The sequence below is a fragment of the Danio rerio genome, chromosome 12, assembly GCF_052040795.2.
Source record: "Danio rerio strain M-AB ecotype USA chromosome 12, GRCz13ab, whole genome shotgun sequence".
Taxonomy (NCBI): Eukaryota; Metazoa; Chordata; class Actinopteri; order Cypriniformes; family Danionidae; genus Danio; species Danio rerio.
The window spans coordinates 39,481,812-39,553,900 of NC_141032.1; the positions used below are offsets into that span (position 1 = coordinate 39,481,812).

Genomic DNA, 72,089 nt, shown 5'->3' on the forward strand with positions numbered 1-72,089 from the left:
CAGTTGCGTAAAATTTGTAACACTTGGAAACTCCCAAAAAACGGGAATAAAGGGATTCGGCTCTAATGTTTCTCTATCCAATAAGAGCGTTTAATCGGCTCTGCGACCAAGTGTCTTGTCTAACGTCCCCGCCTATGTCGAGCTATGATTGGCAGGCTTCATTAGGCAGCCCCGCCTTTATTTAAACGAGCACACGGTGGTAGGCTGGCCCTGCTGTCAGTCAAAAACACCAGCGCTCTATAAGGTCTACTCTCCCGAAAGCGCTCAGACACACTCGAGGATGCGGCCGGGAGCAGCTCCTACGGCTGGGAATCAAGTGCACCGGTCGTTCTCCTCAGTTTTCTCGTTTTCCTTAGCAGATATGAGCGAGAACAGCTGACTAAAATCGCATTCCTTGATGCCCACGTCCACTTTGGGCCAGTTTGTTTCACCTCTGAGGATTTAATTGTGGACTTATGGCTTTCAAAAACTGCTGAGGGGAGGATTCTGGACTTGGACAGAACTGTACGTACCTGTCAATATGTCCAGTTGGAGTGTGATGGTCTGCATGCACAGGGCTTATGGAATATAGCCTGTTCTGTCACCACTTTTACGCACTCTCCGTCAGTCCCGTGAAGAAGAAACTCGGGCTCCTCTTCATCATGCTGCTCCTCTGGGTCTACATGCTGTACTCATGCGTGGGCTACTGTGCCACTATGCCACCGAGTTTAGTTGTGGACAATAGTAATCGAGCGAAGGAGACGGATTTCCTGGGGAAATACGCTGAGGCAGAAAGTGGCCGGTCGGACCTGATGATGTCCAAGCTCCTGTCCAGACCGCAGAGCTCGTGGACGGACGTAGAGTCAGATTACGACGAGCCTGCGGTCAGGCGAGCTCTCAGAGACTTCTCTAAAGATGAAGGGGACGCAGACCGAGCTGAGGAGTGGGACGACGGACGGAGGGTGTCCGCGCTGTCAACTTTCTCCAACGGCTCGGGCAGCAAGAAGCTTCCTCAGGCAATCATCATCGGCGTGAAGAAGGGCGGGACGCGCGCGCTGCTGGAGTTTCTGCGCGTGCATCCAGATATACGCGCGGTCGGAGCGGAGCCGCACTTCTTCGACCGGAATTATGAGAACGGACTGGACTGGTACAGGTACGAATGCTACTAATATGTGCACATCAGCTGACTTACAATTTCTTCAGAGTAGTAGCCAATATAACAAAAACATACATTGAGGATGCACCTTCCATTTCCACAATTAACGCTTTTATTCATTATTTAGGCCTGACAATTTTATCTTTTGCCATTGTTTTGTACTCTTTTTTTATCCCTGTGTGTGCCTGTTGGCATTTTCTCACGAGCCTGACGACGCAAAATTTCATCCGGAATAAAACTTATCTTGTTTGATTGCTGTAGTTAAGTCAAATTATCGACCAATAACTGCTTTTTGCCGTTCACTTTGAGTGTAATTAGTTATGACCTTTAAAAACGAATTAATGAAAAGTTTATATATATAAATATATATATATATATATATATATATATATATATATATATATATATATATATATATATATATAAATTTTATATATATATATATATATATATATATATATATATATATATATATATATAATTTTATATATATATACACCCTGCATACATTAAAATAATTTAATGCATATCCTATTCTAGATATTCAAATGAGAAATTCAGTACGCGGTTTTAGATAAGCCTATTATCGGTTCATGGTCTATCTTAACTTTATTATTTTGCGTGGCTGCTGTATGTCATATATAATAATTAAGCAACATCGGTCACTTAAAAAAACACCCAGTGTTCTCTTTATCTTTTTTCAAAGGCAGTTATGCATTTATTATTAGCATATTATTATCTTTCTTGGCCTGAACAAAATGATAAATTTTTTTATTATTAAAACGCTGTATATATTTTGAAGACCCCATTTATTTAAAGAAATCATTATTTTTGTCAATGGTTTGCATTTATCCATCTGTAAACGCAGAGTTGCAGTAGCCGTATAGTTTTCAGACACCAGTTTAAACATTTACTTTGGTTTCGCTGCTTCTGCTACTGTCGAGCTCTTTCACTTGGATTGCTGAAATTTAGACCACGATCCTTCACATACACATTCATTCATACTGATATTATTCAAATAAACAATATTTGTGCAATGATACTTTTTTTGTATTATGTTGAGAGATGGCTCGTGTCCGACCGCATATGACGCAGTGGTCTCTGTTGGACACACTGGATCATTGCAGGTTAACGGACCTTTGCTTTTCCCTTCACTTTTGTAACTTTTCACACATCAGTTCTCACGTTAGTTCTATTTTTTTTTTTTTTTTTGGCACAGTAGACTATATTTTTCTAATTTCCTCAATTAGTGATGTAATATAATTAGAGCTATAGGCTAGACCGTATACCTACCAGTACAATTGAATAGTGAAAAGTTTTGCAGAAGAGCTTTGCATTGCACTTTTGACCATTTTTTTTTGAAAACCCATAAAACTGAGAGATTTGACATTAATTATGAATTATAGATTTAAATGGTTGAATAACTTAATGATGGAAGCATTTGCAATAGTTTGAGTGACCGTTGTTTCCAGTGCGCAGTGTAATTAATTAAGTGGTAAAAAATAAATGAATCAAAATCAGGGTAATTTGACATAAAGAGATGGATAAAATTAATATCTTGTGAATTATAGACTTGTTTATAATGTTTTGAATGAACGTTTATCCAAGTGCAGCTGTGTTTTTCTTTCTTTTGTTTATTTTTTTGTTCCGTAAAATATTTCGGCTTGTTTAAGTAGCCTACAATATATATTTAAAGTAACTCATTACTGCTTGTTCTGGCCATTATTAATTGCCTTTTTCATTTTATTTACTAAAGTGCCAGAACACAGCATGATATCTCATAAATTCATTACAATCGCTATATTTCACCAAGCACTCAAGACGTTTGTTTTAAATCACTTTTAGGAGGAGCTTTAGGTTTTTTTAGTTGCGTATATATTATAGTTATTTCAGCGTGATGACATTTTTGTGAACTTTATTTAATGTTCTACTGTAAAATGTAATAAAAATGTATAGCTTGGATGAAATGAAACTGAAGAGAGAAGTGGGATTTATTGCCCCAAAGTCTGTCTCTGCTTACCCCAGACACAGAGCGGAAAGAAACACTCAATAAGTTGATAAAACAGTCCTGGACTGCACGCCTGTCTCTATAAACGGATTTGCAAAGGTTTGAGGGGGTGAAAGCCCAGTGCTTTTAAATATATGCAACATTTCAGGGCCCCTAACAAAAAACAGGACGGATGAAAGAATGGGCGTTGTAGTGAATGCTCGGTAGTCCAGCTTAAATGAAAAGGGAATTATATTCAAGCATGTTGAGAGAAAAAGATTTATTTGATTAATTATTTAAATGCGGGGCCTCACTTCAGTCTAATGCAAATTCAAGCTGCTCCAGCAAAATCAGCAAAGACTGCAAAAATATGCAGATTCTTTAAACACGTCTTCATTTTCTCTTACTGAATTAAATTAATTATGCTATTAACTTTTTAAGCTATCAAAAAAAAATTGTGTTAATTGCAATTAAGACTATTTCTAGTAAAACTGGCCTAAAAGTGATTAAAAATGAAGGATTTTCTTGGCCAAAAAGAGTGTTTTCCCCCTTTCGATTAACCTAAAAAATTCTGGAAAAAGTAAAGTTGGCTGGTCAGTTGATGTCAGTTTAATTTAAAGCTCAAGTTTAACTACATAGCCTTCATTGAGTTGCAGTTTAAAGTTATTTTCAGAAGTTTTTGCACACCTTACAATTACATTCAAAAATCTAGAAAATAAAAACATTGGGTATATGATTTGTTTTTCACCCATTCAAGAAAGTTTTCTGTCAAAACTTTTCAGAATTCGCATGCCATCGCAATTGATTTGAGTTGGATATGCGATGCCGCAGCAAAATTCTATATGTGGCCACTGCTATTTGAGCTGAAGATACAGAACACAAACAAATGCAGACTTTTTTATTACTTTAGTTTGTCACTTTTATGCTCTTTTTCTGTCTTCGATGTCTGATCTAAAATGGTGTTGGAGGCAGAGCGTTGGAAATAAACCCTCTGCACTCTGCACTGTCATGGCCATTCCCTGCTTGTCTTTTTAAATGGTCAAAGTGGTTTTTTTTTTCTCTCTCTTCAGAAATCTGAACTGAACTTTGATACTTAGTTTTAGAGTCCCATAACAAGCAAAGTAATTTGCTGTGCATTTGAAAAGTTCCTAATTCATTTTAAAGTAATCCCATGGAATGGAAACATTTTAATGAGGTGATTTTGCTGTGGTTGTAATCTGTGTACATCAGGACATTTTTATTCTTTCCTGTGCTTCAGAGAGCCAGAACAAGAGACATGGCAGATGAGCTTTTGTACTTCAATACTGGTTAGACCTGTTCAGGCAGATTCAGATACTGTAAATGTGGGGTATGATTCATAGACGTTCAAACATTATATGCAGGCAATTCATAATTTCTTCTGTATTTTTGTTATGAAGTTATCCCAGGATCGTCCGGTTAGTAGTTTTGCAACTGCCAGTTGATTTGTAAGAGGTTTTACAGTGCGAATAGCTAGAGTTGTAGTGGGTTGAGTTGAGTAATAACTTTGGCAGTCCTCCTTTCACAGTTTTCAGTTTCAACTACTTTTCTGATTTGTGAGACCTTGCAAAATCTCTGCTGGTTTTGCTGCTTTTACAGTATTTTTGCGGAGACTCTGATGATTTAATAAGCAGTCGAGTTGGCTTTTCAGAAAAATCCCACCCACTCAGACAGACACGATCCCAGCTGGAACAGTGAACATTTACTCTAGCTCTGTGTTTGACTTTGTTGCATAATTTTCAGATTTACTCAGGCAGTTATGGTACTCGACTCGTCCTTGCTTTTAGTTTTGCTCTGTTTCTTCATTGCATCTTTTGCAGTTTGTGTTTAAAGATCTTTCCATTGCTAAAAATGTACAGCAATCCCGTCTTGAGATTAAAATCCTTGTGAACTGGGGGTTGCTGAGTTGCTGAGACATCCATTTCAGTTTGTTGATGTATTTTTAGCTGAAACAGAATATTGAGTTGGAGGCGGGTCCTTTTTGTACATCATTCCCTCAAAGCAAACTAATGCTCAACTAATGTTGAGTATATTGAGGTTGAAACCATCAAACTGACAACAGCAAATGGTCAGATTTTGATTGAAGATTACCAAAACATTTTTTATCAGTGCATTAACTTGCCCGGATTCATTGTTCACCTAAATAATAACAAAGCAAAACAAACATTGTGAAGTTTTATTTCTTACACACTTTAAAGAGTGTGTTATAAATAGCACCCATTAAACTGCATAGTCTGTAAATGCTTATCAAACAAAGAGACAAGTGGAGCATTGTTCTGTAAGAGTCCCATTCCACTATCAAACCAGGGAACGCTCTCGGAAGCATGTCACTTGAAAAGTTCTCAAGTCCTTGGAGGGCTACGACCCCCTGCCACCTTGTCCAGATGAGCACTTCCATCCATGCAATGGTGATTTCTGGATGGATGCCTCTTCTTTTGTACCCCCACTCCATGGGGTGTTCACGCCACCATGTAGGTGACCCATACGAATGCTGTGGCCAGTGACCCCCTCCTTCCTGCTCGCACAAAGCAGGGGCTGCCGTGTCTAAGTTGTGCCAAATGAGATCAAACTAAAGTTTGGCTGTGTTGGTAAACAGTGAGCTCTTGATATAGGTATTGATACAGAGTTCAAGATTTGTTTAGGTTTTGATTCACATGCTCTTGGCATGATTAGGTTCTTAATCATTTGGGAATACTTCAGTTTTAAAATCCACCCACTCACTCACTTTCCTTTGGATTAATCCCTGATTTATCTGGGGTCGCCACAGCGGAATGAACCTCCAGCTTTAAAATCCATTAGATTTTTATGATTTAATGGAAGCACCTAAGTATTAAAGTAATGATTCATTAAAAGAACCTGCTCATAATAATCATTTATTGGTTTAATATGATAACCCTGCTTACATTGCATGTATTTGATTCTCTATGGGTAGCTTTAAGAAGACAGTCATATAGAACATTTTGAGGGATGTCAACAAAAAAAAAAAATTGTCCCAAAGTAATTTCCTGTTTAGCAATTTTAATCTCTATAGCTTCCGAGAATCCAAAAATGTCCACATATTGATGAATAATGTTATGATAGCTGTTTTAATGTTAAGTTATGATTGAATTGCTTCTTGTTACAGTTATGAAATAGTTTGATAAGAAGCTGAAAATGTTCTTGGGCCAATGGCATGACAACATTGAAATGGTCTATAGCAGGGGTGTCAAACTCAAATCCTGGAGGGCCGAAGCCCTGCACAGTTTAGTTCCAACCCTGCTCCAACACACTTACCTGTAGGTTTCAAACAAGCCTGAAGCACTCAATTAGTTTGATCAGGTGTGTTTAATTAGGGTTGGAGCTAAACTGTGCAGAGCTGCGACCCTTTTGGAACTGAGTTTGACACCTGTGGTCTATAGGAAATTGCCAGGCCCAGTTCTCCAAGATTCTAATTTCACACAGATTCAACTTTGTTTTGCTCTGTAAAATTCACAATGTTTGCATTGCAACACACCAAAAATGGTGTGCTTCTGCCAATAGTTTTAGGAACTGTGAGAAAGATTGTTCTAATAATACCAAAATCAATACAAACACACTACTGTTACATTAAACATCAAGATTAATTGATTGAAAATTAAATTTTTACCTCATTGTAATGGACTGTGATGTGAACTTTAGTGGCTTGTTGTAGTAAAAGTGTTCAGCTAATGGTTGGTGACTGCTATAGAGGAAACGTGAACCTTTATTCTTCAGATAAACACAAAATAATGACTCAAGCCAGCTTAGACCCTGTGGGACGACATGTATTGATTAGTTTACGCTGTGACGGGCACTGTGTGATGTAGGGTTAAAGGTCTGTATGGCTTGGGTTATCTGAGAATCAGTTGAGCAACATTGCCTCTGTAAGGACCATCTGCACTGCAGGTGAGACTTGATCCACCCCTCATCCTTCCTGAACACACACGCACACAGAGACACTTGGTTATCAGACCCCGAAGCTGATGCCAATCAAATGCACATATTTGTTCCTGCAAATTAAAACTAGGCCTGAATTAAGGAGCAGCATCCATGAAAGCTGTTCAGTCTCATGGTAGAATAGACTTCCTCCACTCAGCTGGATCTGAACCTTGACCGCTTGTCCATTCAGCAGTCAGCAGGTTGACATCCTCTATTGAAAGCCTGCGCAGAGCTGACTGAGAACATTCAAAGGACTGCCTCCAAATGATGCTTTAGTGTTGGCAAAACTGCTCAGCATCCTTTAGACCAAAGGATTACTCTGCTTTTGTGTTTGGCCTTAGCATTTCTTTTCTTGTGGAACTCATCTCCACCATGCAGATTGTCCATTACCTCCTTTGGACTTAAAATTAATAATATGTTCATATATTAAAAACAAATGGTGAAGAGAATTGGATGTGCATACAAGAATTTAACTTCATGAAATTAACCCAGATATTGGAAAAAGAAATCTCCGGTGAAAAGCAGAAAAAAACGGCGGAACCCTGTTTTTACTCATACAATCAGTCACTCTATAGCCCCTTTCACACATACAGACCTTTCCGGAAAATTACCGACAATTTTCCAGAAAGGGATCAGGTGTGAACAGGCTTTTTTTGAAAATACCGGTAAATTTGTTCAGGCAATTTTCCGGAAAGACAATTTGCAACATTACCGGTAATTTGACGGAATGCTGCGCTGTGTGAACGCAGAAGGAAAAAAGTGCTTGCGTTAGTCGTTTACTCCAACCAATTAAAACATTTACACACATTCAAATCAATGCTGACTATGAAAATATAAGCCTTTGAATGTTTTTCCAGACACATTTAGCTGCTAGTTGTTAGTCAAATAACGTTTCTATGTTCCTTTGAATGCCAACTGTGCAAAAAAATATCGATAAAATGCTTATGATAAACTGATGCTGGTTTAGCTGCAAGCTCTGCTTCAGTTGCTTGACGCTTGTGCACCTGAAGAAGTGCTTTGGTGAGCGCCAGCACGCACACATATATCATGTAAATCTCGAAATGTGAAAGTGTGCCTTCGTATGTTTTCATTGAAGTTGTTCACAATACTTATCCATCCACAGAAGTTGTAATGTAGTCAAATGTGTAAACATTAAGCCTCGGTTCACGCTTCTGCCTTTGAATGTCTCCAAGACAAAGAAGCTGCATGAATGCTAAAGCTTTAAATAAAAGTGAAGCCATCAAATAAAGCCCGACCTCTTCTATGTCTTCTGTGTTTACTACCGTTTACTTTACCAGTAAAGTCGTTTCAGAAATTTCCCGGATATTAATCTGTATCATTAGCACCTTTCACACATTGATACCGGTAAATACCCGGCAAATTACCGGAACGACTTTACCGGTAAATTTAAATATGTGCTGTTTACACAGGCAAGGATGTTCTGGAATTTTCCCGGAAAAGACCATGCACACACATCCATTAACCAGAAATGAGCTCTAAACCGATGCGCTTGTATTTGTACCGATTTGTACACATAGAAGAGGTCGGGCTTTTGTTGATGGTACATAATATGTGTGTGTGTGTGCTGGCGCTCAGGGGCTGCTTCAGGTGCAGATGGATCAAGCAACTGAAGCAGCTTGAAGGTAAACAAACAGTGGTTTATCATAAGCATTTTATCAATCATTTGTTACACAGTTGGCATTAAGAAGGAACATAGAAGCGTTTTCTGACTAACAACTAGCAGCTAAATGTGTCTGGAAAAATATTCAAAGACTTTTATTTTCATAAACAGAGCGGATGTGAATGCATCTGAATATTCCGATTGGCTGGAGTAGACATCTCAACGCGCTCTTTCCAGGAATTTTCCCTCTATGTTTACTCTGGAAAATTACCTGCAATGTTACAACTTCTCTTTCCAGAAAATTACCCGGTATTTTCAAAAAGGGCCTGTTTATACATACCTGTATGTGTTTATGTGTGAAAGGAGCTACTGTGTGAAACATGCAAGTTTTTAGTACTTGGAGAACTATAAAGCATGTCCTATTAGGTTGCTTTGGCTTCAATTCTGAGATGCATTTTATTCTGTTCATTCTTTTGAAGAGTTTTTTTTAGCAAACATAAATTATAAAAACTGTATATAATCTTATTGCAGTATAAATTTTCCTGCAATTAAAATAGCTATAGAAGCTGGCATGGCATTAAACACAAACAAACAAACAAACAACCTCATGCATCCCTTCTCTTGACCTTCTTGTCATTTTTGATTTTCAAAATCCTCATACGTGTCTTCTTTCCTTGTACCCATATTAAAGTTGGGCCCCTCATCAAGCTCTGGTTCTCTCATCAGAGGCGGGGCTGTTGTAGGCCTCAGTGCCCACATAAGGCCACCCCCAACCATGCACACTGGTCAGCAATGAGAGGGCCCCTATTTGAGCTGGCATGGCTTTACCAGTGGGGTACACCAAGCAGGGAGGGTCTAAGTTTGGAGAAAGGGGCTTTCATTCGCCAAATTACCACCGGCTAATTGTGAAAGGGATGGCCTGGGGAGAGGCGGACAGTAGAGGCCCACTGTGAAGGTCTGCCATTGAGAAAGCTCCATCTCCTCGTTAGAAAAGCAAAATAACAGGAGCCTCCCGCTTGGAGGATAAAATGAAGGCAGACGGGAACTCGATGTCAAACACTTGTGTTTCTAACCCTCCTACTGAAATATTCTCTCTCATAGATGTAAACAGTGTTGCAAATGAATAGTAGGGGATGATTAAAACAATTTCCTGGAATTGGAAAAAGAAATCTCTGTAAATTGTCTAACCGGTGATGCCTTGTTTTTACCCGAACTACAATCGGTCACTCCATGATAACATTCAAGTTTTTAATACATGGAGAAGATCCTTTTAATTCTTTTCTTTGAAAAAGCATTTTACTTATAAGGCACGTTCTATTAGATTGCTTTTATTCGCCAAATTACCACCGGCTAATTGTGAAATGGATGGCCTGGGGAGAGGCGGACAGTAGAGGCCCACTGTGGAGGTCTGCCACTGAGAAACCTGCATCTCACCAAAAAGCTAAATTACAGGAACGTCCCGCTTGGAGGATAAAATGAAGGCAGACGGGAACTCGATGTCAAACACTTGAGTTTCCAACCCTCTTACAGAAATATTCTCTCTCATAGATGTAAACATTGTTACAAATAAATAATAAGGGATGATTAAAACAATTTTCAAACTGGTGGGATCCTGTTTTTACCTGATTTACAATCAGTTACTCCATGATAAACATGCAAGTTTTTAATAATTGGAGAATATTGTCTTAATTCTTTTCTTTGAAAAAGCATTTTAACTATAAAGCATGTTCTATTAGATTGCTTTCATTCGCCAAATTACCACCGGTTAATTGTGAAAGGGATGGCCTGGGGAGAGGCGGACAGTAGAGGCCCAATGTGGAGGTCTGCCATTAAGAAACCTCCATCTCCTCATTAGAAACGCAAAATAACCGGAGCCTCCCGCTTGGAGGATAAAATGAAGGCAGACAGGAACTCGATGTCAAACACTTGTGTTTCTAACCCCCCTACTGAAATATTCTCTCTCGCGCATGTAAACAAACACTTAACGAATGAATAATAGGGCAAAATCAAAACAATTTCTTATGTAGTTCTAAAAGTGGAGAAATATTCGAGGTAAAAACCATTTCTCCTTTCACCTTTTTGATTTCAGTAGCCTATTATTTACAGACCCTCCCTCTGAGTTTGCCTTCAATTGGACCATTTTAAACGAGGTGATAATTTGGATGTCGGATGTCAGAATAATGCTAGCCCTCCTCCTCCAAGTAAATGCTCATTCATAGCTAAATAAACAGCATTTACAGGAGCCTGGGGGCTACAGCACACGTCTGCCAGCATGGTCCGGTAATTGTTAGCCCATGTTTTCTAGCAGGTCCATCTCCTCCCAAGTTTGTGATCATCGAAGCTCATTTTATGAAAGTTTGACACCCTGATAAGGATTTTTAGCTGAAGGAGGTGTTGAAAGGATCTCGACGTGATTTAATGCAAATGCTGACTGCAGAGGATTTTTCTTAGAGGCACTACAGTATGTTTGTTTGTGTGTGTCTGTCTCCAGAAAGTGAAAGGCAGAGGATCAGGCAGAAGTAGAGGCCCCCTGAGGTTTCCATTAACCTCAGCGAGAAAAGAAGCAGACAATTAAAGGAACACACACACACACACTCTCCGCTGATGTGCCCAGAGGAGCACAGCATGAGCTGAGCTCCAGGGCAACAAAGCCAGTTTCTCCCTGTAGCCCAAGAACTGTCACCACTTTTGTCCTCACACTTTCTCTTTTTAGCCTTTTCCATTGTTTTCTTTCCTCTCCTGCTCTTCTAGGAGAGGGATTAGCTAGAGAATTGTTGGAAACCTGTGACAAGCCCCTTTTATTATAGTGAAAATGTGACTTTTTGGCATTGTCAGTATTGAACACATTTATTCTTACTACTTTAATTTACTCTTACTAATTACTTTTATATTATTAACCTAGAAACTGTTTTAATGTATGAATTGAATGGTAACACCTCACAATATGGTTCCACTAGGGATCATTAACCATTGCTATTTCCTTTAAGTATGATAATTCATATTCAATATACATTATAATAATCAGGGCTTGACATTAGCACTCGCCAAATGCGGGTAGATTTCAGCTTTGGTGGGTTAGACAGACACCCCCACTAGCCTCTTTGGATGGTTGAAAATAGGTTTTGAGTTGCCAGAACTTCCTCGTCCTTAAAGATTAGTTTTTGTTTGACTGTTTGTCAATATGCGTTTCAAATGTGCTCTTAAAATCAAGACGCAGCATGACTGATAAGTGTTCGAGATCAACAGATCTCCAGATTTTTTTGTAATCAGCATTGGTTGCCACTTTCGCTTTTACCGTTCTTTGAACAGATTATTCCTGGGCCTAGCTCTAACCATGTGCACGTGATCATCCTTTCCCTATTGCACACAGAATGTTTTTCATCTGCTTTGTTTAGCTTAAAAAGCTAATAACAAGTCATTTTTGTTAATATGGTATAATTATTATCCTTTACAAAAGCATAACTTTAATAGGAGATAACTCTCCATTTATCTACAGTTACCTCATGATCTGGGACCTTTAGGGGCCGATCACACCGAACAAACTTTTGCATTCCACAAATGCGAGGCAACACAATGCCTTTTTTGTTGACAAGAAAAAAAAAGAAGTGTGGTGCACCTTTTATGTTGCTAGGCAGTGACTGAATCATTTGGGTATTGTCTGCAAGTGTTGCTGTTGATATTGGTATAATTTTAATATTTAATAATAATGTGAAATTCTACATTTGTGAGTCATACAGCTCCGGATAACTCAAAATAGCAACCACTAGTCTCTCCTCCATCTTCAAGTCTCCGTAGTTGTCTTAACAACACAAACACTGCAGTCACCTCAACGAAAACGCCGCCTCTGCTTTCATTTGATTGGAGGATGAAACAGACGCGGCTGATGTAACAAGCTTTTTCTGATCAGAGTTGACTTTTTCAACTGGGAGCTCACGTCGTGCAACGGCAAAAACGCGAGGTGCAGCAGGTGGTTAAAAACGTGAATAACGCAAGAGCACATTAGCAGCGCACAAAATCCTTGCGGCTGTTATAGTTAATCATTTAAAAAAAGGTGTTATAATCATTTAATAACACCTGGACAAAATACTGCGTATAATTTTAGATAAATGAGAATAATTTTATAAAAATGTCAATTGTTTTTTTTAAGAACATTTTGTTGTATAAAGCCTTATTTAGCTTGTTTTAACACATTGTTTAAAATTTGTGTCAAGGAAATAAACAGTTTGGTGTGGCCAGAGGAAAGAAATTGGAAAATCTTTGAGCCTTACAAAGTGATGTGAAAAAAAAAAAAGTTAAATTAAGGAGGAGGCATGTGGACATTAACAAAATTTTAAAATGAGTCATTTTTAGCATGCCAAAGTCAAATTTATGCATATAAAATATATTGGCTAGTGAAAATGACAAGTGGCTAACTTTGAAAAACTATAGCCACAGCGGCTGGAGATCAAAAAAGTTAATGTCAAGCCCTGTTTATAATGCATTTTGTTTTACATTCATACACCTATTTACTACTAAAATTCCAGGATATTCCCTTGACTTTTCTAAAACTTTCAGGTAAATATTTATGACCTTATGTTTCTTGCAATGTCAATGGATAAGTGCTAAATAGGAAAAAAAAATATTGTAAAAATTCAAGTTTATTACAGCATATCAAAAATTATGTGACAATCTGTGTAGTTTTACGTCTATTTTTGTATTTGTAAAATAGTTTTTAGAAAGTATCTTGTTGTCTGTGTGGAGATATTTTAGAAAGGTTGAATTGTGTTTTCATAAGACTTATAAAAAGTAGTACAAATTAGCTTTTAGCATGAATAGAATCTAAAAAACCACTCTCAAAATGTTGCTTGAACTACAACACAGAGAATGTGTCGTAAAGAGATGAACTGCACTATTGTTTTTAAAATTTATTCTCAAATATCATCTTAAATATATTCAAGTACACAGATATTTGTTAAACAAATTTCCATGACTTTTCCAAAACATTTAATGTTTATTTGTTTTTCCAAAACTTTTCCAGGCCTCGAAAAAGCCTTGTCAAAACTCCATGACTCCATGAACCCTGATGTATGCAAAGAAAAAAGAACCAGATATATTTTATTATTATCAGTTTAACAGAATTAGCATTATTAATGCATTAGTGCTTTATTTTTTCCTTTATCTGGATCCAATGTGAACATAATTACTTTTAGTCAAATATCGATTGTGAGTAAGAAGACTTTGTTATTTAAAAACAACCCAAGCGGAGTTATTCATTCACTTTTTTTCCTCTTAGTTTCATAGCCCATTTCTCAAATGTCTCTTCAAATCTGCATTATGTGGTTGAATAGCTTGTCCTCTTGGCACCGAGACGCCAGATCTTGTTTCTTGTGGGACCGTAAGGCTTTCTGGAATACGGACAGCAGAGAGAAAGGAAAGCAAAAACATTTGTCATCGTACTCGCAATACATCAACATGCCTGCTGAAATAGCAACCCCTGAAATCAGATTACACCTGTGACATCCGCACTCGGCTGATTACTTTCAGCAGAAGCGTTTGACAGTGATCTCTTTGTGCTTCACGCCAGTTATATTGTCTTCAGCGCCGGTTGATTTACTAAAGCATACTCTAACTAGGCTATCGTCCAAAAGAGTTGCCTTAGGAGAGAGCTGTACACTCTTGTTAGGCTTCTCGTATTAAACGTAGAGTTTAATTGTCAGCTCTAGTGCTATCACCACATAATTTAGCTAATTGTGGGTTAGCGATGAAGAATACTAGTCTGGAGGAATTTGTAAACCGTTAACACACAGCGTCAAAGTAGTGCAGCTGTGCTATAAGCCTCTGATGTAACGGGTTGACAGACTTGGAGGAAATCCCCATCTCTTTAAAGCTCACCTGTGTTTAAAAGCATTTCAGCTGGAGCGGATCATGTGCCAAACTAAATAGGATGTAATAGGTGCATGCATGTGAGTTCTTGTGTCTGAGCGTGATTACTTTGAAATGTGAAAAAAAAGGCTCACATTTTACAACATCTGCCACAGACATAGACTTACTGTACGATAAGGTGCTCTGTTAGGTCAATCCTGTGCAACATTTAGCTTTGCATGCTTCAGCATTCTACCAGTTCATTAAAACCAAACAGAAGACATTAATTCGGAAAGTTCCAATAAAATGCACACACCCCATATCCCCTGTTTACAATTGCAAGGCAAATCTGCAGACGCTTTGGCTTTGTAGCTTCACTAATAGCCTTTATAGCTCGGTAAACAAGCTAAAGCCTCATCATTGGTAGTTACACTAAACAGCGCTAACAGTCTTGAGACTCGTTGTGTCACTCAGTGGGAATGTAAATGAAGTGTGGGACTGAGTCCGTTAACACCCTCTACAAACACCCAAAGTAAACAGGCTTATCACTGCGGATTAGCCAGAGCAAGATAAACACTGGGGTACAGGCTTGATCACTGCTAATAACTCAAGGGTAGACTCAATGGAAAGGCTAGTGTTTGTGGGATTACTGCGAGCGTACTTGGATCACTCAATACTGAATGGCTAATGCCCATTTAGGATGCGGAATTGTATGCGTTAGAAGTTTCAGATAGTAATGGAGTTAGATTGGCTTCTGAATTTGAATTTTATTTTATTATCATTTTTTACTTTCATGCATTATACGTTTTGGATAGTAATGCATCTAGTGTTTAGATGAAGTTTTTTTTAAGTTTTGAGAGGATCACGTGCTACACTGTAAAAAAATAATCGTAATTTTACAGTTTAATTCCAGCAGCTGGGGTGTCGGAAAAAACGTAAAATAACGGCCGTTAACTTATAGAAATTTACCATGAAATTACTAGCATTAAATTACAGAAATTTAAATTTCTGTAATTTAACGGCTGTTATTTATTTATTTTTTTCCGCACCCCAGCTGTCGGAAATAAACTGTAAAATTACATACTTTTTTTTTTTTTACAGTGTATGATTGACCACAGCTGGTCTCAATCAATCACTAACCAAGCGATCAGACATATACAAATGCATATATATAGTCCGCCTTCCTTACCTTTGTCATCCGCATACTTTCGACAAAACCCCCTTCCACCCTGACTCCTTCCACTCCTTCCTAAATCCAATAGCAGGGGAGTTCTCGAGACCTACGTGGGCTCAGACTCCACTCTCTCCCCCCTGTCTAAACAGAGGGAGCCCCCGGCTTGTGGATCTTTAGAGCTCAGGGCTCTCTCCTGGGACAGCATGCCAAATATACTTTTACCTATTCAAATGTGAACTCTTGAAATTGTTGTTTGTGATGCCAAAATTATTTAGTTTTGTTTTACTCTATTATTTTCACTACACTAAGTGATGTTTTGGTTGACATCAGCATCAATCTACGTTTTGAAATTGTTGAAATCAATTGTTAAAAATGTGATAAAAATTAGGTCCAGCATAAATTATTTTCATTATGATTACTTAAACAGCCCTTATTTTGCTTTGTAAAAGGTCATATTTTGGTTTTGTGGGTCTCCAGCAACTTGTTGATATGCATGCAAGGTCAAAAAACACTTTCATTGTCTTGTGAGGAACAGCTGATGGTGGCCATAGCAAAGGCTAACGGCAGGGAATTGCTGGTTCAGAAATGCATTTAAATTGGTAAAGTAAGAAGCACGCGTCACATATTTAACATGCTTTTGGATGCAATATGTAAACAGCCCCATACAGATTTAACCTGAGAAATACAGTACAAGCACTGATCTATAATACATAAGTGATTACAAGCCACGCTGAGCGATTACAAGTTACAACACACAATTAAGCACAAATTTTCCAAAGTACACAAAACAAGGCAACAATTTTAATGACACGTACATGTTATAATCCGGAGGAAGAAGAAACTGGTCCATATAAACTGAAGTCCCATACATAATAGTCTCTGCTGCTCCTTCAGTAGCAAACGACCGACAAATCCCGCATTAAAGCGTAGGTTATTGAATCAAAAATCAGAAAAATTACAGAAACAAACACTGCACACAGTTGGCTATACTGTGTCATTGTTGTGAAAATGGAAGTCACTCAAAGCCTTTATTCCCCGCAGCCGAATCTCCATCTGTCAGTGATCGTCATTTTCGCATCATGATCGGTCCCGTGATCCCTGCGCTCCACTAGTGTCTGAACGGAAAGGCACTTTCATGTTTTACCAGATCTGATACTACATATTTGGTGATGTATCGTATCAACATGTTCAAGCAAATGATCCGAGCCCAACATGATTCATTTATTTGACTACGAGTTGACTTTTTCGTTAAAGAATCAATAGTTTTAAATACAGCGTACTTTCAGATTTAACCCTCTGCTAGATGTTTCCCGTCACTTAGTGCTTTGTTACACACTGAATGAAAGCTCATTCTCAAAAACCCATAATATTTGTTCTTTAATAGTAATAACACATAATAATTGATATGGTAATAATAATATACTAGTATTTAATAATATATATTATTTTTCTGCATTCTAAATGATACATTTAGAGGCACTTTATGCTAGATTACTTTTCTTAGTGATCTAAATAAAAAGGTCAGCCATATGCAGACACCAGAATATAATTGGGATATTGGGATATTCTTAAGATATAATTTAGTATTGGGATATTCTGAATAATTTGAGCCAGGTGCAGTGTTAATATTTTTACATACAGTATAACCCAAATATCAAACAAAATTATTGACATGACTCTAATATCACAGGACCACATGGACAGTGTGGCCAACATGGTTATTCCAACAATAAGCACTAGAGCTCTGTAAAAAGCATGCGTGAGTGGTGAGAAAGGGTAAAGTGCACTTTATTACCCCGTCTCATCCCTCCATCTTTTATTCAGAGCTGATGGCAGTCGCTTCTTGCTCAGCCTTGTCGCTAACACACAGTAATTCCACTCAGCTGGCAGGAGCGCACGGCCGTAACTCAAAGTGTAGCCCGGACAGCAGAAAACACACCCCACTCTTGTTTTAAAGAGATTTTGGTAGGTGTTGAATGGCAGCAAATAAAGCTGAAGCGGAGTCTGGGCAGATTGCAACGTACAGAGCCTGAGGTCTCGGTGATTTATGCATGTTCTGCCCTTCTCAGAGGCTGCTGTGGTTTCGAATGAGCTCCAAAGCGAGAGAGAGAAAGAAAAGAAGAAAGAAAATGGGCCTGAAATTGTGGTTGGCACAAATGGAGCCCAGACCTCAGTATGATTGCTGAGTAGATACCCTCTCTCTCACGATATTCACTTTATGTCCAATGTCTTTATATATACAGCACTACAGGGAGACCTAAATATATTTTTTCTGCCCTTGACACCCTGAAGCAGAGCAAAAAAACCAAAACCCCCTGCTCAGAGAGAGAGAGAGAGAATATACACATCTCCATGTTTCTCTTTAGTGTTTTACACACACTTTGCGCCTCAAAGGGACTGACAAAGTAGTTCTCAGAAAGTCTGAGCCCAGCTGAAGCATAATAATTTAATGAGAAACTAGATCAGCATTAAGGTATAACCCTGTTTAGAGACGACTCTAAAAGAAGAGCATGTCTATTCTCGGAGAAAGGCAGGTCAGAAGTGTCTGCAATCCTCCCCGTTCCTTCATTATTCATCCGTCAGAGCAGTCACTCCATGTGAGAGGCTTTCTCCATCCGTCGAATCTGGATCCAATGACGAGATCCATCAGAAACCGAAGCTAAGACACACCAACACCTTAGACGGGCCTGACGGAGACGGCCGTTTACACCTCTTTATGTTTACGTAAGGGTTACATGGCAGAGATCAGAGGCTGAGGAGAAACCCGAGGAAGAGCTAGACAGAAGAAGAAGAAAGGTTAGATGAGGGAAAGGTGACGAATAGACCTTAGATTCTGGGGTATTCATAAAAACGCTCACGCTATCTGCTTCAGTGTTGGAGGTTAAGAGGAGATCTCTGGCAATTCTCACTCAGGAAACCAAGTCGGGAGGCTCTAAGTGGCTGCGTACCTCTCAAAATACAGCAGTAACTCAAAGCTTCTGCACATATGCGCATCCTGGCTCCATCTCGTGCTATTTTTCTCTTTCTCTTCTCCCCATTTCCATTCTCCTGGTACTCGTGCTATAAAACCCAGCTTTGCTCCATAGATTTACGGCAGCAGTTTTGCTCTGCGGTTAAATATAATGTCAAGGCTCCAGGCTCCGCGGGGTGTATTTCAAAACTACAGCCTCGCTCAGGTCTCTATGACGACAAAGAGCAGAAAATATTGTCTGTATGAAGCGGCCTGGGAGGTGCCTGGACTTACCAGATGTAGCCACACGGCCTCCATTGAAGACAGAATCCATATTTCCCCCGACAGACTTTCCAGACACTGAATAGAGCTGACCATGCTCCAGTTTTCATTTGATGTCCAAATTAGCTGCTTTATACTTGAAACTGGTGCTTCAGAACTTGTGAGAAGCTCTAAAAACACAATTGAGTCTTATTAGCTCATTCTCTGTCATTCATGAAGTGTCTTTTTCCTGAACAAGCCGTCTGTTTTTTTTTTTCTAGTGTTAGCCATAGTCTGTTCATCCATGAATGTCATGTCTGTTTTTTTCCGTCCTCCACTTCTGATAGTCTAAAGTGCAAGGGGTAAGAGTGGCAGGGCCAGAAAGGCAGCCTTGTAGCCTTTGGTAGGGTGAAATGTCAGTCAAACGCTCAGATCTTCGTGACACCGGTAGTCTGGGGTTAGATCACTGTAATCAATAGTCTGATTATGGAACAGAGGCTGAAGTGTGTGAACCACTAGTTGCAGACGGTGTTGGGTAAAAAATAAATGTTTTGCAGTTTTAATCGTACTGCAACAATAACGTAAAACATACTTTTACAAAAAAGTTACACTTAAAAAAAATTGACTTCAGTTTAGGGCTTTTCGATTTGGGGAAATATCTAATTGCGATTTCAATTTGATTTGCGATTTAATTTTGTAGTCAAGCTTCAGCTCAATCTGTATCGTAGCTTCTCGCTGCTAAAATGCAGTGTTAGTTAAAAAAGGAACTGAAAAGATATCAACTTACTTAAACATTTATTTAAACTTGTTTTTAAATATTCAAAAATGAAGCACTCATCAACAGTAGGCACAAATAAAATGGCCGTACCTTTCTGTAAACAAGTTGAACTCAAATTAGGGAGATAGAGTAGCTTATTATACAAACAAAAAAATAATAATAATTATAAAAATACAGAACACTCTAACTAATAAACAAACTAAACTAATATTTCTGATAAGGGTCTTTCTGTAGTTTATATTGTCTAAAACAAAATAATTATCACAGATGCTACATAAAATACCATGACGTTAAACATACAGCTGTGGTACTCTAAAATGGCTAAAATAGGTGCGAGACGGAAGTGTATATATCCTATCCTGCATTGAATTTTTTTTTTTTTTTTTTTTTTTAAATACCTCTTTGGTCACTGCATTAAAAGGCACCGTGTCATTGGCAAGGTAGTGCATTATGGCATTAGAGTAGTGCAGTTGTACCAGTTGTTAATACGTACTTTGTCACACTTTATTTTGATGGTCCGTTTGTTGAATTTAGTTACATTACATCTACATGCCAACTAATCCTCATTAGATTATAAGTAGACTGTTAGGTTAGGATTAGTGTTAGTTGACATGTACTTGCAAAGTTTCTTATAGTCAGTTAAATGTCTGTTTAGAAGCAGTATCAACAGATATTAAGCAGACAATCTACTAATGCTCAAATGGACTTCAAAATAAAGTGTTACTGTTCTTTTTTAAACTGAAAGGTAAATTCCATACTAGAGGCCTCTTAACGACTAGCTAGTTTGTAACAAAATTTGGTACCATGTTCTTAAAGCAAACTTTAGTTAGTAGGTCTTAGCTCTTCATAAAGTCATGCATCGTGAGCCGTGAATGCACACGAGACTCTGAAATTAAATATTCCTATATTACTGATGTGCTGTTTTTCTTTGATTTCAATTTGTCTATTAATGCGTCTGAAGCTGCAGACACCATCATCCCACTCATCCGCGCTTTCTTGTTTGTGTGTGTTGCTTTTTAGTGGCTGTTTCGCATAGTTAGGTTGCACAATTTTGATTGGGCAGAACAAAAATGTGCTCACTCAATCAGCTAATAAGACACACAGACGCCATGCACACATTTGCTCTGGGCGGGAGAAATTAAATAATACGTATTTCGCAACGTTTCAACTTGTGATTATGATTCAATTTCAATTAATGGCAAAGCCCTACTTAAAATTGTAATGTATTACTTTTTCCCCAACACTGGTTGCAAAAACCCTTTTTTTCTCTCTCTCCCCCATCCATGTGCTGTTCCAGATTCTATAACTTTGGAGCTAAAAATCAGCAATCTATGAGCAGCGAGCACTGCATTTATTTATTAAATTATTATGAGCAGCTTATTTTTTTGCAAATTTTGTTGGCTCAGTGAGAGTCCACCAATCTATGCAAATTTAGTGGAGTAAAAGTACACTCATTTGTTTTGAAATGTAGTACTTAGCACAGTAATTTCACTAGAATATTACATTTTGAGTCGTTATGATACTCTTTCATCAACACTCTTTTTTTCTCCTGCTCAGACAAGCTCACACTACCATTCTGGAACACAGCCTGCCATTTTAGATCATCGTAACTGCTCCGTGGCTCTGCTCTTTATCTTTCTAGTGTACCAAGCCGAAGCCGCTGAGCTGTTAAACTCATTGGCAATTAATTTAAGTTTATTTGACTGCTGAGATTTTATTGCGCTGCAGCTTACTCAAACAGCTCTTCAACTCACCGCTACTCCAGCAGCAGCAGCGGCGGCGGCAACTTCTTACTCATAAAAGACGTCTATCAAAGATGCACGCACAGGTGTTCCAAAGCCGTGTCTGTTTTGACTTGCTCGTCAAAATCAAAGCACAGGTACGGCTCTCTCTACAAGACTTTAAAGCGCTAGTTTTAAAACATGCGTCTAGTTCATATCAGTTTGCGTATACAAAGAAAAAAACCCCACAAAGCACAGGAACAAAAACTCTAGCCCGAGTATAACCATAACAATGCCAGAGTTGAAAGACAAGTATACTACAATCCACGTCGCTTGAAAGCAGTGAGATCATAGATAAAGCAAGCTTAGGGGCTTTTTTGAGGGCTACTGTGTCTGTCTTAGGCAAAACATGCACTTCTTGACAAATCAAGTTCGACGGAAGACAAAAACATAGTTAAAAAACTCCCTTCTGTGTCTCCCTTTTGTTCTCTCTTGTGCTTTCGTCTGTCATTTCTCTCCCTTTGTTGATTTATCTGTGCTGGATAAAAAGCTTTTCAACATGACCCTCAGGGTGATTCTGATCCTATACTAGAGTCAAAGAAATCTAAGTTTCTGACTTATTGGTTGGACTGGGCAATATTACAATAATCTCATATCACTATAAAAGTCATCTCATATCCTGATAACGATATACATCACGATATAGTAACATTTATGTTAATTAAATCAGTTAATAGATTATACATACTAACCACATTTATTAATTCCTTTAGCTTAGTCCCTTTATTCATCAGTGGTCTCTACAGCGGAATGAACCGCCAACTTATCCAGCATATGTTTTACACAGCGGATGCCCTTCTAGCTGCAAGCCAGTATTATGAAGCATCCATACACACTCATACACTATGGCCAATTTAGTTAATTCAATTCGCCTATAGCCCATGTCTTTGGACTATAGGGGAAACCGGAGCACCTGGGGAAAACATGCAAACTCCACACACAAATGCCAACTGACCCAACCAGGACTCAAACCAGTGACCATCTTGCTGTGAGGTGACAGTGCTAACCACTGAGCCACCATGTCGCCCTACTAACCCCATGTAAAGGACTTTCTTTTTTTACATTTTCAAAAAATTTCAGGTTCCACACAATCGATTTGTTTTGGGTCAACATGAAGGAAGTAAGTCAAATTATTACTTCCTACAAATTTAAGTGGATTAAACGTAAAATAATTAAGTTATCCCTCGAAAAAGCTCAAGCATTTTGTTGTTTCAGCTCAATTTAAAGCAATTTGAACGAGCAGCAAATGTCATTTTTTTGTGTATATACTCAGAAATGTACTTATTCATATTGCTCAGTTGAGGCAGCACGTTGGCGCAGTGGGTAATACGATCGCCTCACAGCAAGAAGGTCATTGGTTTGTTCCCTGGCTTGGTCCGTCGGTATTTCTTTGTGGAGTTTGCATGTTCTCCCCGTGGTCCTCCTGATGCTCCGGTTTCTAAAAACATGTGCTATAGGTGAATTAAGTAAGCCAAATTGGCCGTACTGTATGTGTGTGAGTGTGTATGGATGTTTCCCAGTGATGGGTTGCAGCTGAAAGGGCATCCGCTGTGTAAAACATATGCTGGATAAGTTAGCTGTCCATTCTGCTGTGGCGACCCCTGATTAATAAAGGGACTAAGCCAAAAAGAAAATGAATGAATGAATATTTCTCAGTTTATATATAATTTCATTGCAAAATGTTTAATTAAAATGTATAAATATAAAATATAAAACACATTTTGAAAAAACTAATAATTACAGGTCCAACAAAACATATCGCTAAATAAAATGCAAAATGTAAGCATTGGATCTTCAAGAACTTTCTCACAATTATTTTATTTATTTATTTATTTTATCCTTTATTTTACTAGGAATTTCCCTTTGAGATATGCATCTCTTCTACCAGGGGGTCCTGGCCAAAGTGACAGCACAAAAAGTTTTAGATACAAAATAAATACACACATATAATAGCATGTATTAAAATTTATTAAAAAACGTACATATGATTCTTCCAGGTAAGACTTAATATCTCTGCTTTTCATTCTATAATGTAGGGCCAAAGGAGGAAAACGCTGTTTTACCAAACTCTGTAAATACTCTAGGAACAGTAAAATGTAATTTCTAAAAAAAATTGTGTACTATAACTACAAGTATAATATGATTAAAGGTTACAAATATAAGAAGAAAATTTACCCAATAATGCCCTAGCGGTGAATAGAAGCATATGCATTTTTCTCCTTTGGTGCAGGGAAAATCAACCAACCATTTTGTACAAAGTACAATGATAGATACTTGCAGTGCTTAATTTGTAAATGGATCATTTCCAGAACAAAACCAGGAAATAAAAGTTACCGTGACCGACGTCCGCCACACAATTAAAATTTTCCCTGAACATGAAATTCACAAACAATTTACTCAGTTCAATCTTAAGAAAAGCCCACATTTACCTCTTTCGCCATGTTTTCTGGCTGATTTAAGGTTGCTTTGCTTCTGTCTCATGCTTTCCTGACCCATTCATGCAGTTTCATCTTCTTGAGATCTCTTTTGAACAGGTTCATTGTCATATTCACTCGTGGTTTAAAAAAATAATTTATGCTTGACTGTCTCTGGCATTTTGAAAATACAAATCTTATTTATGTAGGCCACTATGCCATTATTTATTTTCACTGCTCAACAATAACCTCCAACCAATGGCAGTGATTGCAGAAGTAAGAAAGCTGATTGGTCCAAAGTGGCTACCTTTATATGTGTGTATGCTCACACAATCCACACAGCTTTGCTCGCTGTTTTTCACTCAGACTTATAAGGATACTCACCGTCTCTCTCTCACACATACACACACACACACACACATGCCGGTATTAACCACACAAAAGTTAATGCTGGATAAGTTCAAATAATTACCGAAAAACAGGAATATCTGACATTTCCTGGAACAGGATCCGGCAAGATCTGCCTCAAATTAAGCACTGGGTACATGAAGATGCTGTGTTTATTCCACAATTAATAATTGTTTATTGTTTGTTACACAATATTCATGTTTCTGCATCCCCATTGTGACACCACAAAGTAAATGACAGTGCATAATATAAAACGACAGACTTCTTATTTCATCTGTAGGATATATAACGTCATATTAGCCTACTTATCGCTCTCTCCAGTTTAAACAAGACTTTGTCAGTGAACTTTCGAGAGTTGATTCACTACTGTGTTGACCATCAGATTGTCAGAGTGAATTGCGACAGAAAACCCAATCTTTGACCTTGCCTCATCACTTGAGAGGAGTGACCCCATTATCAGTAGAATCATTTCGAGCACTCATATCCACTTTCTAATCCCCGTTTTAATAATTGATTCATGGCGTATCTTTACCTGCTCCAGTGGCAGCGTGCAGCATGTGTCGGCGAGGTACTTGAGGCACACGTTCGGCTCAAGAGCTCTCCACAACCTCCTCTCACCCGGCCCTGAGAGAGCGGGAGAAGTGCTCTCCACTCATCCTTCAATGATCACCCTCCCCCCTTTCCTCTCTGGCCTCTCCACGGCCCTTGCTCTTTCAGATCATTGAAGGACAATGCTCGGTTTTCAAAGAAAAGAGGGTAAAATAGAGGGCCCCGGTGTCAAAGCTTTGCCTGTTTGCTGGCGGAATGTCTAAAAAGAAGCACCTCATAAATCAAAACGGGCAAGAAAGGCTATTGTTCTTCTAAGAGCTTGCATACTTGTCTTCCTTAACTCTCTCCCTCCCTCCCTGCTTTTTTTGCCCTCTCCAAAGTAAAAGAAGCTAGATGAGAGGCTTTTAAGTTTTTTTTTTTTTTTTTTTTTTGTGACTTGTAACATTTTCTTCTCCAGCTTTTCCTGGTTCACATTTAAGTTTCCATCTCGCTCCCCCTGCCCCCAATAGTGGCAGCTGGTTAACATTGTAGATTAGGCAGCATCATCAGTAGTAGTTCACATCAGCTAGTAGGCCGGATTGCTTTCACAACAATTGAAAATCGCACTAGAGTCCACAAAAACCATATAGTTTCATGCAGATTCTGGTTTGATATTTGCAAACACCAAAAAAAAAAAAAAAAAAAAAAAAAAAATATATATATATATATATATATATATATATATTTTTTTTTGGTGTTTTCCTCTACATCAAGTATGCACTGTACAGTGCGGGAAATAAGTATTCAACACATCATTTTTCTCGGAAAATATATTTCTAAAGGTGCTGTTAACTTGAAATTTTCCCCAGATATTGGTAGCAACCAAATAAATACATATATGAAAAGAAAACAAATCTAAACAGTCTACAGATGAAGTTATGTGTAATAAAATTAAATGACACAGGACTAAAGTTTTGAACACATGAAGGAAGGGAGGTGTAAAAAGACAATGAAAGCCCAGACAGCAGCTGAAATCTCTCAGTAGTTCTTCAGCAACCCTCTGCCCTTCGTCAGTGTAAATTAATATTAGCTGCTTCAGTCTCATCTACATTAGCAGGATGCTGAAAATGAAACCAGTGTTGACATTTCAGCAAAACAATGGTACAAAACACATGCAAGGAAACTCTCAAATGCTTACAGAGAAAGAAAATCAAGCTGAAGCATGGCCTAGCCAATCACCTGACTCAAATCCAATGTAGAATACAAAATGAAGGTCAATTTGATAGACGAGACCGACAGAACCATCAAGAGTTTTACAGTGTTGATATCTGCGAAAAACAGACTCACACCTGAGCAGTTCTTGTGATTTTTTTTTTCTCCACATGAGAGATGTCTTTAAGCTGCCATCAACATTATTTCCTGTGTCATTTCATTTTATCACACATAAAATAATTTGTAAACTAATTAGATTTCTAATTTCTAAATAAGTTTTCTTTTCATATATGGATTTCTTTGGTTGTTAACAACATCCAGTGAAAAGTCAGCAGCACCTTTAGAAATATGTTTTTTGAGAAAAATGGTGCTGTGTTCAATACTTATTTCCCCCACTGTATGTGTATATGTATGAAGTACCAAAATAGCAATACAAAATTCCAATAGGTAACACTTTATTTTGCTGGTCCATTTGAGTATTAGTAGACTGTCTGCTTAATATCTGTTGATTCTGCTTCTAAACAGACATTTAACTGACTATAAGAAACTTTGCAAGTACATGTCAACCTTCACTAACCCCAACCTAACAGTCTACTTAAAATCTAATGAGATTTAGCTTATAATTACCTCCCAATATTTAAAAAATTAAGTGATTAACTACAAATATTATTCTAAATTATATGTCTCTTTATTTAAACTCGTATTTCATTTTATGTTTATGTCCTTCATTATAATAACGCATGCAGTCAGTTTATTCATTGAAGTAATTTTTGCATATGTGTGACATTTAGTTTTTTCTTGCTATGGCACAGTAAGTAGCTGGTTTGTTTAACAGTAAAAGCTTGCATTAATCTCTCACCTCATTAGCACCACACTTGCACACATTCAACTGGTTTGCTTCTGTTGTGCAATTATTAGTAAATACATTCATTCGTTTATTTACTTTTCGGCTAAGTCCCTTTATTCATCAGGGGTCGCTACAATGGAACAAACCGCCAACTTATCCAGCATATGTTTTACACAGTGGATGCCCTTCCAGCTGCAACCCAGTACTGGGAAACACCCATACACACTCGTTCACACACATACACTACTGACAAATTAGCTTACATAATTCACCAATACTACATGTCTTTGGACTTGTGGGGTAAACTGAAGCACCCGGAGGAAACCCACGCAAACATGGGGAGAACATGCAAACTTCACATAGAAATGCCAACTGACCAAGCTTAGGCTCAAACCAGTGACGTTTTTGCTGCGAGTCAACAGTGCTACTTACTGTGCCACCTTTAATACAGTTGTTTTCCATAAATCACACACTTTGAGGGTTAAATATTTGTCTTCGAGACTAGAAATAAACAGTTAAACCATGCAGCCGTGTGTGAGAGAGAGTTCGTCATTGCATAAAAAGGCACTAACATAATCTGTTTTCATTTCACAGAGATTAATGAGGTTTTTTTGTGTGTGTGTGTGTTTCTTCTCTCAAACTCTCACTCCAGTGTTCTGACAGAGCAGTAATCAAACTGATATTATCATAATTGGATCTGTGGCCAGCTCTTTAGAGAAGCCATGTAACCACACAAATCTGCCAACGGTTTTCCATCAAATAAATCAACATGTTGCCTCCTGCAACCTCAGGCGGTTCTCGCTTTCTGAATTGAGCTCTGCCTGATTTTATTTTCTCTTGCAAATAGTATTATTTTTTTTTACATATTTTTATTTGTGTGATCTTAAAAATCACAGACAGTTGGTGCTTTGCAGTTGCTGTACATCAAATAAAAAACATCTAGGTCCGCAGCAATACCTGGCGCATATACATATACTTTGAAAGTTGTCCCCTCTGAAATGTGGTTTTGTTTATCATAACACCTCTCTCTGCTCTGGTGCTGAGGGGCTCTCACCTCTAACTAGTGAACACCAGTGGTAAAAATAGTATGGCTTTTGCTGCACACTGCACGGCGAGATAGAATAAACTGTGATCTGCTGAAGTGTGTGTGAGATCCCTCAATAAATTGTTTGCAGACTCTTGAATTGCTCGGGCGCTCATTTCTGCAGGGTATAAACACGCAAAGCAGGATTACACTAGATGCTGACAGAGCACTTCACAGTGAGGCAGTAAATTAGCCATGGTGCTAACAACAAGACTCGATACACCAGAGACAACAGACCAACAAGAGCTTTATCTGTGCACACTGATACCCTAAGGAGGCTCATTCGGGGTCTGTTGATGTCTGAGTGTGGCTGAAATTCACACGTTGTTATCTTTAGCCCTCCTTAAAACTTGTTGTTGTTTTATTTTCTGTACATTTTTACATGTCAACATTTTCTGAGCGCGTGTGCCAGTGAAATAGGATCCATACCCAGATGTGTCCATCAAAGTCCTCTGTTATCACCTCTTCCACTATAATCCACTCTTCCTGATTGGGCTGGTTGTGAAACCCAAGCCTATTTGGCGCTAACATGCATGTTCACTTTCATTTAAAAAAAAAAAAGTCCCTTGATTGAGGTCCTATCCATTTCACCCTGTAACTGCCTTAAAAGCTTCTTGCTCTCTTTAAACAAGCCGAAGAACATCTATGTGGCATGCACATATGTTTTGAAGGTCTTTGCTAAGTGTATGGTCATTTGCCCTTTTGAAGTGTCCATCATTGTTCAGATCTGGTTAGTCAGCACAAGTATAACGCTATCGTTGAGGTCAGGGGCGCCTGCAAGATTTTATTCAAAGGTACGCACAAATCTACCACCACCATGAAGTGCTTCAAAACCAGTCTCAATTTTTTTTGGAAGGGTGACAGAACTCAGAAACTTGTTGTGAGAATGAAGATGTCTGCTTATTTGTGCCGGTCTGTCAGATAAAATTGTTTAAAACACCTTGAATGGTAGTGGATTCATGTGAGGAGATGGGCTGGGCCTGGAGTTCCCCTGGCTTAGGTGCTGATGAGACTGCGTTCTCATGTGGGGAAGCAGAATTTGTCTCATTAGTTTTAGGCCTTTTGGCAAATTTCTCAATTAAATTTAGTTATTTTAAAGAGAGTTTTCTCATTTTTAACCTTGATTTAAGCAATAGCTATTTGGATTGTCGTTTTTAGTGTGTGGAAAAAACCCAACCAAAACTAAAGCCAATAGATTTCAATACCCCTCCCCCACCATGCAAGTACATACACACTTTAAAACAAACAAACAAACAAACACCTTTATTTATTTTTATTTGTTCTTGCATTGTCAATATATCGTAGTGTAAACTACTTAATAATCAATTTAAATTATGCAATAAATAAATAAAGTGCCATTGATTTGTGCTCTCTCATGGTAGGTACGCACAGTGCATACGGCTGCAGGTGCCACAGGTTTAGGTCATACACTGGAATGCTGTAAAAACTAGATTCAAACAGGGCTTTATAGGACAACTGGCTTTGTACCAAGTGGATTAACTAATTAAATGTTAACTTTATGTTAAGTTTTGGTTGTTACTCTTTTAACAGAAAAGCTGCTTGATATGAAGTTAGATTTAGTGGAAACATAAAAGTTTGATGGAGAAAACACATCAGCAAGCTCCCACTATTTAGAATGAGTCATCTGTAGGGCCAGACAGAATCTGTGGACAATTTTTGCTATTTCTGCTAAGAATTTTTGTAAAAAAAAAATAAAAAATTCTGCGAATTTATGCGAAATGATTTTGTGAGTATCATAACTAAAAAACCTAATAAATGGAATAAAAAGTAATACAATTTTAACTTTTATTTAATGTTTACAATGCAAATACAGTTAGATTTACTTATTTGTTTAATAAAGCAAGTTTATCATATAATATCTCTACCAAAAGACCGAAAATATTACTTTACAAACTGCATTGTAAATAAATTATATGAACATTTTCATATTAGTCAATAATATTACTGAAATGAATTTAAAAACTGAATTAATATAAATTTACACACATATACAAAAGCAAATAAATAGTCAATGATGGGCTAAAAATCTGTGGAAATGTGGATTTCACAGATTCCTAGTCATATGTCATATAAAATGTTGGTTTGTGATGTTTGAATGCATGTTTTGTTTAGCAACCAATGCTAATCACATTTGACCCAGAATCATGGCCTTGAATCGGCTCATTGATTGAGGAACGCCACATGCTCCATCTGTTTGATTGCGTTATGCAAAGTTTTGTTTTCATTAGGTCTCCATCTTAACCCCCTCTCTTTTTCTCTCCACAGGGACCTGATGCCGAAGACCCTGGAGGGCCAGATCACCATGGAGAAAACACCAAGCTACTTTGTCACCCGCGAAGCTCCGTCCAGGATCTACGCCATGTCCCGTGACACCAAGCTGATAGTGGTTGTCCGGGACCCCGTCACAAGAGCCATCTCTGACTACACGCAAACTCTGTCTAAGAAGCCTGACATTCCTACTTTTGAGAGCCTGACATTCAAAAACAGGACTACAGGGTTGATTGACACGTCGTGGAGCGCCATTCAGATCGGCATCTACGCCAAACACCTGGACAACTGGCTGCAGTTCTTCCCCATGAGCCAGATCCTGTTTGTGAGTGGAGAGAGGCTGATCAGCGACCCGGCTGGAGAACTGGGCCGCGTGCAGGACTTCTTAGGCCTGAAGAGGATCATCACAGACAAACACTTCTACTTCAACCAGACCAAGGGCTTCCCTTGTCTCAAAAAGGCAGAGGGCAGCAGCAAACCCCATTGCCTGGGTAAAACCAAAGGGCGAACCCATCCAAACATTGACCCGGAGGTCGTGCAGAGACTTCGAGACTTCTACAGGCCTTTCAACATGAAGTTCTACCAGATGACTGGGCATAACTTTGGTTGGGATTAATGATGAATTGGAGGACCTGTTGTTTTTCTTTTCTTTTTCTGTGTATTTGAAATGGCAAAAAGACATTGAAATAATTGCTATATATATGTAAAATGTACAGAAATCTATTTTATAATAATTTATTTTTAATTTCTAAGCAATTAATTCACTAAGCTGCCTAACCATGTTGTACATAACGTCCGGCCCAACTCTAGTCTCACCGCCGACATTCCACGTTTTTGATTTGCTGTGCGTATTTCTATTCATAATGAATTTAATGGTGCTTCCGAGTTCGAAAATTCGAAACAAGCAAACACAAACAGTTTGTTACGGGTATCGTGCATTTACAAACCGTGCATTTGTGCATCTCTTTCAGTTCTGGTGTGTACCTTTGTGACAGAGGCGGGGGAATGATCTTTTCCAATTCTCTAACCGGATTTCATGTTTCGTTACACTCCATGTTGGCCTGAATCCCACTACATTTGGCTGATAAGCAGGAGAGCTGATCTGAAATGTCCCTTTACTCAATAAGATGACGATCAATAGCCCTAATTGCTACTTACAGTGTCACTCATGTTTAAAGCCGACCGCTGGCCTTTCACTCGCAGGGTCCTGTAATGAATGACCAATCCGTCGATGGCTAAATCGTAGCATGTCGTCATTATGCTAATCGCGTAACATATCTAAACAGATCAATTGGCTTTAGAAATGGTCTGCTTCGCCGTCTGAAAGGTTCAAAGGTCAAGATAGCATTGGATTTGTTTCAAAAGCAAGAGCCAAATGACATACGCCTCATACATGGTAGGCCCCTATATCTCTATGAAGAAGCTTCATCCAAATGTGACTCATTCTAGAAAATGAAACCCCATCAAAACACGTTTTCCAGTGCATCTCAGTTCTCGTCGTCTTGCCAAATTTGAACAAGCTTGCATTGAGATGCCTCATCTTTTTCTCATGCGAGCCTCCATGTGCTTTTGTTTGTCGTTCTACTTGAAAGCGAGGAGAAAAAGTCGGTCGCTCTTTATCTGTGAAATTCATCCTGTGACCGCTGAGATGGCGGCTGTCTTGAAGGCAAGATGAATGACTGGGTTTATTTTAATGCAGTTTTGAGCATCTGATTTAGAATCAGCTCTAAAGCCTCATTCTAACTATGAGCAACTCACAATGGCAAAGCAACAAGCGATCGTTTGTTTCAACGAAGAGCTAATGACATCGACCTTTGGTGACCAGGTGGGCATGTCGAGTGACGCCGAAGTTGGGAATTCTTTAACTTTATGCAAATGAAGGGTGACTTTCTTGAGCCACAGCCAATATGAGAATCTGTAGAGTTCACGTGATCCTCTCTAAGCTTGCTCAGAGGCTGGTTGTATCTGTGCTGTATACAGTGCATCCAGAAAATATTCATAGCACTTCACTTTTTCCACATTGTTTTATGTTACAGCCTTATTCCAAAATAGATTCAATTAATTTATTTCCTCAAAATTCTACACACAATACCCCAAAATGACAATATGAAAAAAATGAAATCTGACTATCTATATTTTATCTAATCTATATTTTTGTTGATGCACGTTTGGCAGTAATTACAGCCTCAAGTCTTTTTGAATATGATGCCACAAGCTTGGCACACCTGTCTTTGGGAGTTTTTGCCCATTCCTCTTTTCAGTGCCTCTTAAGATCTACCAGGTAGGATGGGAAGCGACTGTGTACAGCCATTTTCAGATCTCTCCAAAGATGTTCAATAGGATTTAGGTCTGGGTTCTGGCTGGGCCACTCAAGGTCATTCCCTGAGTTGTTGTGAAGCCACTCCATTGATTTTTTTGGCGGTGTGCTTTGGGTCATTTTCCTGCGGGAAGATGAACCATTGCCCCAGTCTGAGGTCAAGAGCATTCTGAAGCAGGTTTTCAATCAGGATGTCTCTGTACATTGCTGCATTCATCTTTCCCTCTATCCTGATTAGTCTTGCAGTTCCTGCTGCTGAAAAACATCCCCACAGCATGATGCTGCCACCACCATGCTTCACTGTAGGGATGGTATTAGCCTGGTGATGAGCGAAGCCTGGTTTTCTCCAAACGTAACGCCTAGCATTCACTCAAAAGAGTTCAATTTTAGTCTCATCAGAACAGACAATTTTGTTTCTTATGGTCTGAGAGTGCTTCAGATGCCTTTGGCGAATACCAGGCAGGGAGTGGCTTCCGTCTGTCTCTACCATACAGGCATGATTGGTGGATTGCTTCACAGATGGTTGTCCTTCTGTAAGGTTCTCCTCTCTCCACAGAAGAACGCTGGAGCTCAGACAGTGACCAGCGGATTATTGATCATCTCCCTGACTAAGGCCCTTCTCCCCTATCACTCAGCTTAGATGGCCGACCAGCTCTAGAAAGAGTCCTGGTGGTTCCAAACATCTTCCACTTATGGATAATGAAGGCCGCTGTGCTCATTGGAACTTTCAGAGCAGCAGAAATGTTTCTGTAACCTTCCCCAGCCTTGTGCCTCGAGACAATCCTGTCTCAGAGGTCTACAGACAATTCCTTTGTCCTCATGCTTGGTTTGTGCTTTGACATGCACTGTCAACCCTGGGCTCTTATACAGACAGGTAAATGGCCTTTTCAAATCATGTCCAATCAACTGAAGTTTTCACAGGTGAACTCCAATGAAGCTGCTGAAACATCTCAAGAATGATCAGTGGAAACAGAATGTACCTGAGCTCAGTTTAGAGCTTCACGGCAAAGGCTGTGAAAACTTATGTACATTTTTTTTTTTTTTTAATTAAATTTGATACATTTTTTTTTAAAATCACATTGTCATTATGAAATATTGTGTATAGAATTTTGAGGAAATAAATGAATTTAATTTCAGAATAAGGCTGTAACATAAAAAAATATGGAAAAAGTGAAGCGCTATGAATACTTTCAGGTGCACTGTATACCTAAACAGACCTGCGTTCGCAGCAGGTCGCCACCTAGAGCATCAGGCAGTTACAAAGTTGTTGCTATTGTGTGATTGAGGCATAAGATGTAGGGTTTAAAAGGTAAAACATGCCACTTTTAATTGTTTTTAAACACACCTCAGCTTTAACGTCAGGTCGGAAGCAGAATTTCAAAGAGCGAGGTCACATGCAGGTTGTAAGGCATTTGAATATAGCATTACGAATGTACTGAAACTTCGCCTTTTTCACCCCCTATTTAATATACTGGAAAATGAAATGCAGAGGGAAGAGGTTTGCCTGATTGTTTGTTTTTGGATGGATGCATTCGAAAACAATTCAATGAAAGCGTTCTGTATCAGCTCACTGATTCTTTTTGTTTAGTTTTACAACATTCTGTGCCTCGAACCAGTCCTGTGCTATGCTAAGCCAACTTCCTTTCATTTAGAGAGGAGATTGTAATATTTATCAGCTGCGCGGACACAGCCATACAATTCTTGTTGGCCTTTGAGTCCAAATTAAGCGGCGAGAGCTCCCAGGGCATTTTTCCTACTATATTCAATTCATCAAGCAATCAAATGTTCGGAAAAGGAAAAAGAGAAACAATGCGAAGTTTCTCCTCCAACTGTAATCAAATCATCAAAGCTCGTTTCTTGCATTCACATTTGATTTAAAAGCAAATCAGTTGGATGATGGAAGAGAAATGGGGTCAAGCGGATTGTCATCGAAATGCTCACCCACGGGGCCTCCTGTGATTTTTAAACAGTGCAATTGGTTTTTTGGTTCAGAAACAGTTGTCCCGGGATATCAAAGAAGAGCTTGTTTTTTTTTCCTGGGTAGAGTTTGTCAAAGATTACATGTGAATCGCATATGAATACTGATCTGTCAAAGGTGGTATGAGCCAAGTTTCAAAGCTTTGCTCACGGTCAGGCAGTGTGCGTCTGTTTAACGGTTGAGTTTTATTCAACCTCACAGAGATATCCAGATGTTGGTCTTACTCTGAGTATAACACAAATAAATAGACTAGAAATGATCTCTATGTACAAATGATGAGGAAGACATGTAAACCAAGTATTTTGTGGTATCAAATTAATTTTACACCATGAAAGAGAAAAAAAAATGGAACAGATGTTTCTAGATAATTAAATACTGAACATTCATACTTTTGCTTTGTATGAAGAATAAAATAAAATATATATTTTACCAAACTGGATGGCTCTGAATTTTCTTTTACAATATTAGGCATGGCTGATTAATTATTGACTTTAAAACAAAATGTTTTTAAGTGTTTTGTTGTGAAAAAGAATTTCTCATTTTCATATTTGACACACACCTTACACGATTTTTCAAATGTTATTCTCTTCTATAATTATTTTTAATTCACATATCAAAAAATAATTAATCAACTCGTTGAACCACCAATCAGTGTTTTTTTCAGAATATTTTTGTTAACAGTTAAGCTACAATCATCTTAAACTTGTATAACTACAATCTGACTATAGTCATTAGTATCTGGATGCAGCCTTGTTGATGCAAGCAGAGATTGAATATCTCAGAGACGCAATGTCAGACACACAATGCACTCAATAGAGCTAGTGACGTCACTGTGAGGGTTAGGTGTGTGCATTAAAAAGCATTGCACGAGTTTTCTCAACAATAGGATAAAAATTAATAGAGCATCTGTCTTTTTCAGTTTTACAAACAGAGGGGCCCAAGTAAATAATTTTATCTTTAGCTGGGATATTATTAATTGTGGAAAGACTAGATTCCTTATCTGAAAGTAATTCACATTCAGACAAATCTTTGCTCACTGAAATGCAGTATTATTTTTAAACTATTTTACATATATTATTATTACATATTTTACAAAAAGGCTTTAAAAACAACTGAAATTTGTGAATTAGATCATATTTTTCTTTAATGTGTGATGTATAGACCCATTCTGTTTGTTTTTTCATTCTGTTTTAGTTTTTTTTTTTCCTTTTTTTTCAAAACGTTTTCTTTCTTTATAACTTTATTAAAATAGTTGGGTTAAAATTGCACCAAATATAACCCAACTATAGGTTATTACAGCACCTTCCCAACTATGGGTTATTTTAACCCAATGCATTGGGTTATTTTGATTATATGTTATGTTTTTCCATTCTAGTTTTTCTGTCGCTACTATTACGAGCACTACTATTTTTTATTTATTTTTTAATTATGGCTGTGTAAAGAAATAACATACAGTTTTCAAAAATATCAAAAATGCTTGATTTCCAATACATTTTAGTTTCAGACACTTTTGTTAAAATAAATCAAGAATCACAAACAATAAAGAAAGAAAGCAAAGTACAGACAATAATGAGCAGAAAACCATGTGTTGATGGTGCAGAATATGGAGCTCTGTTTGCCGTAGACTGTCCAGCAGCTGCAGCAGGCTCCACTCAGTGTCCACAATGTACAATACATTTTAGCCACATCCTAACGCTTCTAAAAGATGGTCTGGGATGGTGAAACGGATATAAAAAACACAACACAGCAGGGTAATTTGATAAAAAAATGACAACAATATTATTACAATTATTATTATTACAGCTCAAATAAACTTTATAACGCAGAAAGAACATCACGCACACATTTTAATACTGCTGTTCTGTGTCAGTTAAATCAGTTGACTGTCAAATTTTTAACTCATCTGGTTAAGTTATTAAATAAATAACCCAAAAAAGGTTAAAAAATAACCCAACAAAGCACCGAATATGTTTAACTCAACTGGTTGAGTTATTAATAAATAACATAACAAAATTAAAAATAACCCAACAAAGCACCAAACATGTTTAACTCAACAATTGGGTTAAATAAATAACTCAACATTTTTTTTGGGTGAACGTACTGTGATTGTATGTTTTCACTTTTCGCATAAAAAAAGCTCAGATGGCAACTGCACCAAGTCTGCATCCAGACCCCTTTCAAAACCTCAGATATGTTTTATAAAACAATAAGGCAATCAAGGCATAATTTAATAAACCATATAAAGGATAACTGTTTTATGCACTTTTATACACAAGTTATGTAAAACAGTTATGATTTATAGTATTATATAAATTGCTTTATTTTAGCATAGTCATCTCTGACAAATTACTATGATATTTTGGCAGAAGTGACCCAGTTAAACCCAGTGAAAGGTTCAAATGACTGATTCAAACCAGTACCTCGGCTAATAAAGTTCTTAGTTTGTGAATTGAACTTGTAATATTTGATTCACAGTCGACTCCACTCGGAAATCAGTTGATTTGCTTCGCTAAAAAGAACCGTCTTATAGTGATAGAGAAGTAGAAAGGCGTTTTTATCATCAGTTTTTGTTTTTTGTAGGCTAGTTTTGTCGCATGACATTTATGGAGACAACGAATTCGGGTTCACTGGTTAGGTAAGATTTGACTAACGCTGAAGATTCTGAAAGATGTTTATTTTAGCTACTTTTCAGTGATTCATTTTAATGTTTGACATAGTTTTTTTTGCTTAAATCTTGCTCTAAAAACACTATGCTGCAGTTATTTAAAGGCATTGCGACTGACATCCATATTGCAGCAAACGGTCAGTGTGTGTTCGTCATTAGTAAACGGTATCAATTTGCGCACAATGATTTTCTTTTTCATTTAGCTTAGACTGTATAGGCGAACTACTGGGAAAAAAATCATGAGCGCTAGCATTTACAGCAAGGGAATGACATCCGATGCGGTATAGTGTTATGCAGTATTAGAGATAAATTATATTAATAACATATTATATATATTATTTACTTAATGCTTTCAGTCAATTATAACAGTTTGTCACCGAGTGATAAGCAGAGTTATTTGGCAAAATTAATGTTAAAGTGAGTGCCATTTGTCTGACAGGTCCATTTGCGATAGCACCTTCCCAATGGATTTTGGATAAGATGAAATGACCAAGCATCCAGCCCCACATATACAACTATCTCATTGAAACTCCAAGTGTTTTTCAAGCGAGAAGTTAAAGGCCTACAAGTCTTGGATGCATACAATGTTGTTCTGTGGGATCATGTGCAAGAAATAATGTTCCATGATTACCAGATTCAAAACTACATCGTGCTAAAAACTGAGGCTCTGCCTAGCCAAAGACAAGAAAAGAAGACGGAGCTACACAAGACCTGGGTAATCATCCACAAGCAAAACAACTGCATTCTGACAGCGAACTGCACCATACGGCAGGGTATGTGAACTTACATTTTCTCATTCTAAGCATTTAATGTCCGCAGTTTAATTAACCACATGTAACATGTAACAACGGTTTTTGCTGAAATCATTGCTGGAATCAAAAACGAGTGATGTGTATGATTCAGCATAGCGGGAACTTACCTGATATAACATGAGAACTGCAAAGTCCAGCATTTTTAATTAGGTCCTCACTCCATTGTTCTTCTCATGGCTGTAAGCCAAAGACGTCTGCGGTTGGCATTAAAAGCAGTGTGGTGTACAGTAAAATGTAAGTTTTTATTTATTTTTCTATTTTTGAACTTTCGATTTTGGCATCCTACCACGACATGTTTGCTATTGCAACCAGTCTTTTTTTGCAACCGATATGCGCGGTTGAACTCATGTGACATCTTGTGTGACGTAGGTTGGTAATTCCCCTATAGTGTGTTCGTAGGTATAGTTATTGTAAAATCTCTTTTCGAGATAAATAGTATATTTACAACATTAGCCTATAAACAGGCTAAAACACATTTTCATGCACCTGTCCATTTTGAGATTTTGGACTGTTTTTCTGTTTATCTGTTTACATCCAAAATACCCTTTAAAGTTTTCAATGTTTTCTCAAAAAAAAAAAAAGTAAAGTAAATACAGTAATACAACAAACCACTTTAAGCCTTAAATCTATTTTATATTAACTTTATTTTGAGAATTTTTCTGAGGGATTTGTTCATACATAATTAGGCTGATTATATAAAACAAATGATTTTACCCTCTCTAAATGTTCTGTATTGTGTAATGATTTAAAGAATAACCAAAATTCGATCTCTAAAAATAGATATGATCATTTAATGAACAGTAAAGTATTTGCCTATTTTAACAAACAAAGTCAATCTCCTTTATTTATTTGTAATTATTATTATCAACCCAAGCTCATTTTGAAAATGTAGTCCCGCGAACGTTTCTGGAGACAGCGGAATACGTCCCGGGAGGTACGTACTGCCGCGTTAATTTTTTTCAAGCGAATGCTGCGGGGCGGTGTGACGCGGTTCCCTTTCACGCTTGCCCTACCTCCTTGTGGAGAGCTTCCCCGCTGCAACCCGTTTGTCCACTCAGCTCACCGTGTAACGTCGGCAGGCTCTAGATGCAGAGAGGAGTCGACCACGGCGACCAGTTTCGAGTCCGGGGAAGAGCGGTTTCAGCAATCAGGTAAGACAAAAACAGAATCCCAAAAATTAAGTGAACGAGTTTTGTGACAGGGTGAGAACGCGGTAATATCCGAAAACCGAAAACGCGGTAGAGAAATAAAAAATCGGGGCTTTTAGTTTTTTTGACGGCTTTTTGTAAACTGTTGCTCGGGTTTAAGGAAGCGAGCGGGCGGGTGGGTCGATCGGTAAAATTGGTTGGGTTCAGGGAAGGAGGAGGGCGGGTCGACCGATTGGCCGGTCGCGCAGTCAATCGTCCGGTCATTTGGACTGTGGCCTGCAGTTGGTTCACGCGAGAACAGCGCGGGCGCGAATCGCACTCGCGAGAGGCGTCTGAGGTGCGAAAAAGCACACAACAGCGGCCTCTCGCGGATTCACAAAAACAAAAACTGCAGCCGTACGTACCCGCCGGGACGTATTCCGCGGTCTCCAGAAACGTCCGCGGGACTACGTTTCCACAATGAGCCCGGGTTGCTTATATTCAATACTTATTGTAATCCATCAACTTTGGATTTATGATGATAATAACTATTAATTCCCTCTATTCACCTGCAGGCTTAGTAAGAACAAACCACAGTAAGTTATCGCACAGTGTCTCTATGTTCTTCTTTCTAAATAGTTCAGATGAGAATTTGGGCAGTAGCTCAGCACCTACTCCAGAGCTTCTTTCTCCTTATTGCCTCATATAGAGAGGAGACAGTCAGTGGATGCATTCCTGTAGCCCACCCACTGACCCTCTAATGAAAGGAGAGCTCTGTCCTTATACCTGTGGCGAGATCCACCAGAGCACACTGCTCTGTTTATTGCTGGCCAGAGCCACCAGGCTATCAAACAAGACTACAGTTCTTCTTCTTTTTTCGGGCAATGTTGTCTCTAGGGACAGGTGATTTTGCACCTGGGTTAGAAAGTGTGGTGGAGCAGCATCTGCCATGGACACTAAAACCTTACAAAGCCTTATATAGGTCACCTGAGGATGTATGAGGGATCTTTTGTGTTCTACTGGTTGCGCAGGTTGCTTCAAACTACTTTCAAAACTCCCAAAAGTTTGTCCTGGAAATACGTTTGTGCCATATAGGAGGACTGAAAAGTTCAAAAGTAGGAAAACTTATTCTATTTATTCACTGCATAAAAGGCCTTTTTTGTCTCATTTCTAGTCTTGTTTTCCGAAATATTAAGTCCAAATTAAGTGAGTTTTTTTATTTAAAGGGCACCTACAGTATGACAAAAATCATCTTTTGGAAGCTGTTTGGACAGAATTGTGTGTAGGTATAGATGTACAGTTGAAGTCAGAATTATTAGCCCCCCTGAATTATTCGACCCTCTGTTTATCTTTTTTTTCCGAGTTTTTGTTTAACAAAGAGAAGATTTTTTCAACACATTTCTAAACATAATGGTTTTAATTGCTCATCTCTTATAACTGATTTATTTTTTATTTGCCATGATGACAGTAAATAATATTTGACTAGATATTTTTCAAGACACATCTATACTGCTTAAAGTGACATTTAAAGGCTTAACTAGGTTAATTAGGCAAGTTATTGTATAAAGATGGCTTGTTCTGTAGCCTATCGAAAAAAATATATAGATTAAAGGGGCTAATAATTTTGACTTTAAAATGGATTTAAAAAAAAAAAAAATTAAAACTGCTTTTATTCTAGCCGAAATAAAACAGACAAGACTTTTTCCAGAAAATTTTCTTGCTCTGTTAAACGTCATTTGGGAAATATAAAAAAAAAAGAAAAAAAAATCAAAGGGGGCTAAAAATTCTGACTTCAACTGTTAATGGCACCAAACTCCACCCCTAAACCCAACTGTTATTGGGGCATGAGCAAATCATGCTAAACTGTACGAATGAGATCGTTAAAATTTTAACAAATTAGTTACTAATCAAAACGTTATTTGTTAGATAGAGATAGCATTGGATATACTCACTGACAAAAATCTTTTTAGTTTTTCAAAAAGGTGTAAAAAGAAGTTGGAACTAATTGCTGTGATCTTCTGATAACACAATTCAGACACTGTTTATGCTGCTGTAGTGACTGAATATGTAGATGAGTTTAATGTCCAATACTACTACTACTACTACGACTACTACTACTTCTAATAATAGTAATAATAATAATAATAATAACACAAGCATTGAGAAAACAGCAGTCAAGAAAGCATCAGCGTTGTATTTTAGCACTCAGTCAAGTCAAACTCTTTATAGCATAGATTGTTTTAAAGCAAGCAACTCTACACACTAAAAACAATGACAAAAAAACATAACAGCAGATGTTTATATTTTTGTTGTTGTTTTTTTCTTATTTTAGGGCATAACAGTGGCATAGTGGGTAGTACGATTGCCTCACCGCAAGAAGGTTGTTGCTTCGAGCCCCGACTGGGTCAGTTGGCATTTTTCGTGTGGAGTTTGCATGTTCTCCCCGTATTTGTGAGGGTTTCCTCTGGATGCTCTGGTTTCCTCCACACGTCCAAAGACATGCAGTACAGGTAAATTAGGTAAGCTAAATTGGCCGTAGTGTGTGTGTATGGAAGAGTGTATGGGTGTTTCCCAGTGTTGGGTTGCAACTGGAAGGGCATCCGCTGTGTAAAGCAAATGCTGGATAAGTTGGCGGTTCATTCCGTTGTGGTGACCCATGTAAATAAAGGGACTGAGCCAAAAAGAAAACTAATAAATTAACTTATTTTAAATAATTAATCAAAATTCAACAAAGTATTTTTAGTCATACAAACTTTAATTTTATATTTTTAGTTTGACTCATGTAAGTAGAGATGACTGGAAAAGTTTGTTTGATTACAACTTAATTGATTTTAACAAAAAAAAAAAAAGGCAGCAAAAATTTTTAGATTCCAATATTAAATATGAAAAAGGGAAAGAATAAAACGTTACCAATAAAAGTGCCAGTGCTACTTCCAGTTGCAATTAAAACTTCAGTTTTTGTTGAAACCTTAAAGAAAAAGTTATTTTTAAAATAGAAATATCCCAAAAATTGCATGGATATGTGGATGAAAACCAAATTTAGTAACATTTAACTATATAGCTACACACTGTGAACCATTTATTAAGCATTAGCATCTAGTGTATATAATAATAATAATACTAATAATAAAAAGCATTGAGAAAACAGCAGTCAAGAAAGCATCAGCTTTGCATTTTAGCACTCAGTCAAGTCAAACTCTTTATAGCATAGATTGTTTTCAAGCAAGCTACTCTACACACTAAAAACAATGACAAAAAAATCATGACAGCAGATGTTTTTTTACATTTTTATTTTACTTATTTTAGGGCGTCACAGTAGGTCAGTGGGTAGCCTGACTGTCTCACAGCAAGAACGTTGTTAGTTTGAGCCCTGACTGGGTCTTAATACAGCCCCTGTAATAAGTACAATTAGTAAGCACATTATAGATGTGCATGTAGGTCAAGATTACAGCACTTGAAGCTGCAGTTATAAACTGCTTCCTAACGTCTATTAATGTAGAGTTAATGCTTATATAATGAATTCACTATTTGCTAATGCTTAATAAATGCTTCATAGTGTGTACTTATTTTAAAGTGCTTCCCCATATACTTGTATGGAAAGAACTATAAGGTTAAAAACATTCATTAATAACATTAATATATTTCTTGTCTTAAGATTGTTTACAGACCTTATACTGTTCATGCTATTTTCCAAGTGATCAAACATTGCTCTATTTCCATAAGTATCCGATTCCACACACCTTGTTTCCATCTTTTTCCACTCTAAGGGCCGGCTGACATTCTGTAGGGTTGACATGAACTGAAAACACAGCTGCCCCTAGGGACCCCCGTGGGGCTGAGGTGTTACCCGATCTTAGAGATCCTTGGCTGGAATAGAGCAAAGCCAAACCCTGGGTGACTCTGTCCTCGCGGGAGAAAAGCGTTCTAGGGAATGGAGAGCCATATGCTCTACTGTAAACAACGGGGAGTCTGTGACTTTAGTGTTGTTTGTGTGCTTACGACAATTATGATTTAATCCTGAATCCGCTCGCGTACTCATTGTTTCGATAATTGCTAGTTGGTGGAAGATTTACCTCAAATCATTCTTGCTAGAACTTGTCGCGTATTTAGCTAATTGACATCCCCTGTTACAGATGGCTGAAAATGACGCCATGAGGGAACCGAAGGGAAGAGCAAGACATGTCTCAGCTTTCCGCTTTTTTTTCTGCCATAATTGTTTTCCTTTCATCAACGTAACAGACAACACTGGCATGTCTGAGACTCGGATAATTGCTCACCGCAAGCTGAAGTGTAGACTTTATTCCGGTTAGCCTGTTTACACCATTCCGACTCCACTGGCCTTCTCCCAAAACCTCATTCTACTGGCATGCCGATAACTGATGGATCTGATTAGGAGGTTTACAGGTGAATGACGTGCCTCTTTCTTAAAGACGTGAGGGCTGTAAGCCAGGACACCTTCAGAGGAAATGTTTATGCTGCTGCTGTTGAGCTTTGGGCATTGAGCGCTATCCTGTAATTGCTACTTTACTCTTAACCGATGACTTGCTGTCGTCACAGCTGCCGTGGGGCTGTTGTGGGTACGGCTGCTGTTGTTTTCATGGTTTTGGATGGGTTCAGACACCTGGCCTTTTCTTAACACGCAAAGCCCCCATGCCTCATTTACAGTGCCCCCCCTTGCCCTTTCTCTATGATTGTGTAGCATATTTAATCTGACAGGCTTCAGATATCCAGACTAGGGCTACATGATATTGGACATTGAAATATTTTGTTTTGCTGCGATTGTACAGTTGAAGTCTGATTTTTTTGCTCCTGTGTACATTTTTCGCCCCAATTTTTGTTATGGAAAAATATTTTTCAACACATTTCTAAACATAATATTTTTGATAACACATTTCTAATATCTGATTCCTTTTATGTTTGTTATGATGACATTACAAGATATTTTACTAGATATTTTTCAAGATAGCTTAAAGTGACATTTAAAGGCTTAATTAGGTTAATTAGGCAAGTTAGGGTAATTAGGCATGTCATCATATAACAATGGTTTGTTCTGTAGAAAATTGAAAACAAATATTACTTAAGCGGCCTAATAATATTAACCTTAAAATGGTTTTAAAAAAAATAAAGACTGCTTTTATACTAGCCGAAATAAAACAAATAAGACTTTCTCCAGTGGAAAAAATATTATAGGAAATACTGTTGAAAAATTCCTTGAACATAATTTGAAAATAAAATACTAATAATAAATCACAGGACGGTTATTAGTTCCGCTCCAGCTGAATATTGCAATATGAATATAATTTCACCAGATGATTTGAGCAGCGCTATTTGGAAAGATTTCATTGATTTAGATCAGAGGTGTCAAACTCAATACCTGGAGGGCCGAAGCCCTGCACAGTTTAGTTCCAACCCTGCTCCAACACACTTACCTGTAGGTTTCAAACAAGCCTGAAGGACTCAATTAGTTTGATCAGGTGTGTTTAATTAGGGCTAGAACTAAACTGTTCAGAACTGCGGCCCTTTTGGAACTGAGTTTGACACCTGTGATTTAGATTAACCGGGATGATTTAGTGCATTTTCATAAAATATAGTAAATTACAAACATATATACACTCACCGGCCACTTTATTAGGTACACCGAGTTAGACTCCATTTTGCCTTCAGAACTTCCCTAATCCTTTGTGGCATAGATTCAACAAGGTACTGGAAATATTCCTTAGAGATTTTGGTCTATATTGACTTGATAGCATCACGCAGTTGCTGCAGATTTGTTGGCGGCACATCCATGATGTGAATCTTCTGTTCCACCACATACCAAATGTGCTCTATTGGATCTGGTGACTGTGGAGGTCATTTGAGTAGAGTGCACATAGTCATGTTCAAGAAAACAATCTAAGATGATTTGCCCTTTATCTGGCTGGAAGTAGCCATTAGAAGATGGATATATTGTGGTCTTAAATGGAAGGACATGCTCAGCAACAATACCCAGGTAGGCTGTGGCGTTAACACGATGCTCAATTAGTACTATTGTGCCAAGAAAATTTCCCTCACACCATTACACCACCCCCACCAGCCTGAACCATTGATACAAGGCAGGATGGAGCCATGCTTACATGTTGTTGATGCCAAATTCTGACCATACTATTTGACTGCAGCAGCACAAATCGAGACTCATCAGACCAGGCAACGTTTTTTCCAGTCTTCTGTGGTTCATGGCTGACATTCCGCCTGAAGGTTTGAAATGTTGTGCATTCAGAGATGCTCTTTTACATACCTCGGATGTAACGAGTGGTTATTTGAGTTACTGTTGCCTTTCTATCAGCTCAAACCAGTCTGGCCATTCTCCTCTGACCTCTGGCATCAACAAGGCATTTGCGCCCACAAAACTGCCACTCACTGGATATTTTTTCTTTTTCTGTAAAACCTAGAGATGGTTGTTGATGAAAATCCCAGTCGATCAGCAGTTTCTGAAATACTCAGAGCAGCTCGTCTGGCACCAACAACCATGCCACGTTTAAAGTCATTTAAATTGCCTTTCTCCTCATTCTGAGGCTCAGTTTGCACTGCAGCAGATTGTCTTGACCATGTCTACATGACATGCTGGACAGTTGGACAGGTGTACCTAATAAAGTGACCGGTAAGTGTAAATACAACAGAGCAAAAATAAATGTTACATAAACTGTGCTTTATAGTTTTTTTTAACAGTATTCAAGTACAGAAATGTAACAATCAAACATAAAATAACATGGCCATCATTGTATAAACATATAAAATAAATATTTAATAATATATAATATTTAATAATATTTAATATATATCTTTTAAACTTTAACAAAGAATCTAATCCTGCGATGAGACTATTGCAGATACACACTTTGCGATATTGATGCTCAAACGATATATTATTCAGCCCTAATCCAAACTATTGTTGATGATGCGTCATGAAGGAAAATATGGCTGGCTGGGAAAAAAAAGAGGAATCAATAATTCAGTTGATGCCACATTAATTCATAAACTACATGATGCTGCTTTCTGTTACATGGCGGCATTTGGTGGACTGTAGAAACGTTTTTGCTCATGACATTTTTTGTTTTAAGTGTCAAGTCAAGGATGGGATTGTAACTATCTGTTCTTTGTCATTTCAGTCACGTCAAATGTGATGCACAAAAAGGGATGTAATGAACTCAAATGCAGTCCTGTGAAGTTTTATTAAATATACCAAAGCACAAAACAAAAGACATCCAATAAAAAAAAAATAAAAAAAAAACTTCAGAAAGAGCAAATAAATACTGCAAAAATCAAGCTAAACAAGATAACAAGGGAGGTGGACACAAATAAATAACCAAGGTAACTAATAACAAAGGAACAAGACTTAACAAAAGCTGAACAGAACTCACACAAAACAAGTTTTAATTCCCTGAAACATTTGCTTATCTTAGGAGAGCAAACTACACATTTTAAATAAATGCTGGGTTCCACACAATCGATTTGCATTGGGACATCAGGAAGGAGTTAAGTTCACTTAATAGTTTTTACAAATTTAAGAGGATTGAATATACACTACCTGGCAAAACTCTTGTTGCCCTTCCAAGTTTTCATTTGGTATCAGAAGTGGCTTATATGAAAGGCAAAGGCCTCTAGATTACGCACATTTTACCAAAATAAAATATGATCATCCCTTGATTTGTAATTATTTAATTAGAGCAGTAAGGTCTGCCTTTGCCAATATTGTACAGTATAGAATATAAAGTCATTCTGCAGTGTAAAAAGAAGTAATATTGTGTATGACTACCATGAGCTTGGAGGACTGCATCCATACATCTCTGCAATGACTCAAATCACTTACTAATAATATCATCTGGAATCGCAAAGAAAGCCTTCTTGCAAGACTCTCATATTTCATCAAGATTATTTGAATTCATCTTCAATGCCTCCTCCATCTTATCCCAGACATGCTCAACAATGTTCATGTCTGGTGACTGAGCTGACCAATCCTGGAGCACTTTGACCTTCTTTGCTTTCAGGAACTTTGATGTGGAGGCTGAAGTATGAGAAGGAGCACTATCCTGCTGTAATGGGCAGCACAAATGTCTTGATACCTCAGGCTGTTGATGTTGCACTCTGCAGATATCTCGCACGCCCCCGTACTGAATGTAACCCCAAACCATGATTTTTCCATCACCAAACTTCACTGATTTCTGTGAGAATATTGGGTCCATGTGGGTTCCAGTAGGTCTTCTGCAGTATTCGTGATGATTGGGATGCAGTTCAACAGATGATTCATTGAAAAAATCTACCTTTTGTCACTTTTTTTAAATGATCAACAAGAAGTCAAGTTATTATTTGTTACACTTACAACTGTGATCGACGACAAATTTTTTTTCTTCTTTAAATCTTCAGAAAATTTTTAAATACTAATGTATACGTGGGAGGCACCAATGGACCATTCAAGTACAAATGTGTACCTTTTGAAAAGGTTCCACCCCAGTGACAGCTCGCGTACCGCACCTACCCTCCCCCCCTTCACTCGGGCCATCAGTTTGCGTTCATCTCTAACCCTAACAAGCCCATCTCTAGCCCAAACAAGAACGCTGTTGTGTACCGTATAGACTGTAAAAACTTTGTTCCACATTGTCTTTTATCAGATCACGGTGAGCATTTACTATGGACAATACATCGTCTGATACGAGGGTGAGTAATTAATAGCAGAATTAAAAACATTTGGGTGAACTAACCCTTTAATGCCAAATGAAGACTTTATTTCCAGTCATTCACATTTTAACTTATAAGTGTGTGTAAGTCAGGAATTAGCGGCTACATTTGTCTACAGCTTTTTCATTTAGGGTTGTTGACTCAGACATTTGAAGTAAATTTAAGAGCGATATTAGAGAAACATTAGCAACAAATAACATCACCCTGGAACATTTTGTCAGTCAGAAATTCCAGCACTCTACACATTTGTTTGCTGTGAATGGAGTAAAAGAGCTATCATTTCAACATTGACACACAACACCCTCACAGGTGTTTCCTTCAAACTTGGCACTCTCAACGCATGCGTTTCCTCATTTAATATGCCTGCGTTATTCTTTTCGGAGGATAAAATCTGCACCAGGTCCTTGTGCCAACCAGATTAAATGTATTCCATCCCTTGCTTATATGAGAATATCAAATGTCAGTCATCATGATCCATGTATTTGGGCCTGTTGAGGAGCGTTTGGCCAACAGACTGACAGGTAACTGCATAATCTCTAGGATCTGATGAGGTTTAGGATGGGGTAACTTGCAGGAAGCAGCATGCTTGGTCATGCAGCTGTCTTTTATACGGCGGGGTTGGTTTCAGTGCTGACATAATAGAGGAAATGTAAATATATGACCTGGTACGCAGGTGGGGACAGGTGGACAAAAACAAGGGGATTTGAAAAAATAAAAAAGATCGGGGGAGGCATTTTTTACCAGAAAGCTGGCATGAATTATGAATTTGTCTTTCAGAAGAACTTTGAAGAACTCTCTCTGGTTGTGTTTGGAGTGAAATAATTCCCTAGTAGCTTTAGGAAAATCATAATAGCATGGAACATATAAGGATGGTATATACACTGTAAACAAAATGTATGATCAAAAAGTCATGGCAGCATAAGATTTTGTTTAACTTGATTTAATAAGTTTCAACTTATTAAATTTTTAAGTTGTAAGTTTGAAGTCATTTTAATTTAAGTTTAATGATTGAATGTAAGTTGATTTAACTTGTAAAGAGTTATTAGGCAAATAAATAAAAACAAAGACAAATAAAGAACAAAATCTTGCTGGACTATTTTTCAAATCAGCAAATTTATTTCAGGGAAATTAAATAAATTAATAAATACATTATTTATTTAGGGCGAGGCAGTGGCGCAGTAGGTAGTGCTGTCGCCTCACACCAAGAAGGTCGCTGGTTCGAACCTCGGCTAAGTTGGCTTTTCTGTGTGGAGTTTGCATGTTCTCCCTGCACCTCCGGGTGCTCCGGTTTCCCCCACAGTCCAATGACATGCGGTACAAGTGAATTGGGTAGGCTAAATTGTCCGTAGTGAATGAGTGTGTGTGTGAATGTGTGTGTGGATGTTTCCCAGAGATGGGTTGCGGTTGGAAGGGCATCTGCTGCGTTAAAACTTGTTGGATAAGTTGGCGGTTCATTCCTCTGTGGCGACCCCGGATTAATACAGGGACTAAGCCGACAAGAAAATTATTTATTTATTTATTTATTTATTTATTTATTTATTTATTTATTTATTTATCAATTTATTTATTCATTTATTTAAAAAAATTAAACTATTGAAAGCCAAAATATTCAATATCTCTGATGACAATTTCTAAATAAACATTTATTTTGTAAAAGTTTACTTGGCTATTTTGGTCAAATTAGCAAGATTTTAGAGAAAACTAATGAATGAATGAATGAATGAAAGAGAGAAACAGACCAATAGATAGATAGACAGACAGACAGACAGGCAGACAGACAGACAGACATGCAGACAGACATACAGACAGACAGACAGACATTAGAAAGTCAAAACATGCAATATAACTGATTAAATTTTCTGAACAACCATTTATTTTGAAAATGCTTACTTGGCTTTTGTTGGTCAAATCAGCATTTTTTTTGGAGAAAAAAAATAAATAAATTGACAGACAGACAGACAGACAGACAGACAGACAGACAGACAGACAGACAGACAGACAGACAGACAGACAGACAGACAGACAGACAGACAGACAGACAGACAGATAGATAGATAGATAGATAGATAGATAGATAGATAGATAGATAGATAGATAGATAGATAGATAGATAGATTGATAGATCTACATTTCTACATTTGCTAACAGTTTTGGCTACGGATCAGAATTATGGGAATTATCCTGACAAGTTTTACTGGATAAACATTTTTTAGTTTTATGCCTTATCCAGAATATAAAATTGCACATAAATACTTTTAGATCATTGACTTCAATCATTACTACTGGGATGTGAAAAGACTTTCATCCAGCACAACACATGTATCTAAAGACAATCACCTACTGCACCTTTAACTTACGACTTTATATTGTTTAATTCCAGTGATATTGGAGCCTCAGTATTAAACAGTTAAAACAGACACACAGTCAAGTCAGTAGCTTAGCCACAGTCAAATCACTTGCTTAAAACTTACCTTTTTTTTAGGCAGTGTGAAAAACCCATTTTCCAAGATGATAATAGCAGTATGGTAAAGACTGTGAAACATTTATGGTATCTACTCTTTTATTTACTATCTTTAAAAATACAGTAGACGGCATACATAATATTAATGTCATATTATTCCATTCATAGAGAGATTATGCATGCGTGATTGTCTGATTAGATAAAAATAGCACGTGTCAAATACAAGTTTAATTCTGTGTTCTACTAGTGAACATCAATAGCGCCGGCGTCAAAACAAAAGATGACTGAAGATGGTGAAAACGACCAGCTGCGTGTGTGTGTGTGTGTGTGTGTGTTTTGATTGCTTTTGGACCCCCCGTGGAAACACTTAAATGTGGTCAGACACACTGACTGACGTCCATCAATAATTCAGAGAGCAGGAACATTTTGGTTGTGTGTGTGTGTGCGCACGACGATGGGACAATTGACTTGTGTCCCCGCAGGAAGTCTTTCTCTCGCACAGACGAATGGATGAGTCTAATTTGCTGTCTGATGAGACTCTAGTCGTTCTTAAGGCCGGAGGCTCAGGAAATTGAGCGGACTGTGTGTGTGTGTGTGTGTGTGTGAGAGGCTGTGTATAATGGTAAAAACATTCATAGGTATTAGACAGTCTATCGGGCACATTATCGGCTGTGCGTGTGTGATGGTTATGGAAACCCTGCAGTTCCATTAGTTCAGTCCATTATTGTTGCGAATTTGACTGGCTCTCATTTTCAGTAATGGCGCTCACATTATCAACATTAGCATGTGATTGACTTTTACAATTTCTTAGAGAAACTTGAGTGTTTAACCATGCAAAAACGTGTCTCCCTGGTTAGTAGTCGGAGTGTTTGCTAAGGGATTGCGGTTGCTAGGGATGCATGAGCTATCAGTTTTTCAAAAGTTTTGTCATTATTATTATTATTATTATGATTATTATTATTATTATTAATATTCATTTCATAAATTTTCTTTTTGGCTTAGTCCCTTTATTAATCTGAGGTCGCCACAGCGCAGTGAACTGCCAACCTATCCAGCATATGTTTTATGCAGCGGATGTCCTTCTAGCCACAACCCATCACTGGGAAACACACATACATATACACTATAGACAATTTAGCTTACCCGATTCACCTCTAGAGCATGTCTTTAGACTGTGGGGGAAACCGGAGCACCCGGAGGAAACCCACGCGAATGCAGGGAAAACATGCAAACTTCACACAGAAATGCTAACTGACCCAGTCGAGGTTTGAAAAAACGACCTTCTTGCTGCGAGGTGATCATGCTACCCACTGCACCACCCTGACTCCCCTATACATTTCATTTAATTTTCCTTCGGCTTAGTCTCTGATTTATCAGAGATCGCCACAGCGGAATGAACCGCCAACTATTCCAGCATATGTTTTACACAGCGGATGCCCTTCCAGTCGCAACCTAGTACTGGGAAACACCCATACACATTGCCATTCACAGAGACACTCAAACAGCTATTTTAGTTTATTTAATTCACTCATAGCGCATGTCTTTGGACTGTCGGAGAAAACGGAGCACCCGGAGGAAATATACAGGCACCTGTAGAGAACATGCAAACTCCACACAGAAGCGCCAACTGGCCAAGCTGGGACTCGAACCAATGACCTTTTTGCTGTGAGGTGACAGTGCTAACCACTGAACCACCATGCCAACCCCTATTATTATTATTATTACAGTATTAATAAAAAAATTTGTGTTCAGTAGATCAAATGTCACAGTAAAGACATTTAAAATGTTATCAAAATGTATAGAGAAATATATATATATATATATATATATATATATATATATATATATATATATATATATATATATACATACATATATATATATATATATATATATATATATATATATATATATATATATATATATATATATATATATATATATATATATATATATATATATATATATATATATATAATTATAATTAATATTGCTAACTTTGTAAAGGTCTTTACTGCCACATTTGATCAACAGATTTTACTGTAATTATGACTGTATTTTTTATATTATAATAATTAAAAAAGTAATAATGATAATGTGTGTGTGTGTGTGTGTGCGTGTGTGTGTGTGTGTGTGTGTGTGTGTGTGTGTGTGTGTGTGTGTGTATTTTATAATAAATATTATTTTTGTCATTCACAAGACAATACTGTAAAATGTACAGTATTTTAGTATTAATATTACTATTATTATAGTTTTTTTTGCTGAGAAAGAATACATTCAGTTCATTGAATGTTATAGTAAAGTATAGTAAAATTACTAAGACATTTACTGTTATAGGAAGGATTTCCATTTTAAATAAATGCTGTTCTTTTGAACTTTTTGAGTACTAAATGATACTTTAATTAACTTAGTTTACCAACATATTAAACGCTGAAAGAATAGAACTAATCTGATAGTCAAAAACGGTGAAGCAGTGGCTCAGTAGGTAGTGCTGTCGCCTCACAGCAAGAAGGTCGCTGGGTTGCTGGTTCGAGCCTCGGCTCAGTTGCCATTTCTGTGTGGAGTTTGCATGTTCTCCCTGCATTCGCATGGGTTTCCTCCGGGTGCTTCGGTTTCCTCCACAGTCCAAAGACATGCGGTACAGGTGAATTGGGTAGCCTAAATTGTCCGTAGTGTAAGAGTGTATGTGTGGATGTTTCCCAGAGATGGGTTGCGGCTGGAAGGGCATCCGCTGCGTAAAAACTTGCTGGATAAGTTGGCGGTTCATTCCGCTTTGGCGACCCCGGATTAATAAAGGGTACTAAGCGGACAAGAAAATGAATGAATGAATAATAGTCAGAAACATACTAAAAACTCAAACGTGATATCTGTGAAAGCATTGTTTTTGTTAAGTATACATATGAAGTTTACATACTACAGAATGTTTGTGAGGTCTGTTAACTAAGAAACTAAGCATCTGTGCACACACACACATTTTCATCAGTTTGTGTTTTCATGCCATCAAATAATTGGACAAAATGTAATTGAAATTGTTGATTGAAAATGTTTTTTTTTCGATGTGAATTAGAAGGTAAACAATCACTTTTATAAATAAATGGCTGTGATTTAAGTGGTAAAAATGCTACAATAAAAATCTGCAACCTAACAGCAAGTTTCCTTAATATATAAGTTTAATAACTGTAAATTGACTTTCTCAGAATTTCCTACACAACACTTCACTATCTATGCTTTTTTTTTTTTTTTTGACATTATTAGGTTTGTCTTACATTAGTTTGGTTGAAAAGTTCTGCAGTGGTTCATCATATGTCTTTCATCCCATTACCACATGCTTATAGTTTTTGTTTATGTAAAAAAGATATGATGTGTAGTTTCTAGTACATCAAAATATCGGTGTGTTAACAGTATAAAATAATGGAATATATGGTAGATTGCTGAAATACCAGCCTGATCTGATAAGAAAACGTAAATATTTGACAGTTTTTCAGATTAGGGGCTAATTCGTACCAGTTCAGTCGTACGAAAATGTACGATTTTAAATAGGAGGCATGGCCCAGCCCTAAACCCATGCGAATTAATGCGAATTAGCCTAAATCAAGCACTAAATCTATCTTTCTTCTATATTTAGTCTTGTATGTATGACTTGTATTCTGAATTTTAATGCAGAACGTCCCTCAATCCTTTTTAGGGTAGAAACATGGTGTAGAGTTTCTCCAGGTAATGCTGGAATCAACATTTCCTTTCTATTCCTTCCACTTACAACTATTACACCAATAGACAGTTGAGGGTGTGAATGCTTCTCACAGTTTTAAGGTCATTGCATTAGTGTAGCCAATTTATTCATATATTCTCATGCCCAAAGGCCTGGTCACCCCCTTTAATAAGAGACTGACTTTAGACTACTGGGACTGCTAGACGAGAAGTTTCACTACTGCAAATGGGGTCTAAAAATCTGTGTGTGTGCCTCACAATTCTCCTCATTCTAGGACCATGGCTTGACTATGTGCCATCTAAATGCCATTTCAGGACAGAATGAAGTCGATATATAACCTCCAGCTATTTAACATCTGCATCTCCCACCTGGCCTTTATTGATGGAACCATCTAAAGCAGTAAGAGGACAGTTGGAGATGTTTACAGACTGGGCGAGAGACTGTGCATTCAGTCACGTGTTGGTGTGTGAATATTACAGAAATGACATGTCATCGCTCAACCAAAACCCGTTCAGACATGCATCATTGCATACCTGCCATCACTATAGCACACGGCCAAAGTCACTTTAGATATGCATAAACATTTATGATAAGAGTCTGCTGGCAGGCCTCCATTCATGCAAAAAATTGGACATATTTTTGAATCTTCCCAGCATAAATACCCTGGGTGGATTTTTAATCATTTATTGCAGTTGTAGGACACAGAAAGATTGGATATTATTTAGAATGGAAATGATGTATATTAACTAACTGACTGAGCTTTTGTATTTGATCTGGCTGAAGTAAGCAGTCTTGCTCAGTATTGCAATGTTGATTAATAGTCTTTTAACTATTTTATATATTCATATATCAAGGGCATTGATCGGCTCTTGACATTGATGGGGACATACATCCCTAGAGTGCATGTATTAAACAGCACAAATTCTGTTTCACGCTTTTAAAAACATGAATGAAGTACTTAATAATATAAAATTAACAATAATACAAAAAACAATCATGTCCCATGCTGCAAAAGTTCATTTACATGAATTGACTGCAGTCTGGCTTTGAGGATGAATTAATGTAGAGAGATTTAGAAATGTGTGTCACAAATTTAGCTGATTTATTATTCCTGTTATTGTTTTTCATAATCATGGAGGCCAAAATCAAAACTGCATTTTTATGAATTGCACAGTCTTGGTTAATAGTATTAGAGTGAACTTGTGCATGGGTAGGTTAAGAGTTGACAGTACATTACTTTAATTTGAAGTCGATTAAATTATTGATAGGAACATTTCAGTAATTGGTGGATATTGGTGGGGACACACCAATTCTATGCTTTTGCGTAGACAAATATATATTTTTACTGTACATATATACTTTTACTCTGTATATATATTTTTACTGTATATAAATATATACAGTTGAGGTCAAAATTTCTAGCCCTCCTCTAGTATTTTTTTTTCTTTTTCAAATATTTCCCAAAATGATGTTGAACGGAGCAAGGATTTTTTCACAGTATTTCCTATAATATTTTTTTCTTCTGGAGAAAGTCTTATTTGTTTTATTTCATTGAGAATAAAAGCAGTTTTCTCTCTTTAAACCATTTAAGGTCAATATTATTAGCCAGCTTAAGTATTTTTTTTTCTTTTGATTGTCCACAGAACAAAACATCGCTGTACAATGACTTGCCAAATTACCCTAAATTATATTACCCTAAGAACACACCACCCGACCAAGATTGTTTTTGTTCCTTTTTTATTTCAAAGTGTAGATTGCATAACAGTTTTATTTATATATATTTTTAAAAACTTTTTAAAAACACACCACCCGATCAAGACCCCACACCCCCCGCTCTTCATTTTTGGCCGCGACAACCCCTGCCCCTCGCTCTTCACTTTCGTCCGCGATGCTTCTTCCTCCTCAGGTAACATGCCAGATCCGTTATCCCAATCTGTTCCGGGACCTTGCAATTTACAAATTAAGCACTGCCTATAAATTATAGTAGCAACCTATTTAGCCCATCCAATTCACCTGTACCGCATGTCTTTCGACTGTGTGGGAAACTGGAGCACCCAGAGGAAACCCACACGAACGCGCGGTTAATTATTGTAGCCACGCCCAATATCTCAGACTGATGTAATCTGAGAATTTAACTGAAAACAAATGGGAAGTGCATTGTGAAAAGGTGCTGTGAGTGTATTGTTCACCACAAAACTAGAAATGTAAGCTAACAAAATCTTTATGTTAGTTTAGATTTTAAGTGTACTTAAAACATGATGTACAATAATTAAACTTCCATTTTCAGGTATTGCATTTGGTTTTGGGAGAGATCCATTTTGCATTTGCTAATGTTTCTAAAATAACTAAAAGCAAAAGCTCATGTTTGCATCATAACCAGAGGCTTTTTTTAAATAGATGAAGTGATGAGGCCATGACAGCGCTATATCCAGGCTCATAAAGCACAGAGGTGTAGGCCTGACATGCTTTTACACCTACCATTTTAAATAAGAAAACAGAGGCTTAATGGCTCTCTCAAAAGAGGAGGCCACACAGAGAAAGAGAGAGAGAGAGAGAGAGAGAGAGGTGGAGGTTGTTGGTTTTCTTTAGTGCAATATCAACCTGCATAAAAATGTGGCCTATAAAAGCAGCCATAAGAAAAAAATGCTTGACCATGCATACTTAACTCTGTCGGTGCAGTTCAGCAAAATGGATTCACAGGCTTCGGGGAGATGAAATAGGGGAACGAAAACTCAAAAACACCCTTGAAAACGTGTTCTTCTTTACCCAATTGAGTTTAAAAGAGATAAATTTAACTATAAATATGTATTTTTTAGCTTGAAAGCTCTCACATTTTAAATTAAATCGCTCATGAAAACAGCCTTGTACAAAAGTTTAAAAGCAGTGGCAGTTCCAAAAACACTTAAACTTTCTCTTTTTTTTAAATTAAAGGGAAGAGTAAAGGATCAGCATATTTTCTTTAAGTTTATGTTTTAGGGATATGTAAAAAATGGCCGTGATTTAAAAAAAAACTGTAAAAATGCTTCAGTACAAATCCGTAACCTGGTTAACAGTATGTTTCCTTAATATATACGGCGAATAACCGTAAATTGACTTTCCCTGAATTCCCTGCATGGCACATCACTTTTTATGCATTTGGTTGACATTAATATGGATCTTTTTAGTTGTTTCCCCATCAGTTATGTACATTAGAGATTTATGTTACATCTAATGTTAATAAACAATGTTTATTTCATGACTTTAATTTTATGCGTGTTACCATACTGGTGTTTAGTAGCTGTGTAAATGACACTGAGCACCTTCTATATGCTGATAATCTTTCTGCTTGTGGGAAAAGTTGATTGTGATGAGCCTTGGCTCATTATGTAACTTCGAAAATCACCACCTGCATGTGGGTGTGCCAACGTGTCTAACTGTGTAATAACAGATGTGTAGATGTTGGTTATTCAAAATACAGACATATTACTTCTATAAATTAATAAAATATGGTAAAGTACTGACAACCACAGCTGACATTTTTTTACCATAAATTCTACTGATTTATTTTTTACAGTATTTTAACAGAAATTCTTCTAAAATTTCTTATGATTTTTAGTACATTTTGTAACTGAATTCTTTGATTATTTTTCTTCAATAGGTTTCCTGGCTAGTTATTTAATCTCATAGTTTCTCGATTTGTGCTATTCTCCATTGAAACCAAACATCTTGGTTTTTCCGATTACACTGGTTTGCAGTGGAGTGGGTGGACTAATGATGAACAGAACTGATGATGAGGAAGATATGTGAAAGGTAGAGTAGGGTTTGAGTTGTAATAAGAAGAACTCATTGTGCGTTTATCATCTGATCTGCATTGCTGCTCCGTGTTGTGATTTTAAAGTTGGAGAAGTGAAATTACAGTGTTGGCAAATTGCAGACCTCGTCTTTCTCCCACACAAACTTTTCCACTGAGATAACAAAAAAAAAAAAAATGCTAATGTTGCTACGCTAATTTTGGCACCGCTCCAGAGATTAATGTCAGATGATTAAATCTGGAAACTCACCAGACAACAGAGGAACCAACTCTTGTTTTTATTTATTTTTTGTATTTATTTTTTTATATACTCTTTATTATTCATTCATTATTTCATTTTCTTTTTGGCTTAGTCCTTTTATGAATGAGGGGTCACCACAGCAAAATGAACCGCCAACTTATCCAGGATATGTTTTACATAGCGGATGCCCTTCCAGCTGCAACCCATTACTTGGAAACATCCATACACATGTTCATTCACACACAAACACTACAGACAATTTAGCTTACCAAATTCACCTATACCACGTGTCTTTGGACTTGTGGAAGAGACCAGAGCACCCGGAGGAATCCCATGCCAATACAGGGAGAACATGCAAACTCCACACAGATAAGCCAACTGACCCAGCCCAAGGTCGAAGCAACCTTCTTGCTGTGAGGATATCGTGCTACCCACTGCGCCACCATGACGCCTCATTTATTATTATTATTAGTATTATTAATATTATTATTATTATTATTATTATTATTATTAGTAGTAGTAGTAGTAGTATTGTTATTGTTATTATTATATATATATTTTTTTAATTTTGTTTTATGTTAATACACTGTAAAAATTGATTAAGTTAACTGAATTGTCTGTACAAATTTAATTGGATTGAACATAAAACAATTAAGTTGTCTCCCCCCAAAAAATTGTCTTGATTCAGCTTGTTTAAAACAGCAGTTTAAACAATAAATTATTATTATAATTTTTTTTGAGCTATGGAAAGATTGCAATGACTCAATACAAAAGGTAAAATTAAATAAATATTTATAAAGCGTTTTAATTTGCTAAATTTTAATTACTATGTTTACTTATAATGGGTGTGTTTTGTGGAATTGTCATTTATTTTTCAGATGCACGAGGCTGAAAATTAGGTGAAAATGAAAGAAATTACTTTTTGGTGTAGTAAAATCAAGTGAATTGCCTCTCTAAATTTTTAAATTGTAATATTGTCAAGGAAAACTAGAATTTACTTGAGGTAATAAATTAAATGAGCGGGAAGAGTTAATATTCATTTGCTTATAATATTTAAATATATACTTTTTTTTTTTCTAGAGAGCCAGTGTCCTGCAAAGTTTAACTCCAACTTCCTTCAACACACTTGCAGCTTTCTAGTATACCTAGAAAGAGTTTGATTAGGTGGTTCAAGTGTGTTTAATTGGGGTTGGAACTTAAATATGCGGGCACCGACCCTCCAGGACTGAGTTTGGGCAGCTGTGGTCTACAGTGTATGAGTGTGTAAATGCAAGAGTGTAGGCTGTACGTGTTTTCCAGTACTGGGTTGTGGCTGGAAGGGCTTCCGTTGCGGTTCATTCCACTGTGCAAATTCCCTGGCAAATAAGGCACTGAAGAAAAGTGAATGAATTAAGGAATATTTTTAAAATAAAAGCAAACTTAGGTGTATAAATTTGAGAAAAAGAGTTGTTAGAGTTGAATCTTCATTAGGTTGAAGATTAAGAAGAGTTTTGAGTAGTCTTTTTTTGTTGTTTTGAAGTTTCCACCTTGCAGATGAGTAGTAGTGGGAAAAGCTTCTGGATTTGTCTGGGTTTGACTAAGAGTTTCATATTAAGAGTAAAAATGAGCAGCACTTCTAAATCATAGAAATGATCTCTGTGTAAGTGCTCAGTTGGAGCCATTTTCAATACGCTAAATGATGTATTTATGATTCTTCGAGAGGTGGGGGGAGGGGATTTCAGCGCTCTTTAGGTTGAGGGAAGTTAATGTGAAGAGCATGTTCTGTCTTTCTGCAAAAAAAAAAAAAAAGACAAAGAAGATATATAGCTGTTACAGGTGTGAACTCTTCCAGTAATCCTGAAGAATCTACTCTTTCATCCACAGGATTTTTTTTACAGTGCAACCTAAACCTAGTCTACTTTTTTTCTTTCTCTCTTTCTTTCTCTTTCTGTCATTTGATGAGATGGAGAACGGGAAGCAGATGTCTTCATGACAGAACTGAATGATTCTGGTTAGAGGAGCAAACTGGTGCCACATAACCATTTGGCTGAATGTTGATCTGATATGTTGCTCTGGTAGACTAATGCAGGCTAAAGCTGCTCAGAGAGAAAGACACTTCAGCGCCTGAGGGAGACAGAGCTGAACAAAACCATCACAAGGTGCACTTTCACCGGCACACATACACACACATTGACTGATTGATAGTATATTATTTTTTTTTTATGTCAGACCAAAATCTCTAGGGTTTACAGAAAATAGTCAAAAAAAAGGGAAAATATCCAGTGAGCGGCTTTTATGTGGGCACAAATGATTGGTTTATGCCAGAGGCCAGAGGAGAATGGCCAGACTGGTTTGAACTAATTGAAAAGCAGCAGTAACTCAAATAACCACTCATTACAACTGAGGTTTGTAGAAGAGCATCTCTGAACGCACAACACATCCAACCTTGAGGCGGATGGGCTACAGCAGCAGAAGACCACACCGGGTGCCACTCCTGTCAGCTAAGAACAGGAAACAATTTGCACAGGCTCACCAAAATTGGACAAACCTTGCCTGGTCTGATGAGTCTTGATTTCTGCTGCGACATTCATATGGTAGAGTCAGAATTTGGCATCAACCACATAAGAGCACGGATCCATCTTGCCTTGTATCAATAGTTCAGGCTGCTGCTGGTGGTGTAATGGTGTGGGAGATATTTTTATGACACACTTCGGGCCCATTAGTACCAATTGAGCATCATGTCAACGCCACAGCCTGCCTGAGTATTGTTGCTGACCATGTCCATTCCTTTATGACCACCGTGTACCCATCTTCTGAGGGCTACTTCCTTCAAGAATATTGACGCATGTGTCATAAAGCATGAGTCTTCTCAGACTGGTTTCTTGAACATGACAATGAATTCACTGTACTCAAACGGCCTCCACAGTCACAAGATCTCAATCCAATAGAGCACAGAAAAATCTGTAGCAACTGCATGATGCTATCATGTCAGTATGGACCAAAATCTCTCAGGAAAATGTCCAGTACCTTGTTGAATCTATACCATGAAGGATAAGGACAGTTCTGCAAAAAAAGTAAAAAGGGGGTAAAAGAAAAGCAAAAGGGGTCCAACCCAGTAAAGTGGCCGGTAAGTGTACATTAAAATTTGTATTTTAATTGCTTTTCTAACAACTTTGTCTAGAAAGTAAGTCAATCAATACTTGGCATAGACAATAGAAATTAACCTCTTTAATTCAAACAAGGCCTTTTTTTGTGTTTAAAAATGCAACACTTAAAAATGTTTAATTTATACAGTATACTTTTTAAAATCTTGATGCCATATTTAATACGCACTCGCCGGCTGACGGCTCGCCTCCGAGTGGAGGGCTTTCCCGCTGCAACCAGTTTGTCCGCTTAGCTTGCAGCATTACATCGACGGAGCGGAGGCCCGGAGGAGGAGGAGCTGACCACGGGGATGAACGGGATCGAGTCCGGGTAAGAGCAGTTCCAGAAAGTAAGTAAGATGAATAACAGAATCCAAAAAATAAGGGCTAGAAAGCGGCGAGATCCGAAAACACGGTCAAAATCAAAGACAAGGGCTTTTGCTTTTTTTTTTGTCTAGACAGCTTTTGCAAACCGTCGCTTGGGTTTAGGGAAGGAGGAGGAAAAGGAGGGCGACCAGCCCGCCCGGTCGATCGTTCAGTCGTTCAGCCAGTCAGTCGGACGGACTGTCGCTCCACAGCGGCCTCCGGCGGCTTTTCACACGAGAACAGCGCAGGCTCGAACGGTGCGCACTCCCGAGAGGCGTTTGAGACACGAAAAAGCACGCACAGCAGCCTCTCGCTGATCCGCAAAAACAAAAACTGCATGAATACGTACCTCCTGGTACGTATTTTGCGGTCTGCAGAAACGTCTGCGGGGCTACGTTTCCACAATAAGCCCAGGTTGTTTAATACATGCCATCATGACAAAATTAATTTGTTCTTGTTATTCTCAAGCAACAATTACACTTCTGTAATTGATTACACTTCTGAGTTGATGTATGCATAGTTATTGTATTAACAATATTTATTGTATTATTACAATATTTAAGGAAAGTATATTGTAGCTGCATTTAAATTACCTAAAAATGAAAACAAACCACTTATTGAAGCACTTTAAAAAAAAACAAAAAAACAAACAAACAAAAAAACTACTCCACCACTTAATTCCCTGAACACAAACAAGTTACTTTGATAAATATGACTTCCTTTATGTATTGCTTCTTCTTGTTGAACCACTGAATGCCTCCTCAATTTAAGTAGCTTTGAACAAAAACGTCTGCTAAATGTAAAATGTAAATGTAACTATTTACTTTGTAACTAACTAGTTACACCCAACAGTGCTGTAGAGAACATGTACATTTTCCAAGTTACGTAAGAAAGCATGAATCTTGTGAATCTGCATGCAGCATGTCTGATGAAGGAAATCTAAACAAACACAGATGTGTTTCAGTGACCTGGTTGACTGGCCTCAGGCTCGAGCCCTTGTCCATCATCAGCGCAGTGAAAAAAAAAGTGTAAGGTGTGCGAGCGTGCCTGTGTCTCTGACAAACCGAGTGAGAGGAGAATATGAAACCTTAAAGAAGGCTGCTGTATGTGAAGTGAGAGAAAAGGGCAGAGCGGAGATGTGAAAAGATGGAGAAAGAGCCTCTCTTTTAACCATGAAAATTTCATGACGCTAAATCTAGACAGACTTTTAGTGTCGGCCAGGATTACAGCACAGCTCTGAGCACACATCAATAATTGAGCCCAGAGTCTCGGAATCTCTAAATATGTGGATGCAGAAGATCAAGACAGAGGAACAAAGACATTGATTAAATACAGCAATTAAACAATCTAGAAGCAATTGACTCTAAATTAAAGTTCTGTCATCATTTATGGGTTTTTTATGCAGTTGTTTTTAAGAAGAATCCAAGCTGCTGTTTTCTATTAAATGAAGTGGCTGGAAAGCAAGATTATTAACTCAATATACTGTATTAGTTTTCTGTCTAACAACTAGTCATATGCCGATATTCAGTAACAATACTGATATAATAATAAGCAAATACACAAAAGAGTGTTTTGAACAAAAAAAGCAAAACAAAAAATAAATAAATGCATAAAAAAACACCAGTGCAATCTTACATACAGAAAAAACAAGTCTACATTTACACGCGGACCAACCCACATTCTCGTGTTATTAAATCATTAGTAAATTCAAACGTGAGCGTGAAACCTGACGTACGCAAAGTTTTTGTGCATAGCAGCGTCGTTGATACATGAGGCCCCAGAACTAGTATCCAGTACCAAGCTTGGAGTTGGGGTGTGGGGATTCAATCAGAAGGAGCAGGGTCAAGCTGAAGAGTTTGGACATGTTTGCGAAGAGATTCCCACAATTTAATGAAAATAGTGCTAGGTCAGTGAAGAGAGTACCTAAGTTTCTCTAACTTTATAAAATAAAGAACATTTCATATCCAACAAGTGTAAGAAAGAGGGTAAGGGCTTTTCCAGTTCAGTTGAATTAATTGCTTAGCCAGAAGGGTTAAGAAAGCTACAAAGTCTACAAAATGAGAGGGTAAAGTGTGGGAGAACCCCAAATAAACCAATTATTGGACAAGGTGGAATATCATTAATTAATGAATTAATTAATTCATTAATTTTCCTTCAGCTTAGTCCCTTTATTAATCTGGGGTCGCCACCGCGGAATGAACCGCCAGCTTTTCCAGCATATGTTTTACACAGCAGATATCCTTCCAGCTGCAACCCAATACTGGGAAATGTTTTATTAATATATTTTTATATTATATCACTCAAAATATGTCCAGCACTGTCCTTTTTTATATTGAAATGGACTTTTTTGTGTGATAGAGGAAAAAAAAGTGTCAAAATTTATTTTATAGCATTATTTATTTATTTTTAAGGCTAAAACTAAATACTTCACTGGAAACATTTGAACTGGCAAACCCAAAGAAAAAAGATGTCCAGATGGAGAACCCCACAGCCTATATTTTGACATGTAGTTTTCTGTTTTGAAAAGAAGGACACCGGGTTACATTCCCTCTGCGCCGGCAGACTGAAGCACACACTTACTGTGTAACAGCGTAACAGGTGGCTAAATGAAATCACCGCTAATGGCTTTAACAGCTAAGCTAATATTTAACATGCCACAAACATTACCTCAACTTTGGGCCACCTAGATGAACAAGGTGAAACACACACTCTCTCTCTATCACATGCACATGCACATGCACACACACAAATACTGCACACAAACATACACACAGACACAGGTTGGCTCTATCTATAGGCTTAAAGGATTTTATACTGTAAAAATGCTTATTATATGGCCTTACACTACTGTTAAATTACAAGGACACAAAACTCACTTCATCATTGTAATAATTCCCAAGTTATTATACGAATTGGTGTCCCTATAAATCACATAAAATTTAAATTATAAGGACGCACCAACCACCTCAGCACTGTAATACCTAGGTCATACTGGTGTAATTCTACAAATTTGTGTCATTATAAATTAATTTAAAAGCACACACAAACACCTCTTTGGGTATATGGCAACACACAATAAATGTACTATAAACATGCACATTTGTTACACCCATAAATACACACAGGTTGTTTTTTGTGATTTATGAGGACCGTCCATTGGTGTGATGTATTTTATGCTGTAAAAAAAACATGTATTATTATAAAATGTTACCCTACCCCTAAACCCAACCTTCACAGAAAGCCAGTGGCAAATTCTGAATGTGAAAATTCCCTCTTAAGTATTATTTGAAACCGTTTTAAATTACGAGGACATATAAACCTCCTCAGCACCCAGATCATACCCGTGTCATTATATAAATTTGTGTCCCTCTAAATCACATAAAAATTTAGACACACACTTTGGGTATATGGCAATACACAATAAATGCGCAATAAATGCGCAATATAAATGCACATTACTGAAACACACACACATAAACACACGCACAGGTTGGTTTTTGTGTTTTTTGAGGACTCTCCATTGGCATAACGTTTTTTTTTTTTTTTTACTGTAAAAAAAACAAGCACTTGCAACCCAGGCTTATTGCAGATATGTATATGCATGTGTGGAGTACACATACACCTCCTTAACATTGTAATACAAGTCAAACCTGTGTCATTATACACATTTGTGTCCCTATAAATCAAATAAAACACACACACAGCGCTTTGGGTATATAGCAATACACAATAACGGCACTATATAAATGCACATTACTTACGCACACACATAAACACACACAGGTTGGTTTTTGTGTGATGTATGAGGGCTCTCCATAGGTGTAATTTTTTTTTTACTGTACATAAAAACATTTGTTATATGACCAACCCAGGCTCATTGCGGATATGTACCCAGGTCTACATTTCTGGTGGCAGTGAAATATGTAACTGAAGGTCATCCATTTGCAGTTTTTGTTTTTTCAAATCCCTCAGAGGCCGCTGTGTACACTTGTTTTTGATGATCTGAAATTTCTCTTGCGCGTCCTCTTCTCGGATAAATCCACCAGAGGGTGGATACACTTCAGCTGACCAGGCCAGCTTGCTGTTGACTGACTAACCGACTGACCCACCCATGCCGGTCCCTAAACCCAACCAACAGTGTTTTCAAAAGCTATCTAAAAAACTTGTGTGATTTTACCTTGTTTTCAGCCTGTTGGCTATTTATTTTATTTATTTATTATTTTTATTTTTTGCTTTTTTTTTACCTGTTTTCCAGAACTGTTCTTTGCCAGACTCAAATATCACTGTCAACTCCACTCCCCATCCGAAGTCCATCGACGTACAAGGTGAGATTCTGTGCAAACTGGAAACATCTGAAAAGGTGTCCATATGTAGGTAAATGGTCAGCAGTATGTAGTGCGAAAGGAAACAGAAGCTGTTGGCGGCGTCATACTGCCCCATAATGTTCAATTTACTGAGGAAAAGGAGCCAGACGTACCTCTGGTTACCTCTGGGTACATATTTCACGGTCTCTGTAAATGTAGACAGAGGTACATATTCACATAAGCCTGTGCTCCATATGAACTTATCCTACCCCTAAACCCAACCCTCACAAGAAGCCTGTGTCGCATTTTTATGCGAAAAACCCCTCTTAAGTGTGATTTTAAATAGTTTAAGGACATATAAACCACGTCAACATTGTAATTCCTGTGTCATTATACAAATCATTATACAAATTTGTGTCTCTGTAAATCACATGAAAACACACACACACACACACACACACACACACACACACACACACACAAACGCACACACACACACGCACACACACCTGCTGTCAGTAACGTGAGGGGTGTTGACCCAGCCATAGCTGTCATTTAAGGTTTAGGATTCCACTGAACTGTTGGCTGTAGCTCTGTCCAGAGATCAGCCCTGGTCCCCAGCAGTGTTTGACAACAGGTGCAGAGACTCCAGCTTTCTCTCGCTCTGCTCACACACTCCTCTCTTCCATCTCTTTCAAAGGCATTCTTGCCATGTTTCAACTCCCTCTGGCCTTGGAGATAACGTTGTCTCTTCTGGACTCCTGAGAACAAGACAGGGAGGACACCAGAGCAACATTCTGCTCATTTTGTTTTGGTCAATGTTTGAGTTTTCTTCATTCTGAATTTGAAGACCTTGTAATTTAAATGAACCGTTTGTGGCTGTATTAACACTTGGCGTCCTGTGTTGGGATTCTCTGATACAGCGTTAGATAACAGCCTGTATTATTTCTGATCTTGTTATTGCTGCTCCCCCTCCCCCCCCCCCCCACCATTTCTGGACGTATTTCTGTTATAACTAAAGTTATACAACTAAATCCAGCTTGATAACACTTTAAATACTGGTCCATTAGATAATGTAATTAATGTATTTAACATAAACAAACAGTTAGTTCTACATTTATAACAGTACTTTTTTTTATTAGCTAAAAATTGTTTAAGTAAAGTAACATTAATTGATATTAACTCAGAGTTAGCTAACCTTAACAAGCATTGAATTTTAATCATGCATTAGTTCATGTTGAACTATGATTAATAAATGCTTTACAAGATTATTCATGCTTAGTTAATGTTGGTAAATACGTTAACTAACAATAACTAATGGACCATTATTCTAAAGTGTTATCTTAATTATTTTGATGTGAGGTAAAGCATTCTGAAATGTTTAACTATAATATAAATAAAACTTATTAACTATAATTAACTATAGTTAAAACAATTTGATTAATCTGAATAAACAGGGTTACACTGTATAACAGGGTTTCATTAGTTTATTTTCATCAATGTTTTCGCTAACATGAGCTTAGAATGAACAAAACGTGTACAGCGTTTATAAATAATAATTCAATATTTATTAATACATTATTAAAAGACAAATTCATGATTTTTTTAACCATTATTGTAATGTGAGTTATTAAATATTATAAATGTTATTTTCTTTAAGTAACGTTAACAAAGATTAATAAGTACTGTAACAAATGTATTGTTCGCTGTTTGTTTTTGTTAGTAAATATAATGATGAACAATATGTTATACATCTTTATTGTAAAGTGTTACCTTAAAAAAACGTGTATTAAAAAAAGATAAAAAAAAAAAACAGAACAAAAAATTAGAAAAATATTTTAAAAATAAATGTTTATGTCCAAGGTGTTGCAGCTTAATATAAACCCATCCCCTGATGTTGCCATTTTTGGGGTTCCAAAGATTATGTCCCAGTTCAGTTCTAAAAAACTTGATATTTTGGGCTTTATCTCACTATTGGCCAGGGGTCATATTCTACTTCACTGGAAATCAAATAAGCCTCCAACTACATCCCAATGGCTGGTAGATACCATGCGTTTTCTAAAGTTGGAAATAATTAGATGCTCTGGGAAAACTAATTTCTTTGAAAAATGTTTTATAATATTATCCGGGAAACGGGCCTGTGCACGGTTCGGATAGCATAGTGTGAGTACTTCCTAAATGAAACCTTATACTGTAAAAAATACCTTACCTTACCTTATGCAGCTGATTTGAATGTTATCACTGGATTGAATGGGCGTTATCAGTGGTTATCAGCTGATAGATATGGGCTAGTAGGTGCCTACTAGTATGCCTAGAAGGCTGTAATCATTCATCCGCATGGTTAATCAGCTATAGATCTAATATGGCTGCGGCTGGAAGTTAACAAGAATTATTTATATTAATTATTAATTTTCCCATTAATTGTATTTTATTAACGTCTACCCCAACCCTAAACCCAACCGTCACAATAACGTAAAAACAGACCTGGATCTGCAGTCTTCTCTATTAGTATAGCTAATTGACCATGTGGATAGATGATAACAGCCTTCTGAGCCTACTAGTGGACGCAGAAGGCCCCTACTGGCACCATATCTATTATCTATCTAGAACTTAGATTAGTAAGTGACTAATTCACTAAAAACAATTGTTGTCATTATTTATTGATGATGTAGATTTTTTTACAGTGTAGAAAAAAGTTCTGCTTATTGTATTAAAAATCGACCCTTTTTGGTTCCAAATATAAAGGATACACTATAGCACTGTTTTAACATTCATTATAGCAGTTAATATAGAATTGAAGTCACGGCACGAGCACACGTCTGTAGTCCTCGCCATCTGTTTATAAAATTTCCAACTGATTGTGAAGGGAGCTAGTTGTTCTTCAGCATGTCTTTATTTCTCCTCTTCTTTTGATTTCCACATGCATTAATTTCTCAGCCATATGAAAGTCTTTTGAGACCTTTTGTTTTTCAGGGCTCCTTAAGACGGAGGAGGCATTTGTGACAAATCTCGGGCCCTTCTCCCCTGCGATGGGGCCGTTGGAGGTCAGATGCTTCTCATTTGTGATATGTGCCTGTGTGGCTCTGAGAGCGTGGTTTTGGCTCTGCTTATTTGCATGTAATTAACTTTTTTATTTTTTCATTTGTTGTGAAATGCATGAAATGTGGCCTGTGATTTCTCAGATTGTTGTATGTAATAGCATGACACCATGATGGGAATTTGTGTTCTCTGTCTCATAACTGACGCGCTCGAATGGAAATCAATTATTCCATTAGTGTAAACTGAATCAGCATTCCAATCCAGTATGATATTATCAACCAGGCTCATTCTGAAAATGTACCTCTATAAACATTTCTGGAGAGTGTCAAATACATCCCAGGAGCCACTTTTTTTTTTTGCAGTTTTTGTTTTTGCAAATCCACAAGAGGCTGCTGTGTATGCTTTTTGAGATCTCAAATTTCTCTCACGAGTGTCATTCGTGCCTGATGTTCTCTCGTAAATACACCAGGGGCCGCTGTCGACTGACTGTTTGACTGACTGAATGAATGACCGATCAACTGACCCACCCTTCTCCTTCCCCAAACCCAACCAATAGTCAACCAGTAATACTTTAAAAAGCACAGATGGACCCACCTACCCACTTCCCTTAACCCAACCGACAAATTGAAAAAGCAATTCAAAAAAAGATGCAAAAATTTTTACCACGTTTTACCACATTCTCACCCTGTTATTTACTTGTTTATTTATTTTTTTATTTATGTTTTTGTTTTAACTGCTTTCTGGAATCGTTCTTCACCGACTTGAACCCTGTCTCCTTGTCATCTTCTCTCTGTGTCTAAAGTCCGCCGACATACATGACGAGCTACACGATAAACTAGTAACAGTTGGAAAGTCGTCCATACGAATGTAAGCAGTCAGCTGGTGAAAAGGTAAGCGCGGAAAGAACAGTGCATACCGCCCCATAGCATTCATTTAAAAAATGAAATGCAGCCATACGAACTTCTGGCTACATAATTTGCAATCTCCAGAAATATATATAGGGCTACATTTTCAGAATGAGCTTACAGTATGTTGGATATTATGGTTGACTCTCACAACTATAAAGCTACACATCATCTTCAAGGGATAGTTCACCAAAATATGTAAATTGTCATCGTTATTGACTCTAATGCAGACATCCCAAGTCTTCCGCAAATGCATAGAGACTCTTGGATGCCCGCAAACATATGATACACTCTTGGAAATCGCACAACTCCTGCAAAGTCTTCAAATTCTTCATGCACCCCAATGATTTTGCCAACTTGAGATCAGTGGTGTAGTCCTATAAAAAAAGGTGCTGTACTATTACCCACCTAATCCACATTTTAAATAAGCGCAGGCAAAAAATGTCAAAAGTCACTGTTTATTTGATCCATTAGGTATATATAAATGTATAACAAATATAATTTTTTTTATTTCATGTAATTGCTAAGGACCACAGTTTTAAGTAAACATATTTTAATGGTTTATTGAAGTAAAATTTTGCTCTTTTAAACAGCCTTAAGTAAATTACCAGGACATTTATTTATTTATTTATTTATTTTTGGTTGAACCATCCCTTGCACTTATTTAACCAGTAATGTAACAGTCAACCAGCCAAATTCCAACAGAATCCCCTAGCAGGGTCAAATGTATTCTTATGTCAGAACACACATATTTGTTCACTTGAAAAAAAATACATTTGAAAATCAAGCTGAGACAGGTGAGGCAAGTTGAATAAACATTGCAGAGACATTGCGGAGACTGGATAGACACTCACAGTATAGTTGCTGGCTGTCTCTGGAGTCCTGCCGAGTTTATTGGTGTTAACTGATCAATTCCCAACTGGGGCCCTGCTGTTTGTTAGACACTACAGTCTGTTCACACACACACTCTCACTCCTTTTACGCTTACACTCATCAACTTGCAAACACATGCCGACTTGTTAATTTGTGCATGTTGTTTTTCTAGCTGATTTTTGGTGCCCATTCTGACCTGAAGAGGCGGCGAGGCTCGTGCCCTGGGTGCTCCATCAGGCCCCGAACAGCTTGAAGGGTAAATGACTGATCAATAGATTATTTACCATTTGCATCTAAGACAAAAAGAAACGGCACAAGAAGAGGCGTGTGTGGAGAATGCTGGCATTTCCATAATCATTCTTCAGGAGCTCAAGGGGTCTGGACGAGCTGTCAGGATCCCGCATGACAGCTTCTGTTTGAATGTATAGTGCTATTGTATGAGACTCACCTCAACATGATTAGGTCGTATGATACAAACCATCCATCTGCACAACATGCATTGTTCCTGTGGAGAACGCCTTTGATAATCAATATTCACCTTTTAAGATTTGACAACCTTTCAAAATGTGTTTTCACATCAGGAATGTGTTTTTCTCTAGGAAGTGGATTTTAAATTAAATTAAATTAAATTAAATTAAATTAAATTAAATTAAATTAAATTAAATTAAATTAAATTAAATTTATTTCACTTTTTTATTAATTTTTTTATTTTATTAAATTGTTTTAATTTTATTATTTTTTAATTTAATAAATTTTTTTTTTTCGTTTTTTTTATTTTATTTTTATTTATTTTATTTTTATTTTATTTTATGTTCATTTATTTTTTTGACTTTTAAATGTTATTTATTCTAATTTATTAAATAGTTTTAATTAGTATTTTTTAATATTTTTATTTATTTTTGCTTTATTTTATTTATTTGTTTATTTACTTTTACATTTAAATTTTTTTATCATTTATTTTTTATTTTATGTTCACTTATTTAATTTTTTTAGTTTACATTTTTTAACTTTTATTCATTTTCATTTTATTATATGTTTTTTTTATTTAAAAAAATATTTAATTAATTAAATATTATTTTTTTGTTTTTGCTGAAGTTAAATACATTTTTAATTAAGTGACAAGAGGAGTGGGAAACATGAAATAAGAATAAAATGTATGTGTTTAACACTGATTTGTTAAAGAAAAAACATTGTACAATTATTATTTTCATTTATATATTTATATGTTTAATTATATATTTATATATTTTAAAATGTTTTAAAACAATCAAAGTTAACTAAGTAATTTGTTGATTCCTTAATAAAAATTTAAATAGAATACATAAAAAGTAATTGACATTTTAGAGTATTGCACTCTTCAATACATGGTAAAAAACTAATATTCAAAACAATGCTTTTGTAAAA

The 72,089-nt window shown here is 37.3% G+C and overlaps 1 protein-coding gene and 1 long non-coding RNA gene across 2 annotated transcripts in view; both read left to right on the forward strand.

Moving 5' to 3' along the window:
* The first annotated feature begins 560 nt into the window (after window positions 1-560).
* Window positions 561-30,880, forward strand: hs3st3b1b (heparan sulfate (glucosamine) 3-O-sulfotransferase 3B1b). Its single transcript, NM_001080568.1, is given in 2 exon segments — window positions 561-1,132; window positions 30,262-30,880. Coding segments are annotated over 2 exon segments (1,191 nt in total).
* A 37,961-nt stretch (window positions 30,881-68,841) lies between these two features.
* Window positions 68,842-72,089, forward strand: part of LOC147834536 (uncharacterized) — a 15,151-nt gene continuing 11,903 nt past the window's right edge. The window contains exons 1-2 of the long non-coding RNA XR_015504397.1: window positions 68,842-68,912; window positions 70,858-70,941. This is a non-coding gene — a long non-coding RNA (uncharacterized LOC147834536). The remainder of the gene's footprint in view (window positions 68,913-70,857; window positions 70,942-72,089) is intronic.